Consider the following 72,089-nt stretch of genomic DNA (forward strand, 5'->3'; position numbering starts at 1 on the left):
AGGGTTAAGGGGAAAAAGCAGGAAAGTGGATATGAGGGGTTTCGGTCCTATTGAATGGTGGAGCAGGTTCAAGGAGCTCAATGGCCTACTGCTGTTCTTATTTCTTCTGGCCTTCCTTGATCCCCATTATAATTACCCCTTTATGATTATAAGGAATCTATATTTGTCTTCACCTATCATTTTTCTCTTCAGATATTCATAGAAGCTGTCAGTAATTGTGTTCATCTTGTATTGTTCACTTCATAACAAGAATGTTCTTTCCATACCTGATCTCCCTGCATTTTCCCCTTATGAGTAAACTAAAATGACAGAGAAGCTACCTTAATATCAATGCTGCAGAAAGATCCATAGTACTTTACCAATTAACAGAGTTTGATGTTAATTAATAATAATGTATGATCAATTCTTATTTTCCTTCCAAAATTGATTAAACTTAACCTGGTGTTAGTACCTGTTTTAGAAATATTAGTTTTACTAATGGTAAGGGGATAACATTGATTTGGAATTATAAGGTGATGGGATTTTATATAAAATTAGATACAAATGGAAATTTACTCAATATGGCTTACTCTAAATTTTGAAAATTTTTCGGCTTGCCCTCATATACTTAGGTTTGATTGTGATCTTGAGTAGTGACCTAATTGAACATGGTTATAAAAACATGGGCTGAATTTTAAACCAGAGGATTGGAGGGATCTGATAAAGTATGAATGGACATGTGATTTGGCACTGCCATCAGGTCAATATCATCCCCTTTCTTCACTAGTTTCCCAGAGGTAGGATTGAAAACAGAGGGGCTCTCATCTTCATCCTCAAAAAAACCCCTCCTCCACCCCCACCCCCTTATCTGCAGCTTCCCCTACCCCCACCTCCATTCCTGAAGAAGAGTTACACCCGAAATGCTGATTTCTCCACCGCCTGATGTTGCCTGGCTTGCTTTATTCTTCTAGCCTCCTGCTTGTTTACTTTGGATTCCAACATCTGCAGTTTTTTTGTCCCCATCTTCAATTGGCAAGTTTGTTATCACTATTTGGTGTTGTAGTTAGGTAGTTTAGTTATATCTGGGATGGATGTGGGGTAGGGGTGGTGGTGTCTACAGGGTATGCCTCTGAGATGATTCTACAGCTTGCAGGATGTCTTGCTTTTTTTTTCATTCACAGGACATGGACATCACTGGTTAGGCCAGCATTTTATTGACTCAAGAGTCAACTACATTGCTGTCAGCCTGGAATCACATGTGGGTCAGACCAGGTAAAGAAAATCAATCCTTTCCCCAAGGACATTAGTGAATCAGGTTAGGGGTTCCTGATAATTGAAAACAGCTTCATGGTTATCATTAGACTCTTAATTCTTATTCAATTCAAATTACACCATCTGCCATGGCAGGATTTGAACCTGGATCTCTGGATTAACAGTCCAGCAATAGTGCCATTAGGCTTTTGCCACATTTGTTGATAAATACTACCTTCTATTGATCATTTTAACATCCAACTATGCGCAGGACAGAACTTTACATAAGACTCTGAGTAGAACCATCTCTCAGCCTGTTTTCATAGTCATGCAGTCTTACACTACCGATAATGAAGATTACCCTACTGACATTTTTCCATTTGGTCTTGATAACTCCCTTGCCAACAGCACTTTAAGTAAACCTACACCCATGCTCCAACCCTCATCACCAAGCCTCCAATGCACTGCAGCGGTTCAAGAAGACACCTCAACCACCGTCTCCAGGTCAATTTGGTAATAAAACTTGACTGTGTGAACAAAACAAATCCCTTCACACTACAGCAGATAATCTAATAGGGTAGGTTAAAGACTACCTATGGCCACATACCTAAATTGTCTAATTGACTTATACGTTGCCTCCCAGAGTGAGGAGCTGACCAGCAGCCTGGAGGCAGCTGTCTGCCAGCTCTCTGGCTTCCTGTGCTCTAGGCTCTGCTTTGCACCTTCTCCACCTAGCTGGCTGCAGCTGATAGTCACAAGCCACCATGTGGAGGAACTGCCCCTTCCTCCTCAATGGTTATTCCTTAACTCTGGCCAGCTGTCTCTACCAGGTGACCCCAATGTTAGGATCTCCATCCAATGCCCAAAATTCTGTCCATTTGCTTCATTAACTCCATCATGTTTTTAGCAACATGTCCCTAATTATATTCTAAAGGACTTACTGAGCAATTAATGGCTACTTAAAACACAGTTTGATGTAAATACAAAGGTCCATAAACAATTAATGATTTTGTAACCATCCTAATTTCAGGAACAAGCATTAATTTATTTCTTTTGGCCTAAATATTAACACTGTTGAACTATGAGGGAGAATACAACTTATTGTGTTATTCTCTCAACCTTATAAAGTATTATAGATACTTGCTGTACACAAAGATTCAGTTGATTTTGCAACATGATATTTGTGGGAGTTGATCTCAGAATCACTTGGTATTATACAACTACTTACCATTTGGATACATCTTTGAGTTCCCTTTACAATATACTTAGTCACTTTCTGGAAAAAGCTAGAAGTATCCTAATTATATATACCATTGTGTGCATAATACTGTAAACCAGATGTATGATGAAGTTCAAATGGCATATACTCAAATTCAGATTGATCAGAAATAGGAATTCTGAATTCTTTGCAGGCTAAAGTGTGGCCTACAGGCATAAATCGAGTCGTTAATGAGAAGAAGTTGATATAGACTGCAGCTTACTCAGTGCTTATTTGTAATAGATCAAAGACAACCTTGTAAGAAACATGACAGCAGCATTATTGCACTTCACCTTTCTAAATTCTCATGCTTCTTAAAGAACAATAGGACATAATATTTCATCATCCTTGTTTCTGAACCTGCCTTGAAGTGATTTTTTTTATGAAGCACACAGGGAAGTTTACAAAGATGTTAAAAAGAGCTTGGACCCTACTGATAAGTTCAATGCATGCTGTTATACAGGGATAAATCACTACTGCCCTCCCCCTCGACTATCATAGCAGGATTTGCACTATATGTTAAGGCTAGATAGCAGTTTCTATGGTTATATATTTAGGTATTGCAGAGGTTTAATATCAGATTTAAATATGGAGCTTAACCATACATTTAAATTGTGTTTTAGTAGATTTAATGGCTCCACATTTTGATTGACTTGCTTCCATAGCAGTATAATTGATACCAAGTTGTATTAATATCAGTATATAGATGCTTGGTATATCTGCTAACCTAACAGATAAAGAAATCTTATTGTGATTTGTTCAGCAAGTGGAATTAAACACCAGTGTATATTGCAATAAGTTTCCTCATTCTCTCTAAATACAGTAACAATTGTTAAATTTACATTCAATATTTTAATTAAAACATAAACAGTGCAGAAGATAACTTAAATCTTTTCTTTACAGCACTGTTAAAATATCCAGCACTGTGTTGTCAAGAAGTTTCAACATTTTGGTTTTTTTTGTGCAAGTACAGGGAATGATGCCTATATTTTATATATGCAACAATTTTTTTTAAGGTTTCCACAATCTCTGAATGGAGCCTACATTTAATCAAACTTTTATTAACTAATCCATGGTGATTTAGAGTGTTTTATATACCTCCCTTGACAGAGGCTTTTGGGAATTAGGAGCCTTGGCCTTGGTAAAAGGAACAGTATCAAATGCAAGTTACAGCCAAAAATCAATGTTAGTAAATCTGGATGGCTTATGCTTAGGTCATGATCAACAACTTTTCATGGTGACCCTAGCTAGTGCAGATTATCTGATCATTATTCAAGGGTAAGGTATGTTGACACTTGGGCAATTTTCTGAAAAAGAATCAGTCCAAGAATTGTCTTCTGTTTCAGCTTCCCAAATAGATCAGTGTTGCTGTAAAATTTGTGCTTCATGGCAAACAAAATATGTTATTCTCGAGTTGATTTTCACTGTGCAGCAAGGGGGTGTTTAAGAGTATTATTGTAACGTAGACCGACACTGATAAGAAAGTGAATACCACAAACATACCCTGTGGGTATCATCCTACAATACCTTGGGATCCTTTGGGATTGGAGGCCTCACCCAACCTTTGGGGTTAACAGATCCTTGGACACGACTGTTACCTGTGGAGAAGATTGTATGTAAAAAGTGCATATACTCCTTAGAGCAGTACACTTGCCAAGGCTAGTCAACAACTGTCAACTTTATAAGAATGTCAACAAGCATCAAGTTGTGGATCAGTGGTGCTGGAAGAGCACAGCAATTCAGGCAGCATCCGAGGAGCTTCGAAATCGACGTTTCGGGCAAAAGCCCTTCATCATTCCTGATGAAGGGCTTTTGCCCGAAACGTCGATTTCAAAGCTCCTCGGATGCTGCCTGAATTGCTGTGCTCTTCCAGCACCACTGATCCAGAATCTGGTTTCCAGCATCTGCAGTCATTGTTTTTACCTAAGCATCAAGTTGTGTCAAGAATGGTAGTATGTGTAAAGATCTGTCAAGAAGTGTCAAGAATCAACAAAACACTCTAATACACATTTGAGCACATGTAATATGTCTAGATAGGCTCTTGTTAGTCTTTTTAAGTGTCAAAAAGACCAACAAGAGCCTATCTAGACATATTAACATGTGCTCAAATGTGTGTTGGAGTGTTTTGTTCAATAGAGTGTATTCTATATTGTAGAATATAAGTAGTGGAATTTTTTTTCTCTTTGGGTAGTTATTGGTACTAAATGAGGTAGCTTATAGATGAAAGGGGAAAGGGTAGTAGATGTGAGTCATCACTAACTTGGCATAGGAATTTGAAGAACTGGGGTGTTTGGTTAGATAGAAGGCATTAGGTTCATGGATTGGCAGAAAGGAGAAACAGGGAGCATGTGATAAGGAGCGATCATGATCCTTGACTCTTGCCCAGTCCCATTGAGATAAGAATGATGCAAACTTTACTCTGCATCACCATTTCAATGATTTCAGTGTGCAGTTCAATGTATAATATACTTCTGACAAGTAGCATGTTTGAAAGGGGCCTCAGCACGTAGCACCCATGTCTTGAAAGCAACCGATATGTCTAAAAGGGATCAGCAATCCTTGTGCTGACATTTCTGAAGTGGTCATGATCATGATGATGTGAAAGCTTTTGATGTAGATACCCAAAGCCGTGATTCTGGGGGATCAATATAATGACATCTAATTTGCATGAAGCAGGTAGGTACAAATGTCACTACGGATACATTGCATATTGGCTATTTGGCTAGATCCAATATAGTCAGGGATATTTTTGCCTCGACCCTTTTGAATGACATGAGTTTTGGGGAGGAAGAAGGCCTTTTCTGAGGTCTTCACTATTCTCATTGACCCCAGCAAATTTCTTTGATTTTTTTCAATTATGAAACAATCAGAGATCACAAAAATCCTTTTACTACCTCCTGCAGGCCTATTGCAAATCATTGCCTATCAACCACTTGATTCTGGCCAGGTCACAACTGAATTGACTGAAGAAGGATACCTGGTGTGGCAAGATGGTTCACTGGTTGGTACTGCATCAGGGACCCGGGTTTAATTCCAGCCTCAAACGACTATCTGTGTGGAGTTAGCATGTTCTCCTTGTGTCTGTGTGGTTTTCCCGTGGGTATTCCTGTTTCCTCCCACAGTCCATAAATGTGCAGGTTAAATTGGCCATGTTAAATTGCCCATAGTGTCCACGATGTAAAGGCGAGGTGGATTAACCATTGGAAATGCAGGGTTGTGGTAGGTCGTGGTCTACTGAAAAAGCACAGCAGGTCAGGCAGCATCCAAGGAGCAGGAGAATTGACGTTTCAGGCATGAGCCCTTCTTCAGGAATTCCAGCCTCAAACGACTATCTGTGTGGAGTTAGCATGTTCTCCTTGTGTCTGTGTGGTTTTCCCGTAGGTATTCCTGTTTCCTCCCACAGTCCATAAATGTGCAGGTTAAATTGGCCATGTTAAATTGCCCATAGTGTCCACGATGTACAGGCGAGGTGGATTAACCATTGGAAATGCAGGGTTGTGGTAGGTCGTGGTCTACTGGAAAAGCACAGCAGGTCAGGCAGCATCCAAGGAGCAGGAGAATCGACGTTTTGGGCATGAGCCCTTCTTCAGGAATCCTGAAGAAGGGCTCATGCCTGAAACGTCAATTCTCCTGCTCCTTGGATGCTGCCTGACCTGCTGTGCTTTTCCAGCAACACATTTTCAGCTCTGACCTCCAGCATCTGCAGTCCTCACTTTCTCCCGTAGGTCATGGTCTAGGCAGGTTGCTCTTCAGAGGATCAGTATGGTCTTAATGGCCTGCTCCCACACTGTATTGATTCTATGCTGCAATAAATCCCCAACATCTGGCTTCATCCTGGATGTATCATTTGACAAATGAGGGAAGAGTTGGGATTCTTTGTTTTACAAGGTACCTTAGAAACACGCAAGATGGTAAAGAACACCTTTTGATATTTTATTCTGTTTCCCCTTCCCATTAACTATTTTGAATATTTTTGAAAAACCTTTTAGACCCTTTCACTATATTCAAGCACCAATAGCCCATGTGGGTAGCTCACTGGAGTCCAGAATTCTGACTGAATGGCTATTGGGACACAGTCCATGATGCTTGAGGCAGAAAGCACATTTTAGATTGTTTTATGAGAAGGAGAACAATAACAGGCATTATCCACCTCAATCCATCACCTGAAAAATAAGACTTTCAATCAAAGGTCACCCATAATAAAAGAAAACAGCCATCTTAAATACTATCAGTCAACCTCCTGACCTTTGAAAGATGAAGTGATCGTCAGAGGCAAGCAAACCCAGAAAATTGCACTGCGTGTAAACATAGTGGAAGTTTAAATTTTCATCTGGAGCAGTCAGTATGTTTATTTTGTGTGAACAGTGCAGTAAATCAAACATTAAGTGACAGTCATCAGGCTTTTTGCATTAGGCAAAACGAAAGGCAGGGAAAGTACTAACCCGTTGTATCCAAAAACCGCAGGAGTTCTTTAAACAACTTATTCACCTAAAGGGTAAACAAAAAAAAACAGATTTAATGAATGCTTGCTGTGTTAGACCCACTGGTTATATTTTCTACTCTGCTTTCACCAGCTTATAATGCCACACAAACATGTTTTAACAAACAGAAGAATTGCATGAAACCAGAAGCAAGAGTGGAAGTCTGAAGCCACTATTGTTAAAGAGTCAATCAGTGTCAATGGAAAGAGTCAAAGAGAAGTACTCCTTGTAGAAATGTAGCTTGATCTGTTATCTGGTTTAACAGATTCTGACAAGCATTTTCATCATGCTATAAAAATAGTTTTATTTCTCCAAGAGAAACCTTGCATTTTTGTAGCAACTTTCATGACCTGAGGACAATCAAAGAATTTTGAACAATTTCTGAAATATCAGCACTGTTGCAATATTAGGAACAAGAGGGCCCATCTCCAGAAGCAATCTAACCTGGAAATCATTGTGGCGCGTTAAAAGCTTCTTGCATGGGATTTGGGTGTCACTGATGAGACAAACATTTATTGCCCATCATTACCTGCCCTTGAACGAATTGACGTGCTAGCCAATTTCAGAAAGCAGTTAAAAGTCAACCTCATTGGTGTGTGTCTGGGGTCACATGTAAGCCAGTTCAGGTAAGGACAACAGATTTTCACCCTTAAAGGACATTATCTTAGTAGGTGGGGTTTTTGGTAGCAATTGACAATGTTTACATGGTCACCAGTAGACTAGCCTTCTTGAATTCATATTTCACTATCTGCTGTAGTTGGATTTGAAGCCATGTTCCCAGAACATTAGAGTCTCGAATACTAGATCAATAACAATGCCACAATATCATCACCTCAGCTTTACACACTAGTTGGCATCATTATGCATACAGTGACAACATCCTATTTACGGTGAGTTATCGCACTGAGTAACAGTTGGAAAAAAGTATAAGACTAACCGGTGCCTTACTGAGGTAAGTGTTCTAAACATCAAAACATTGCTCATGACATCATTTAGTATAAGGCAGTGGCCAGATGCCTAAGACTTGCACTGAAGAATACAAAACCAGATGCCTGGCCATCCTATAGAAAATTCAGAGGCCAATTTGTGCAAAACAAGTTCCCACAAATTTCAATATGATTGTCATCAGATTATCTATCCCAGCAATTTTAGCTGAGGGATTACTATTGGCCAGACGAATTTATATTACAAGGTATTGGTTATGAAAGTGTTAATATTGAAGCTCCATTAAGCTCTACTTAATTGCATCATCTTTGGCTAGAGAAGAAGTTCAGCACAAGGTCCTAATAAAGATAGACATATTATCTCAGGTTTCTTATCATCTTTGTGTTGCTTGGCACATTTTTTTCAAGACTGTTCTTTTTTCACTCATCGAGGCATAAAATACCAAACTGAAGAGAAAACAATATATATACTCAATGAGAAGACATTACTGATGGTTGGCAAGTAGACTCTAATTGGTAGAGCCTTTTCTCTGGAGAAAACTTCAATTAACTAGCGACTGACAGTTCACTGCCAAGTTCTGTTTAAATTTTAAACCACGTTGGTTGATTTGGATTGGTCAAGGCATTGCTCTGAAAAATAAACCAGAGGCTGGCTTTCATCCGTTTTGTTCAATTATAAATAGTCACAGTACATGTGCATGTTAGTGAGTTTTGAGAAGATTTGTAGCGCAGGTTGAGGTTATGGATGTAGGTTTGCTTGCTGAGCTGGAAGGTTCATTCCCAAACGTTTCATCACCCTACTAGGTAACATCTTCAGTGGGCCTCTGGGCGAAACACTGCTGATAATTCCTGCTTTCTATTTATATGTTTTGGTTTCTTTGGGTTGGTGATTTCATTTCTTGTTCTTTTTCTCAGGGGGTGGTAGATGGGGTCTAACTCGATATGTTTGTTGATAGAATTCCGGTTGGAATGCCATGCTTCCAGGAATTCTCGTGCGTGTCTCTGTTTGCCATAATGTTAGCCCACAAATCCATCAACATACTAAAACAGCAGGTAATGAACTTGAAAGACCATATACAGACAACAAGCAAAACTAATGTCATTTACAAAATGCCATGCAAGAACTGTAACAAACACTACATTGGACAAACAGGCAAAACACTAGCCACCAGGATACATGAACATTAACTAGCCACAAAATGGCATGACCTCTCTCAGTAGTATCCTTACATACAGATAAGGAAGGACACCACTTTGACTGGGATAATACATCCATCCGAAGACAATCCAAACAGAGACACATAGGAGAATTCCTAGAAGCACAGCATTCTAACCGGAACTCTATCAACAAACATATCACGTTAGGCCCCATTTACCACCCCCCTGAGAGAAAAAAACAGGAAATGACATCACCAACCCAAAGAAACCCAAACATATAAATAGAAAGCAGGAATTATCAGCAATGCTTCGTCTGGAGACCCACTGAAGATGTTACCTAGTAGGGTGACAAAACATCTGAAAATGAACCTTCCAGCTCAGTGAGCAAACCTACATCCAGAACATGCGCATGTTATTTCTGTCTGCAAATAACAAGACCCTGTGTATTAATGCATGTAACTTCTAGTACATAGAAATTACCAACACTGCAAGCCTGACTGACATTCCTAAACAGATTGTCAGCAGAATCATATCTAGTGTCAGACACTATGCTTTCATTTTACAAACATGAGATAGTTAGTTGGGTATGGGTAGTACCTTTCTGGTTGAGAACAGCTGAACAGATATGCTAATGTGTATGATCTGTAAACCTTGGATCACATGGCCTACATTCCTGGCATCACACTGGCAATGAACTTTATGAATCACATTACTCATTTGTGTGATAGGCAAAACATTGCTTTGACTACAGTTAGCTTCACACATTTGGAATATGTTATCCCATCAGGGTAATCTGAGGAAGACTGAGGACTGTCCAGGACTAAAAGTCGCAAACTTCAGTCTTTTCATAAATGTATGTAAGAAATGACCTAATCAGGTTAACCCTGTCTTGCAAGATGGCTTTGAATGCACCAAGCTTGCTCTGTGCAAAATGAGCAATATACGACAACCATGGAATTTAGGATGGAGTCCTAGACATAACTGTCAAGCTACTGAAGTTATACACATCCCAGATCCACTCCAAAAAAGCATTCTCCCAGACATTCATCCTTGAGCTTTTTATACCAGTATAATGTTATTTCTTTTTAGTGATTATTGAATTACAGAAACTCCTGGAACCAGGCGCTATTATTTAAACATGACCAAAAAGCTGATGCAACAGGTAAGCATGAACATATACATTAAAGCTAATGGAACTTCCTGGAATCAGTCTGCAGATCCACAATGCGTGTCTTTCTAAATCCATTCACCATCACAAAGTGCTACATATACTGTTCAATGAACATTACAGGAACCGTTGTCAAATGAAAATATTCAGCTAAAAGTGGATTTATCCTTGAGTTGCATCTTAGCTGACAATCAGCAAGACATATCTACTCAGGTAGCTAGGTTTGGTTGTCAGTTAAGATCTCCACTCAAATTGTCACTCTCTGAATGAAAGCCAAACTTTCCATTATGAGAGTTGTATAGCTTTGACAGATTGACATTCTACAACGAATGGTAAAATACCACAGTTTCAAAGGAAAAAAAACAGAACGATTTAGAAGAATACTACAAAAGATTGTTACAACTCTACATTCATCACTCAGTGCTCATATCAAATTGAAACCTTCTCATCTCTAATTTGAGTGGAAGGTAACATGATTGAACCAAGGATTAGAGAACTGCATTGAGAAGACAGGCAAAGTGAGTAATAAATGAATGAAAGAAAAAAAAAATGAAGACTTTGCAAATGTATTAATAATTTGACAGTACTGTGATGTCAAAGCTAACTTCATCTTATATAAAATTGTTCTAAGGAAAAGAACACAGCAAGTGTACAAAATATTGAAAGTTCAGGACACTAAATAATTGAGAATTCTTGCGGTGTGGAAAGAGGCCATTCAAGTCTGCACCATCTCACCAAAGAACATCCCACCCAGACTCAAACCATCCCTGGAACTCTGCACATACCTTGGCTAATCTACCTAGCCTGCATATCTTTGGACTGTGGAGGAAACAGGAGCACCTGGTGGAAACTCACGCAGTCACCCATTGCTGGTTCCTGGCACTGTGAGGCAGCAGTGCTGATCACTGAGCTACCATGCCACCTTTCTTTCTCTTTCTGCTGTTGACAACTGCCGTAGTCAACAAGCGATATGTGGAGATCGGCCACATGGCCTATATCAACTTTGGAGCACATACTGGCAAAATAGTGGCAATCATTGGCATTATTGTCCAGAATAGAGTGTTGGCAGATGGCCATTGCAGTGAAATCAGGCAATAGGCAATGCCATTTAAACATGCCATACCAACCTTTTTGAAAACTACCACTCTCTTATTTCTCATAAAACTTAGAAAAATGTATATTCTCTCTACGCATGGAGTATTAAATAGGAAAACACACCATGCATTTCTCTATATTATTTTTGTGACAGATGGAAAAAAAACTGGTGGGAAAAAGCATTATGAATCCTAAAAGTTGGCACAAAAGACATAGATTTCTTTGTCAGATTGCAGTGACAATATTGTTTACTTGTTACTGCAAAGATCTATTAATATTAAAGTTAGGTATGAAGTAGCAACCTATTTTAAACTAAATATACTCAGAGGAATCCAATATTTTAGATAATCAAAAGGTAGTGATTTGCCGAAGGGCAGATGCTCCTCTCATTTCCCCATGACTTGTGGTCTTGTACTATTCTCTACAGTTGCTTAAAGGAACCTTCTGTTTCAATTTGATGAGCAATAGGGTTAATGTAAAGAGTACAGGATAAGATTGATGAAGAAAATGTATTCTTCTTGACTTAAAGAAGGACAAGGATTCTATATCAGTAAGCAAACATTGGCCTCAAGATTGTAGCTCTTCAGGAATCACTATGGAAAATTTGATGGTTCTGTTGCTGGTCACAATACTTTACCTGAGCTTGTGACCCATAACTGTATCAGGGGACAATTTGCAAAAATGCAGGGGTGAACATCTCTAAGGTCTCAAGTAACACTGCAACCCTGAGACCTTAAATGTCCCTCAACCCAGTAAACCATTTCTACATACAGCTCCATGATACACTTGTTTCATATGACAGTTTTGTTTACTAAAACAAAAACCCACTGAAAAGTTAAAATGTAGTTTCAGCCCATGAAAATTCATTCAAGCCGGGTGCATAAAAGAAAACTATTTCTGCTTGTTGGGGAGTCTACACAAGGAAGATAGCTCTTAGAAAATACAGCTGGGTGCAATGGAAAGATTTGGAACTAACACAACTGTTCACAACTTTAACGAGATTTCCAAGAAGAGTACCTGGTGATGTAGACTGCTTCCTCCCAGCTCTGGTGAATACATTATTTATCTTTTTCTTGACTTCATTTGAGACAATTTGTTTCATTGGTTTCTTTACTTGTTTACATTGTTTCGTTGACCTTGGGAAGCTGGTAACAAGCTGCCTTCTTAAATCCATGCAGTCCATTTGATCAATGCAATTAAAAAGGGAATTCCAGGATTTTGATCAAATGCAACTGAAGGGACGGTGATACATTTCCAAGTCAGTCTGGTGTGTGGACTTTAGGGGAGCTTGCAGGTAGTGGTCTTCCCATATATCTATTGAGCTTGTCCTTCTAGATAGTAATGGTCATGAGTTTGGAAGTGCTGAGTAAGGACTCTTGGTGAATTTCTGCAGTGCATCTTGTAGATGGTAAACACTGCAGCTTCTTAGTGCTGGTGGTAGAGGGAATGGATACTTGTGGATGTGGTACCAATCAAATGGCTACTTTGTCCTGATGGTGTCAAACATCTTGAGTATTGTTGGGGATGTACTCATCCAGACTATCCTAGAACCACAGAATTGTTGTGGTGCAGAAGGAGGCCATTTGTCCCAATATGTCTGCACAGACTTTTTAAAGGAGCAACATTACCCAGTGCCAACCTCTTGCTTTATCCCCAGATATTTACACATCACTTCTATCCAGATAACCAACCAATACTTTCAGGAATGACTCAATTGAACCTACCTCCATCATACTTCTAGGCAGTACGTTCAATACCCTAACAACTTGCCGTTTGAAGTTCTTTTACTGACACCATATTTGCTCCTTTTGCACACCATTTCAAATCTATACCCTTTGTCTTGTTCATTTTACGATTTTGATTATGATTTTGAAAACCTCTATCCGATCTCCTCTTAATCTTCTTCTCTCTGAGAGAATACACCCGATTTTTCAACCTTTCCTCAAATCTGAAGTTCCTCCTTCCTGGAACTATTCTTGTAAATTGCTTCTGCACTCATTCACATGTGATCACATTTTTCTATAATGTGATAGCCAGAACTGTACACAATATTTTTAGCTGAGGTTTAACAAGTGTCTTACACAAGTTTAACAAGTGAGGAATATTCTATCACCCTCCTGATAATGGCCAGGCTTTTTAAGAGTCAGGAGGTGAGTTTACACACTGCTGGTGAGCTATTGTTCTTTGATGGCTAGTCCGGTTCAATTTCTGGTTCATGACAACTCTCAGGGTATTGATGTTGAAGGGTTTAGTGATGATAATTTTACTAAATATCAAAATGGTTACATAGTCTGCTTTCTGTGCTTATTGATATTGTTGTACATTACACACACAAACTATTGACTGCACATACAACATTGACCTCATGACACAGAGAAGAACTGAAGGCAAAGTGGGTACCTGTATGATGGAATATTATACCATAATGTAATGTAACTGTCTTAAAGATATAGACCTGTCTGGTCTGGAATCTATGCCAAAATGCACTGCAAACCGCAGTAATAGGAGGAAAACTACACAAAAGTGGAGAGTAGAAAGGGAAAGAATCAAAAATCAAATGGACACCTGTACCATTGTGCTGACACTCAATTTCCAAAATAGGGATTCAAAAAATATGAAGATCTAAAGGAGGGGACCCAATGCCCAATCATCGGATTAATAACTTTGTATTTAAGAAAAACTATCCATGCATACGAAAGGCAATTTGAATCAGACAAGGATTTCAGTTTCACAGTACCAGCTTATCTGTGAGCACAAGCAACAATTCCTGCAGGTATGTGTCTTCTATTCAGGAAGTTATTGTGATGCTTGTGTTCTGCACAATTCTTAGGTTCGAAGAATGTTTGCACTAATGCACCCAAAGTCACGTCAATATTCTTTAATCATTTTTTTCCTTACAGCTTCCTTAAAGCTGAAGTTGAGCTTGTGGAAGCCTGCTGATCGCTTTGCTGCCTTTTTGTGGATGAGTTTAGAGGGATCCTTTGGTGGCCCAGGGCCGACAGCACTCTGGCCTACCTCCTCCATCGGTGCACCTGCCCTGAGCTGATGGAACCATTTGATGGAACACATTCTAGGTACATTTCCCTGAAGTGGAAGTCTCTGTGTGGTTGTAGTGTGCAGAGGAATAGGATAATACTGCATCCTATTATGATTCAGGCTGTTTCTCCTCAGGGATGTGTTCTGTGGGGGCTGGGAGATGGGCTTAGGTGTTGAGACTCTTTCTTCTCTGGCCCTCGCTTGGCTCTGTGTTTTGTAAGTTGCAGAGATAAACCTCAAAATTTGTTGGTGATGCAATATACCACCCCTACTCAAAGTTTCATAAAGATACTACCCACATTCACACTGGCTGTGCACATTCTTCTCCTGCAGAAGGAAGAACACATTAAAGACATTAGCTTGAGTACATGACTTATACGCCTGCACTGATACATAGACGTGTGAATCCGCAGGGTTTTGATTGTCCAAGTTTATTACTCGTTGGTAGAAAATGATACTAGGGAAGTTAAGAGTTAAAAGATTCTGACAGTAGAGTGATTCAGATTGATTCTAAATATGTATCAGATATTGGTATATGGTGGTCATCCTGAAAGCACATCTTTTGATTGTGTCCTTGTCCCATGCTAACCTTTGGTGAGAGGTTTTGTGATATTTCTATATCTCTAGTTATGATGAAACACCAATGAATTTGTGATTCATGAGCTACTGAGTATTATAGCTCCTTTTCTGTGTTAAGTGTGAACCTAGGCAGATGGAAGAGAGGCAGTAACACTCGACTACAAGTAGTACAATATGGGAAGGTACAATTAAGTGACAGTCATTGATATCACATGTGGCGTGTGACAGAGATGCCTACTACCCAATCTTGTGCATCACAGTCCTGTGTAAAGGCAAGCTCATTATGTTAACTCATGCTCAGGGTAATCGAATGAAACATTGAGTAGACAGTGGCAGTTAACCTGGTGGTGCCCAAGAGATCATTCATCATCTTGCCAGACTATACCCACCTCTGGTTTCCAGAGGTCTGGAGCTTCCTAAGCCCAGGTTGCCTTGATGACTCAGATTAATGTCTCATAGCCATCCTTTGGAATCAGCACATCCTTTTGCCCCACACAATCTGTAGGGCAACCTCCATGGAGGCAACACTAAAACATCAACCTGCCTTTCAGCAGTTCGCTGACATCTCTGAGGTTGGATACAGGATGATGAGCAGAGGTCCATGGGTGATCCTGAGTTGTAAGAATGAAGAGCTGTTAGTTGCCTTTTAATGATGGTGCCTGAAAATTGACCTTTCTGCCTGTTTGCATCTAAAGTCAAAAAGTGTAGTGTTGGAAAAGCACAGCTGGAAAGGCAGTATCCGAGAAGCAGGAGAGCCGGTGTTTCGAGCATAAGTTCTTCATCAGGAATGAGGGGGTGCCCAAGGGGGCTGAGAGATAAATGTGCTAGGTGGATGGAAGGTGGGGGGATAATGGTGATAGTTCGGAGAGGAGGACAGAGCAGATAGATGGGAAGCGAGATGGACAGGTAGGGCAGTTCAAACGGGTGGTGCCAAGTTGGAGGATTGGATCTGGGATAAGGTGGGGGCAGGGGAAATGAGGAAACTGATGAAATCAATATTGATCCTGTGTGATTTGAGGGTCCCAAGACAGAAGATGTTGGCTTGCATGCCCTTGGTGGAATGGGAGAGGGAGTTGAAGTGTTCGGCCATAGGGTCGTGGGATTAATTGGTGCGCCCTGTGTCCCAGAGATGTTCTCTGAAAATAATTGTTATCTCAGGCAATTGTTAATTTTAAATTTGATGTTTGTAGAATCGTTTGGTCACAGAAAGCATTGAAGAATAGGGACACTAGGCAACCATTTGGATGTATATCACTGATTCGCTATGGCATCATTGAATGGCAAATGAACTTGAGGGATTAAATGGGATTTGAACCTGCAACCTTCTGACCCAGATTTACAAGTATTACAAATAAATGGCAGGTGCTTGTCAATTAATAATGAGAGGCATTGTGATTCCCAAGGTGTAATTGCTTCATGCAGAAATTCTCAAAGCTAAGACATTCAAGATTAACTATCAGTTTCAACACATTTTTAAATAGTTCCAAGTTTAGGCTATCTAGTTTTGATTTTAATACAACAATAATTCCTGGAAAAGTCATTGCAATTTTGGTCATGTTTTTCCATGCTGTTGGATTGTTTCATTCAGCCACTTTATTCACTTGGTATCTAATTGAAGATGAAGCTATACTCAGTAAATAGGTGTTTGCCATGTAATGATTTAAAATAACTTCTTGGCTTTTTAAGATAAAACAGATAACATCAAGGCCTGGGAAAAAAGATCCTGCTGACTGTTATTTTCTTATCACTGGCAGGTGGCACTACAGCCATAGCAAGATGTTGCAGAATCCTCATACAAATGCTCCAATAAGTTTTAAAGCCTTGTTAACACAGCAAATAAATGGGTAATGCAGTGTAAATATAGCCTTTACTTGAATGAAAAGATGCAAGTTTGCATTAATAAGTGTATTGTAAAATATCCTTTCACATAACACATGGGGCCCTTTGTCTTCTCTTCCTTGTGATTGTTGGAAATCTGTTACCAGAATAAATTCAGCGAAAATCTCATATGTTGCACTGAGGTCGTACATTGATGACTATGGTACCACTTAGTCAAAAAAGAAGTGTTTTTACAAGTCACGGCATCTCGCTAAAGTGATGTTTCTTTTTCTCACCAGTTTCAACAAATGCAATCAAATCTGGAAAAGGCAAGTATTCTGCAGGTATGCGATAGTAATTTACATATTACTTATGATTGAGAATGGGTGAGTTAGCACAATGCTGCCCTACAATATTAATGTAAAAACAAATACACATGTACCTTCTCTGGTCAAAATTATGTCAAATTATTTTCTCCAAGTACAAAGGATTAAGTTCATGACTAACTTCATGACAGAAAAGAATATGAATCCAACAAGTTATCCACTTCATACTTTTTTTTCAAATCCTGATCTTTCATTTTCTCTTCTGTACTTCATAATTTTATAATATTCCATTTTGTTTCATTTGATTCACGATTACTCCAACAAACTTGCAGCTTGAATGTGCAGATTCAATCTGTTTTAGGACCTTTTCCATTAAAATATAGAGCTCTGAGCAATGTCTCAATGACAGAGTTTAGGACTTTTAGGGAAAGGGACTATGATTTGAATGGCAGGGGTATTTATTTATATTAATTTGCGGTGTTTGAAGACATTAACTGCATTTTCTCCAAACACTACCTGCATGTTTCTGACAGATCTGGAGCATAAATGATCCTTCCAACACTCCTAATATACCATATCAAACCTGCTAATAGATCCTGATGCCACTAAATACTCCTATCTCTATAAACTCCAAGGCTATCTATGACCAGCTTTATTTTTACTATGCTCAAACATTGAAGCAGCTTTACATCTTCTGTTGTTTCTTGCAGCTTATTACCATATTCTTTAGCTCCTTTGATGTTTCTTACCTCTTGACTGCATCTTTTGATCCTTGTGATTGGCTAGCGACTCTCCTTGCCATGCTCTAATGTCCATGCAATGTCCAGCTTAAAACATTTTTTACATTTTGTATCAGGACTAAATGTTGCCCCAGCCTATGTTATGTAATACAGCAACAGTAGTACTTTTATATTACAAAATTGTGACAGTACAGAAAAATATTTGTTCCATCATAGTTACACTAGTTCTCCCTGTTTTTCCCCCATTGCCGCATACATTGTTCCTTTTCATGTAACGATCCAAGTTCCTTTTAAGTTCCTCAACTGAATCTGCTCTCACCACAGTCTCAATCAGTCCCACTTCCAGACCCCAACGTATGACTGCATGAAAAGGTTTGCCTTCTCTCACCCTTGTTTCTTATGCCAATCACTCGAATCAGTGCTTTCTTGTTCTTGATCCTTCCACAAATGGAAACAGTATTTTCATATTGACCCTACCTCAACCTCATCATTTGATAACCTCCATCAAGTCTCCTTTCAACTGTCCCTATTCCAAGGCGAACATCTCAATTCCTCCAATCCAGCTATATAACTATTATCCCTCAGGCCCAGGACTATTCCCAATTATCTTATCTGCAAGTTCCCTAATGCCTTCACATCTTTCTTACACTGTGACGCCCACAATCAGATGCAATACTCCACTTGAGGCTGAACCAGATTTCTATGCACATTTAACATTATCTCCTTCTATTTATTCTCGTTGCTCTAATGATCATAAAGTTAGGCTGTTATGTGTTTTATTAACTGCTCTCTCAACCTGTCAGATCATATTCAATAAACATCCAGTCCCTCATTTCCTGCATCACCTTTGGAATTGACCCTTGTTTTTCCTTTCAAAGTAAATGAACCATTTCACACTTGTATCTGTTGTCTTTCTCTGAACATATTACATAATGATAGAAATGTGCCAAGGTACTCCTAAACTTAATTTGTGTATTTTTCTGAACACAATTGGTGATGGAGCATTGTTGAACATTCTTCCATGTTTTACCAGTGCTATTGGTATGGCCTCTTCATATCAGGTACGAGTTATTCTTCACCATAGCCTCAGAAAGCACTAACGCACCCAAACATGACATTAAAACTTCTGCTATTTGTAGCTTTTTCAGAGTGATTGTCTGGTTTTAATCAATCACTGTTTATGGAAAATGAGCTTCAGATAATGATTTATCACTCACAGGAGTAAACAGGATGAATAGCTTTGTCCTGCTGAATGTGAAGCCACCATAAGTCAGATAATCATTGCATCTGAAAGTTGAAAACCTACTCAACTTAAAAACAACCTTTTAGATTACAGAAACAAGGTGGAGGGATATTTACTTCACAGCAGCTGGCAAAGAAACTCAATGTGTTCATACACAGATGGCCAAACATCCACCCAGTGGGCAGTAAAATACAACATGGGAAAGGAAAGGTTTTGCAGGCAACTTAATTTTGTAAACTAAAGGGGCATTGGGAATGTGCTTCAATGAGATAACTGATAGGTTTTTCATCCATTGAATGGGGATAAGGAATCTGGTAGCCACTGATGTCCAAGGTTCATTCAATAGAATTTTCAGACATGTCTGCAAACAGCCAACTATGATGACACATGTTGCTTAAATATACTCCTGCATGCCAATAATTATACGGTTGACTACCGGGTAGCTGAACAGCTTGTTCAGGTCAGAAATTACCAGACCTTGAAAGAGGAGTTGCTTTCGCTTTGGAGTAAAAAGGTGTCTCAAACCTGAAGATAGCCAGTTTCTCTTGTCAGTTGCTCTAAGCTGTGACTTTTAAGAAATAAGTCAAAGACCTTGATAAGTGTTCCTCCTGCAAACCAGAGAACATGCCTAGAGAAGTGGAGAAGGTTTATTAAATCTTAAGGGCCATAGATAGTGAAAACAGACAAGGTCTTTTCCCTGGGGTGAGGCAGTCCAGAATGAGAGGACATAAGCTTAGGGTGAGAGGAGAACGATTCAAAAGGGACCCACGGGGTAACTATTTCATGCAGTGAATGGTGCGTGTATGGAATGAGCTGCCAGAGGAAGTGGTGAAGGTTGGTACAATTATATCATTTATAAGTCATAATTCAGAGATGTTGAACTGGGGTGTACAAAGTTAAAAATCACACAACAGCAGGTTATAGTCCAACAGATCTATTTGGAAGCACTAGCTTTTGGAGCGCTGCTTCTTCATCAACCACCTGAAGGAGCAGTGCTCCGAGAGCTAGTGCTTCCAAATAAACTTGTTGGACTATAACCTGGTTTGTGTGATTTTTCACTTTGCACATTCATAACGCATGTGGATGGGTATATGATTAGGAAGGGTTTGGAGGGATATGGGCCGGGTGCTGATAGGTGGGACTAGATTTGGGTTGGGTTATCTGGTCGGCATAGACAGAAGGGCTTATGCCCGAAACGTCGATTCTCCTGTTCCCTGGATGCTGCCTGACCTGCTGCGCTTTTCCAGCAACACATTTTCAGCTCTGATCTCCAGCATCTGCAGACCTCACTTTCTCCAGGCTGAACTGAAGGGCCTGTTTCCGTGCTGTACATCTCTATGACTCTATGATAATTGAGGTCCCTGCAGAATCAAGCACAATTCTTAGGTACAAATGGAATTCACTGATTTTATTTGATAATATTTTAATGACCAAAAGGAAAACTAAGTATCAAGATGGAATCTTTGCGCACAATTTCTCCTTCACAGAGGTAGGGGAGAAAGGAAAATAAGGGGATGAATTGAACCTGGAGGAAGACTGGCCCTCTTCTCACTACTTCAGCAATTAAGCACTGAGTGAGAAGGTTAATGTATGGCTTTCAAAATCATCAGCAATTAAGCTCCTTAAGTGGTCAATTAATGACCACTTCAGGGCCTCAACTTCCTATTTCCCTTTTCACCTGTTCCCTGGCAGGCAAGAAAATTGGCTAGTTTCCTGACTGGGCAATGACAGGTGGCTGCCTGCTGTGTTAAGGTGGAGGGCCTCTAATTGCCCCAATCTGGTGTTAACAGAGACAAGACTAACATCTCTGTTCCCTCTCCTCAGAACCGCTTGTGAGAAGATGAAACATTAATTTACCTTAATAAAAACTGAAAGAACTGTGGATGCTGTAAATCAGAAACAAAACCAGAAATTGCTGGAAAAGCTCAACAGGTCTGGCAGCATCTGTGAAGAGAAATCAGAGTTAACGTTTCAGGTCTGGTGACCCTTCCTCAGAATTTAGCTTCATGCCAGTGGATCCCCTGAGGAGTAGGCCTCAAATAGCAGAGTTTAGGACCCAGAGCTGCTAGCCTCTGATTGGTTGGCAGTTTCTAGTGACCCAGGTTACCAGTGCCAAGGCTTGTGTTAGAGCAAGATATTCCTCACTAGCCTTTCAACTCCTAATAACCTCGTCGGTGTGCAGTACATGGTTATCTAGCTGGCGGGGCTGATGTATTAGTCAATGCTAATACATTGTCCTAAAATTTAGAAACAAAAAGAAATTCAATGCCCTTTATTAAAACTTCAATTGTTTGCATTTCTATCTGTCAACTTTTCATGAAATGAAGCATTGCCCAAGACAGCAAATGTATTGTACCTTCATCCTGTTTTCCCCCCCTCAGTTGAAGGAAAATGCTCAGAGACACAGTATGGCTTTACCTCCTTCATCTTTATTCCAGGCCCTGCAGGGAAAAAGGATGATCACTCATGTGCAGAGAGACATGAGTTCACAGTCTTTTCTGAAACAGTAGTTTCTTAATGAATTATATAATCATTTTACAGGGAGGAGCATCTAGATAAGGCAACATACATATTGATTGGGGGCCCATTATAATCAGCAAGCATCAATAGTGAAGATTAAAGCCATCTGCTGTTACACACTTAATGTTCTTAATCTTAACTGGCTTCACATAATGAATATTTTTCACCTTGTTAAACAGACATTACATACTTAATTCTTCCAATATTGTTAAATGGCTGTACATAATGAATGCTTTTCCACCTTGTTAACCCATTACCCTTGCCTCCAGCACTTCATTGTTAATTGCAAGCTAATCTGATCTCAGTCATGCTCAGCTGAACCTCTTGTTTCACAAAACTCAAAGCTTAACTATTTCCCGATCTACTCATATGCTATACACATTCTCATTCCCTCCTTTTATCATTTCATGATAACCAATGCCATTACCAGCTTTCATAAGACTCTGACAACCAGTATTTAAGCAAGTTATTGATACACAGCATACAATGATTAGAATAACAAAAATTACCAGTCTGTTACAGTAAATAGAATTTGAAGAATCCTCGAATATGGAAAAAACAATTCACCAGTAAAGTTCTTAAATTCTCAGTCCTTCGTGACCATTCCATCCCCTCCAAGTCAAGTGGAAATGAGCCCATTATCTAAAATCTCCTTCAGTAAAGTCCAACCTGAAAACAAAATTTCTTGGATAAGGGCAGCGAAATGCTTCACAAAAGTGACGAGACTTCCATCCTTCCGGAGATGCTTCAGATGAAGGATACCAGCACATCCAAGTCTGCAGTGCAGCAGCTGTAACTGCAGGCTAGGTGAATGCAACATTCTTTGCTGCTTCTGCTCCCTCTCTGCTTCTAAACGTAACAAAGCCAACTGGTGTTGTTAGCTTTATCAGTGAACCATAATATCACTTAAATGATCGAAAGACAAGGTAAATCTCACATGGTTTAATGTCCATAGGAAGTCCACTTACAAAAAGACTACAGACCTCCACTTCACTGTTGCTAGCTTCTCACTTTTTGTGCTCATTACTGGGGAGTTGATTGAATCTGTTGGAAAAGGGTGTGGAGGGGCAGCTGGTGGTCCGAAGGTGTTAGAGAAGGTGTTAGCTACTGGAAGTATCTTTACATTTCCTTTCTCATTCCCTCATTGCCAAGGTTGTTATCAATATGAAGACAATCACACACTTAACTGCACTGCCTATTTCAACATCCTTTGAATTCTTGAAGTCTGTTACTCTGTTCACAATTCATGACATTGTCAAGTTTTGTACAATCTGTAAACTTCTAAATTGTACTGCCTAAACAATTCAGTCAATTATAAACAACAATCAATGGCCCTAAAATCAAACCTTCGGGTAACTCATTCAGGTTATTCAAAAATTATTTTCCTTTAACAAGTTGGTATTTGACTAATGTGAAAGCTACCAGGAAAAATATTTCCAAAATCTACAACAGCAAGAAAATAACAAAATAGATCAGATTCTCTACAGTGCGGAAACAGGCCCTTTGGCCCAACAAGTCCACACCGACTCTCCGAAGAGTAACCCACCCAGACCCATTACCTTACCCTATATTTACCCCTGACTAATGCACCTAACACCATGGACAATTTAACATGGCTAATTCACCTAATTCATCTTTGGATTGTGGGAGGAAACCCGAGCACCCAGAGGAAACCCACGCAGACATGGGGAGAATGTGCAAACTCCACACAGTCACCCGAGGTGGGACTTGAACCCGGATCCCTGGTGCTGTGAGGCAGCAGTGCTAGCCACTGAGCCACCATGCCACCATATTTCCTGTGCTTTAGCTGCTGAAGAGGCAGTTTCAGTTCAGATTTAAATCTCAAATATTTGTAGGAAACAAATGCTGAATATTTAAAAATATGTTTTCCAAATGAAACTTCTCAAATAAAACAGTTGGAGTTACAGTGGCAACTTTGGTAGAGATCAACATTGTTTGAATTTACAGTATGAAGGGGGCCAATAAAGTCTTAACAACAATTAACATAATTTAAATAGCTCAGCCTCAAGTTCTAATATTCTCTAAAATCTTAACAAGATATCAAACTCACTCTTCTTTTTCTGAACACTTTGCATTAAGAATACAGCAGCAGAGATATTTAATGCAATACTCTCATCTGGCTAAAGCATGACCACTGACCTAATTTTTTTTAAAAACTGACATTGTAGAATTTCTAACAAATCAGGGACTCAAGACACTCATTCAATTTGTTTTTAGGTTTCAAGTTTGATACTTTTAAAAAGGACATGATGTTGTACAATTTCAATGTGAAAACAAAATCTGCCCCATTACCTAGCCACAAAACATATTGAATTGAGTTACTGATTCAAACAAGGCAAAGCAGTTACTTAAAAGGATTTTCTGAACCAGGATTTTAACAAATCAAAATTTTAAACATCAAACACTCTCAGCATGGCACAACTTACATTGAAACTTTCCTTTTTCAACCCATGTATTAGTACAACCTTAATTTCAGCGCTTTCTCAGTTTTGTTGCATCCTCTCATTGAAATTACACTTTTAAAAAGAGAAAGCCCTCACAGCGGACCACATGGAACTGCAATCCAAGCCACTCTCTTCCCCCAGAACAAAGACTCTCAGAGCGTCAAATTTCACCACTTGGGGTCTTTAACCCCTTTCTCACTTTACTCCTCACGGGGGCTCGAATCCCAAACAAACACAGAGGACTCGAATCCCAATCAAACACAGAGGACACAAATCCCACTTAAACAAAGAGGACCCAAATCCCACTTCAGCACAGAGGACCCGAATCTCACTTAAACACAAAGAACTCAAATATGAACCAAACACAGAGGAGTCGAACCCCTGTTTGTCACCACGTCGGGAACTCTAACTTCAGTACCGGATAGAGGAATTGAATCTTAAATTAACCCATCCAGGGGACTCAAACCCCAATACTGCACAGAGGACTCAAACCTCAATTGACCCCGATACCCCAATACCACGCAGCAGGCTGAAACCTCTGTTTGTCAGCGCACTTGTGAAACTGTGTCCCTCAACTGAACTAATTACCATTCGAGGAGTCTGTAGAGTAGAAAGCAATTGAGCGATGGGACTGTCTCTAGTACAAAGGAATATCAAGAGGGACCAAGGCTTAAAATCTTACCTTGTGGGCCTACCTGTCTTGAGACTGCGATGTTCCAGGTGACCACTGACACCGTCCGATCGTAACAATCCTTTTGGCTCCTGCCGACGATGCCAATATTGTCGTTTCCCACCACCCCCACCCGTTGAATCAAAACACTCAGAGGAACAGTGTGGCTTTATCTCCTTCATCTTTATTCCGGGCCCTGGAGGGAGAGAGAATGACTGCTCATGTGCACGGTGACATGAGTTCATGGTCATTAGATCTAGTTAATTAATTATACAGTCATTTTACAGGGAGAGCATCCAGATAAAGCAACATACTTATTGATCGAGTGACCGTTACAATCAGCGAGCATCAACAGTAAAGATTAAGCCATCTGCTGTTACACAATGAATGATCTTAACTTTAATTGACTTTACATAATGAATACTTTTCATTATGTTAAACTGACCTTACATACTGAATGCTTCTAATATTGTTACATGGCTCTACATAATGAATGCTTTTCCACATTGTTAACCCATTACCCTTGCCTCCAGAACCCCATTGTTAATTGTAAGTTCTTATCTGATCTCAGTCATATTCAGCTGAACCTCTTGTTTCACAAAACTCAAAGCTTAACTATTTCCTGACCTATTCATACCCTATACAAAGTCTTAGTACAAAGTAGTATTTTCTCTCTTTTGCACTTGCAATTTTTTGTCTTGGTGAATAAAAATACTGATATATTTCTGTTGTAGAATTGGTTAATGGATCATGCTAACTGGAAAAATCATAATTAGGAAAGATTTGTCTCGTTCAGGTCACTTTACGTTTGAAATTCTTTCTGCTTAGATTCTTAATATCAAAATTATTACAGCCAATTTGCTTGTTCCACTTCCACTGGTTGACATTAAGCTAATGTGAATACTTGGGACAGTTCATTCTGACAACCAGGTTGTACATATGACACTGTCAACAATCTGCATTAACAGAGACATTGACACGTGTCGCATCTCCACTGAAACAAGTTGTCTGTGTACATTTCTCTCTTTTGATGTATTCCTGGCTTACAGTCTCTAGCTTGAATATAACATATTTTTCCAACATTTGCGGACATTTCTTTCAACAAAATTTTGAACAAAGTAATAGGACTACCTTTCTGCTACTGACTAGTTGACCACCATCAATGATCCATAGGGATCCCAACCACATATCAAGCATTGAAAAACTAGTGCCAGTTGGCAGACTGAATGAAATGTGCTTTGTCTTTGTGCAGTTCTGCCGAACATATTAGTAGGGATCAGAAGTCTGTCCATATTGGTAATGGGAGTAATATAATACATTTCTACATTGAATTCTATTCAGGTGCACTGGTGGAATTGGTCAGCTCAATATTTGCCAGTTTTTAAACAGATATTATTCTGCAAAGTAACACAAAATGAAAAGGAGTGAAATTGGTTCAACTCAGTGACTCTTTTTACACATTATTTGCAATTGACCTATTAAGATAATCCAGAACCTATTTTTCTTCATTCCTTTAAATTTTCTTTCCTTCTAATTACAGTTACAGCTGTATTTGGAAAATAATGCAAACAGAACTGTTTGCCTTACATCATGAAATCCGTTATTTTTGTTCTTGAGGTGTGTGGATGTCAACTTACATAATGCCATCACGACTAGATCTAATGACATAGCCCCACTGAGAAAAGACAAATTTATGAATTGTTAATGAATTAGTGCAGAGCTATGCTAAATAGAAATTTATTTTGCATTTTCAAAAAATTAAGTGCACATATTCATTTAAAGTTCTACTCCGAGTCCTTGCTAAGTGGGAAGCATCATGCAGGATTTATTGATTTTTTGTGTTTGTTTGGTGTTGCAGTAAGAACTGTTCCTGTAATGAAGATATACATAGCAACTCGAATATATTTGGCATATTCAACACTAATTATATCTCCTGAGTTGACAGATTGTTCAGTATTAATATTGCTCAAGTAGATTTACTAAATTTAATTTGACAATACAACAACGAAAGTGATAAATTAAATCTGTCTAAGTATCCATTGATATAGTTTTCTAGAAACCTAGTGCCAATTATACATCTGAAGATGACCTGCTCTTTCGTAGTAAAACTGCAAAACACGAACAAGTTGAACCAATGTGATTATCCCTCTGTTTTATGACAGACAAGATCTAATCAGTCTCTGAGGGAGTTTTCATCATGGGGAATTGTGGGTATACTTCACATTTCTTATCAAAGATATACTCTGCAATGTGTTCTGCTCTATTAAATTAGTTAAAAAAAAAGCACAGGTTATGTCAAAAAGCATTTAAAATAATGGAACCTTTTCTTGCTGTCCAGCTTAGGCAGCACTTGAAATCCATCATGAATCAAATATAAATTTTTGCCGTGTCCAGCTTTTGCCAAATAATCTATCTACTCTCTTTGCACATGCAATGTTCAAACAGTACAAGCTAATTTTTAATGCACCAAGGCAAACAGGATAGCAGCTGAAGCCCGCCATCCCTTTTATTGCAGTGAGCAACAATAACCTGAACTTTCTGCAAAAATATAAAAGAGGATCATTTTTCCCTCATGGATCTATCCTATAAAATCAAGGATATAGACTTCCTAAATGAAGGAAATATATTCAAGTCTTAGCATTGGATTCAAAAACAATAACTCTTGAGAATCAAATTGTAAAGGGGGCGGGGGGTGGGGGAGGGGGGAGTTCGAAGCTACTTACTGGCAGTAATCCTGAATTAAAAGGATTAGAATCAAGTCCTGAAGAAATCATAGTGAACCTAATTGAGGCTCTTCCCTTTAATCCTTTGAGCAGAATTGCTTTGGTTATCTAGATCTGACAGTTTGTTGCGTACCTTGGGAATGCAGTAGTGCTCTCCACTCTGTGATATGTTCCTTCCAAAGGGCTCAAGGAAATCATTTTACCTCCTTTTGTTGAAAAAAATAATTGGAGTTACTTCACTTGCACAATACTGTAGCAGTTAAATTAAAATTTATAGAAACACTGAAAGGAAGATTGTTTTTCAGCAACAGCACAACATGGGCGAATGGAAAAATTGGGCAGAATGTAAAACAGTCTGCAGTTCACTATTTTCCATTTTGTGCAACCAATTTCACCCCATATAATATTCAGTTTCCAACTCACTTCATTCCATTGTGTTAATAATTGATACAAAAATTCCCACAATCTCAAAACACTAGTTGTTAATTTAAAAAAATATATTAACCTGTAATTTTGTCTAGTGGTTTCCCAATTACAAGAGGGAAATCAGTTGAGTTAAAGGGTTCATCTGTGGAAATAAGCTAAACATTGAATCATTATGCAAAGATCAATGATTTTCACAATTGTGTCCAAATGTTTGTTCTCAACCTTTTCCCGCAAAGGCTTAATTTCTTGCTTTCAGTTTGCTTGATCTTCATAACAATTCCTCTTCCTACATTATCCCTACCAAAATATTTTCTTAGTTAAAAATCACACAACACCAGGTTATAGTCCAACAGGTTTAATTGGAAGCACACTAGCTTTCGGAGTGACGCTCCTTCATCAGGTGAAGGAGCGTCGCTCCGAAAGCTAGTGTGCTTCCAATTAAACCTGTTGGACTATAACCTGGTGTTGTATGATTTTTAACTTTGTACACCCCAGACCAACACCGGCATCTCCAAATCAAAAATATTTTCTGCCTTACATCTGTGGGGAATTTCCCAAAGAAAAATAATCAACAAAAGCAGTCATAGCTTTGAATCTTCTTGAGTCTTTGATACATGCTTGGGCGTGAGAGCTGGCAATAAAATGGGGGAAATGCAGGATGAAGGTGTCAAATAAGAAGGCTGTGTTTTTTCACCACCATGGCACATTGCCAACAACACATTTGCTGGCCAAGTAAGCTACTTCAGGGTCCAGCTAAGAACACCTCCTAGGTGGGAGAACTTATTTGTATCAGGAGGGTCTGTCACTGACTGGCAAAACTCTGTGGGATGGAGTGTTCACAGAATTATTGATGGGTGTTTCATGCGTCATGGATGCAACGGCTTCTATCCTGAAAGAAACTCCTTACCACTGCAATAACTTATGCTGCTCCTGATTTCCTTGGCTTGACCTCCTGGCTCTGGATGCTTCAAGAGCACTTTCATGCCTTCAAGGGCATCTGAGTTTTGAGGCACCCTCTTTCCTGTGCTGCAGTTTCAGCAGTGACCACTGCTGATCTTATTTTAGTACGGTCTCAGTGGTGGCCAAGTAACAAGTTAGCAAGCTGCCATCATAGGACCTTGCCACATAATCAAGTTGTTAGGGGAGAAGGGACATGATATTGGGTGGAGGGGTGGGGATGTTGAGGAGGAGGAGTCAGCAAGACATGGTTGGGGCTGACAGAATTCAGCAGCTTGTCCCTACTTCCTAAACAGTGACATGTTTCCTCTTGTCCTTACCTTTCATTTTACACCTTCCAATTCACATCATGTATCTCCATTGATGATCTAAAAAATAGTTGAATACCCACATGTTTCTATTTCCAGATACTCTCTGTTTTCTGCAAAATATTTTTCAGTCAGCATCTGCTGACACCCCATCACCCCTTCCACACAACTATGCTGGCCTAGTCCATTGCTTGCATAGAAAAATATATGCTGAAAATGTGTTGCTGGAAAAGCGCAGCAGGTCAGGCAGCATCCAAGGAGCAGGAGAATCGACGTTTCGGGCATGAGCCCTTCTTCAGGAATCCTGAAGATTCCTGAAGAAGGGCTCATGCCCGAAACGTCAATTCTCCTGCTCCTTGGATGCTGCCTGACCTGCTGCGCTTTTCCAGCAACACATTTTCAGCTCTGATCTCCAGCATCTGCAGCCCTCACATTCTCATAGAAAAATATATATCAATCATATGTTAATCTATTATTTCACACATAATGTTCTCAAGTCCACAAAGTCTTTCCATGTTACACAACATTTTTGTGTAGCACCAATGGGAAAATTTTAAACAATCCTGTGAGTTGGTAAACTGGTGGAATTGGATACAGTGTTGGTTTGACACTCTGCCAGGTTTTATTGGACATGGATGTCAATGAGTAATACTGAGTCATCTGTAAAATCAGTGTACCATCTAATCCTATGAGATTGCTCACATTTCCTCTATTAAGTCTAATCTCCAAAAAAATGTTTATTTAACATCAGCTTCCTCCACAAAAACAAATAGCTGCATTTATGTTTTTTTAATTAATTTTATGGCATATGGGTGTTGCTGGCTGGCCAGCATTTATTGCCTGTCCTTAGTTGCCCTTGAGAAGGTGGTGTTGAACTGCCTTCTTGAACTGCTGCAGCCCACCTTCTGTGGGTTGATCCACAATGTCATTAAGATGTGAATTCCAGGATTTTGACCCAGTGACAGTGAATAAATGGCAATACATTTCCAAGTCAGGACGGTGAGTGGCTTGAAGGGGAACTTGAAGGTAGTGGTGTTCCCATGTATCTGCTCCCCTTGTCCTTCTCAATGGACATGATCATGGATTTGGAAGGTTATGTCTTAAGACCTTTGGCAAATTTCTGCAGTGCAACTTGTGGACAGTACACAATGCTGCTACTGAGAGTCAGTGGTGGAGGAAAAGGATGCTTGTGAATGCAGAGACAATCAAGCAGGCTGCTTTGTCCTGGACGGTGTCAAGTTTCTTGAATGTTGTTGGGGCTGCACTCATCCAAGCAAATGGAGAGTATTCCAGCACATTCCTGATTTGTGCCTGTAGATGGTGAACAGACTTTTGGGAGTCAGGAGGTGATTTACTCGCTGTACTATTCCTAGCCTCTGATCAGCTCTTGTAGTCACTGCGTTTATGTTTTAAGTCCAATTGAGTTTCTGATCAACAGTAACTCCCAGGATGTTTATATTGGGGCGGGGGGGGGGGGGGTGGGGTGCTCAGTGATGGCAACACCATTGAATGTCAAGGGGAATTGGTTAGATTGCCTCTTGTTGGTTATGGTCATAGCTTGGCATTTATGTGGCACAAATGTTACTTGCCACTTGTCAGCCCAAGCTTAGGTAATGTCCAGGTCTTGTTGCATTTGGACACGGACTGCTTCGATGTTTGACAAGTCACGAATGGTGCTGAACATTGTGCAACCATTGGTGAACATCCTCACCTCTGACCTTATGATGGAGGGAAGGTCATTAATGAAGCAGCTGAAGATGGTTAGGCGGGGGATGCTACCCTGAGGAACTCATGCAGGGATGTCCTGGAGCTGAGATGTCTGACCTCCAACAACCACAACCATCTTCCTATGTGTCACTGGAGAGTTTACCCCCGATATCCATTTATTCCAGTTTTGCTAGGGCTCCTTGATGCCACACTCAGCCGAATGACCCTTGATGACAAGGGCTCTAACTCTTACCTCACCTCTGGAATTCAGCCCTTTTCTCCATGTTTGAATCAAGGCTGTAATGAGGCCAGGTAATGTAGCACCATATCATGACCTTCAAACCATAGCAAAGAGTTTCACATATAATTGACTTACTGTGAAGAGCAGTGCCTGTTGTATGTAGATGAAACACAAGTAATATTTTACACAGAGTTCAAAAAAAGAACTTTGAGTGGCGTTGTTTGACAGAGGAATAGTAACCTTAATACCAGATAAACTCTTCATAACTCTTTTGGTTACTGACTTTAATATCCTCCATCAGAAATTCAGAACTTTGGTTTAATATGTTACCTGTAGAAATATCCGTTTTCGTTGCCATTGTATTGGATCACTCCTTTGAATTATGGGGTCACATTCTGGAGTGGCATTATATTAAAACCTATTGACTCAGGAGTAGGAATATTTCCTGTTATATATTTACCATATCTCAGAAAATAATGACATCTTTGCATGGCTCTCTGTGAATGACAAATTTCACTCACAGCATGAATGTTTTCTCCTATGCTGCAGCTCTAACTTCTGGCTCTTTCTGCAGTTGTTGTTTGTTTTTTTGCTGAGTGTGCTTAATTGGTTATGCCTGGGTGTGCAGTGAGCATCAACAATAGACAGGATCATGATTAAACATAGAACAATTGACCAATGCACTATCCATGTGAGCTATCATCACTAAATCATGATCTCAACCTTTCTCTGGTTCATAATCTCACCTAGGTTCATTTTCTGTCTGGGGTTTCCTAATCATATCTAATTAAACTCAGTGCAACCTTCCAGCAGCGTACTGTAGGTCCCTCTTGTTCATCATGTTGCCCCATGGCCCAGAAATTTCATAGGTCAAATTTCTCATTTACCTCCCTGTGACATTCTTCAATGTATTATTGTGAAAGTATTTCATTTAGTTTTTTGGCTCCCTTAAAGTTTTATAACTATTGTATATGAGTCAATACTTTTTATTTCCTCCCAGGCTAATTCAAACAGGTTATGAGATTTGCCTTTTTGTAATAGCAAATGAAATAGCTGTACTTCTGGCCTTGACCTATTGTTCTTCCATTCATTCAATATTTTGGTTAGCTTTTATTAAAAAAAAATCCCATAGTGTCTTATATCAATTTATGATCAAGTCTTATCAAAATCGAATGTGTCTTCTCTTTATCCATTTGTTGTGAATTTCTATTATTTTTCATTCTAAACCATCTCTAAATGTCCAGGTGACAGAAAAGAAGTTTTATCAGAAACTTAATAATAAATCAAAAAGTATAAATGAACAAAACAATTCCTTCTGAAACAAAATTATCAAAATATTGAGAGAGTAATGTATTTCCGTATAGATGGAGCATAAGACTTCTGATCAAAACACAATGAGTGGAAAGCAAGTTAATTCTGAAAGGTTGAACGCATATACAATTTCACTGCAGGCCGTTACAAACGTCTTAAGCTCCATCCTGATCAGGTTACAATATGGAAATATTCACTTTCCAAGGAAATTGATAGAAATAACTATGCAATTTCTGCTTAAGCTCAATGTAGGAAATTTAGGGTTATTGATTTTATTTTAAGGAGCAATCATTCTAATATTCACTCCAGGACTAAAATATTTGGTACTTCGTGGACAGATTTAAGTTTACTGTCTTGATCTTCATTATTACTTATTCTTAACAAAAACAATCAGAACGATTCATTCAGAAAATTAAACATCATGGATTATTGCAATAAGAGTACAAAATAAACTTTGCTCTTTAGGCCATATCAAATTTGCAAATGAGATGCAATTTTTAAGACTTTATTTGCCATTGATATTTTAATTCTCTGAAGGAAAACAAATATATGCTTGAATGCTTAATTATCGGTTAACATTTGTGAATGTATTTACCTGTATTTTAAATGGATTATTAGAACAAACTTCAGGCCAGAATACTAAAAACATGACCACTTTCTCAGAAGGTCGAATGAAGAGTTATAACTAAGTTATCACCTGATGCATGTTGAAATCTAATTCCTGTATTATCAAATATATCTGAATGATAAAAAGAGTCATTGGGTGTGAATGAAAACATATGGAATTGTCTTCTTTCCTTATGTTCTTCGACTTACTAGGTGCTCACCGCAATTCTCACTTATTTCTAATCCACTCTAATCCAGGAACTTGTCAAAGTGATGTGAACATTGACAGCAAAGCTGAAATGCAGTTTGAAGGTACACTAGAATGTCAAACCAGTACAGGTACAATCGAACCTACACTATTCCATCCTGACTACTTTATTCTGTCAGTTTTATCAAAAAAAATCAAAAACAAAAGGTTCGTGCACCCCAAGAACTATAGCACCAGAGTCTTGTATCCTCAGCTGAGAGACCAGATTCTAACCTACTTCATCTTGTATTTTCATTCATCATCTCTCTTTGGTTCAGACACAGAATCTATTCAGTGAAAAAATGGAATTGGATTGGGTAGGGATTCTTTCCTATGCCACACAAGTGTGGCCCCTGGTAGGTCAAAGAAGACTCAGTGACAGAGTCTCCCAAAAGGAAGACCAAATTGGCCTCTGCTAACTTCCTTCAAAACCACCTATACCCAGTAATTTGCTCTCCTTGCTAAGCCAATTAAATAGGAATTGAGGCTGTTGGCTCCGGTGACAGCTTGTATATTGGGAAAGTGTCTCTGTCTTGTCCCAATTTATTGTGTAACCTGAAAGTTTGCTGGAGGTGTCGATCTGCATTAGATGAGGAAATGGTTCCTTCAGGTTTGTTTATTAAAGGTGCAACATTGTCAGCAAACATTGCAAATTTATGATGGCTGTCCCAACTATTTTCCCTTTAGATGACAGAGGTAATTGGCATCACCAGCAGTTCCATCTCAGCAGGAAGAAGATTTAGGTTGTGGGACAACCTTGCAAAATCCCTCTGGCTACCTGGATGGAAGAAGGAGCAGTCTGCTCATTAACATACAGGCCTGCAGTTCACTATATCGTGTACAGACAAATTCTAACCTTCCACTGTGACATGCAGAAATAAACTCTGTATTAATTTCCAGAGGTGCATTTTGTTTGCAACATTTCATGATAGATGAGGCTTTAATAGAATGATCCAATGGATATTTGTCCTTCAGAAAACATAATGGTTTCTATGAAATAGTTTGGCAAATATTTACTTTGACAACTTCAGCACAATTGTACACCTTGCAAACCACAGTTACCAGGAGAAATGCGCATTTAGCTGGATATAACAGGTTCTACCCACTGTTATGATAGGTATCCAGTCAGGGAGTAATATTATTCCCCATAGACAATAATAGTGCATATATATTTGCCCATGGAATACTATAATTAATAGTGGAATTTCAAATCTATATAGAGTACAAAGATAAGTGTTGTTACATTCTACTTCTTCATCAGAAAACTACCAATCATATACAAGGAGTGGTGAAGCAATAATGTGGTACTTTATTTGAAGGCAAATCTATGCATAAATAGTGTTCACCAGGAGACTGTGGGAGACATGACTGACCTCCACTACTGCTGCTTGAGGACTGACTACACGTCCTGGCACAACACATCACATCATAAGTAACAATTGTCAGTAGTTTTAAGATACATCTCTTTAAAGGTACATAGATGTCACATCACAGTACCTGTAAGATGTAATTTGCACAATGAACTTGTATATAAACCAAGTAAATCATAGAAATAATTCACTATCAGTCACATTGATTGAGACCAAATTGTCATTAAACTTGGTTAAAAAAATGCAGACTGTGCCTGAGCATCCCAACTACAATTTATCTGTACACTTTGTCATACCTTTTATGTTATAAGACACATATTGGCAGGAAAGTCATCTTGGGCATACAGGCAATTGACAATTTTCTACCTACCTACCTATTAATTCACGTGCATTTTAGGTGGACACTATATTAAACTTGAACAGACTTGATAGGCCAAATGGCCTTCCTTCTATGCTGGAACACTGAATGATTTGAAATCTGTAGTCCAATGTAAATCTACTTATTACCTTTGCACTAAAACTGATGAGAAATTAGCATTGCCCTATGACTACCCAAATAGGAATATCCAATGAGGGAAGAAAATGTCCACATGAGGTAAGTGGCATGGTGGCTCAGTGATTAGCACTGCTGCCTCACAGTACCAGGGACCCGGGTTTGATTCAATCCTTGGGCAATTGTCTCTGTGCAGTTTGCACATTCTCCTGTGTCTGCATGGGTTTCCTCCAGTTTCCTCCCACAGTCCAAAGATGTGCAGATTAGGTGGATTGGCCATGCTAAATTGCCCATAGTGTTTAGGGATGTGCAAGTTGTGTGATTAGCCATGGAAATGCAGGGTTATGGGGTAGAAAGGTGGGCCTAGGTGGGATGCCCTTCAGAGGGTCAGAGTGGACTTACTGGACCAAGTGGCCTGCTTCCACACTGTAGGGATTCTATGATATCTTATGCAGCTATTCACCTTAAAATATTGCTTCCTTTTAAAGTTTTATTTTGTGTAGACTGTGTGCAACATTGCTACTTACTTCATCTTGTTTTATTACTTTACATCTTCCTCTCTCAGATGAGTTACTAGTGCGAAGTATAATTGAAAATGCAATACAGTTCTGATAAAGCAACCAAAATGAGTAGCAGATTAACCAACACCTGGTTTGAAATGTATCTTGTCCTGCTATATCAGATTTCTTTGTGGAATTACTATCTCAACCTTTGGTGTTACCTATTAGACTGAACATCAGGGTCACAGTGAACTTCTACTGTCATTGTTAATAGGCAATGCAAATGAGAATGAAGACAGCGCACAATGGTTTCATAAAAAATGCATTGATACATTTGTGAAAAGTGAACTAGAGGCTAATGACTCTGCTGTATGCTACTGGTCTATGCCTTGTCTTCTTACCCCAATAATTGCCCAGAGGATTATAATCTGCCCAGTACCATCTCTTATATCTGTCATTGTCTCACCTGGGCCTGATTTTTCTTCCCATATCGGATATTTCTATTCAAGTAGTCATAGGACAATGCTCATTCCTCATAATTTTTAAAAATCTGTCAGGGGTAACAGGTACCATCATCTGTAAGATCAAATCTTCTTCCTTATCAATAGAGTGGTGAATGTATATCTAGTCAGATTGTCAATTCCAAAAGGATATGACTGATTAGCTTTGCTTTCGAAGAGCTGTATTTGATAATGATCTATCTCAAGTTAGAAGTTTGTTCCTTATCTGTTTTATCAGAGAACATATTTATGGTGACCATTAAAGAGGTTGGTGAAATTTGGTATAACATCAAACATCATCCACTAGGAAGCTGCTTGTTTTCTATAACATTAAAAATTAACATCAAGTAAGATGCTTCTCTTCCTACAGTGATCACATACTTCTGACATAATTTCAAGTCTTAAGTTAATTTCATCAAGTAGCTCCATGATCTTGCAAATACCTGAAATGTCTTGGAATTCAACCCGCTAAGTTAGTATTGTGCTGTAGGGATATTTTTATGGATGCTAAATTGAATTTTAGATAAATACATTCAGATGTTTAGAGCTCAGCCTGGGTCTATGGTCACTTTTTAATGTAAAAATCAGAACATGTAGCTGTTCAGGACAAGTCAGCTTCAGGACAAAGATATCAAGTCATAGACTATGTTGTTTAAATAAATGTCTGAGGTTTCCGTTTGCTATTCTTTTTCCTACAGCAATTCCCAAGACTGCATTTTGATCTCAGCTGAAAACACATTTACAAATGTCTAAGATTTTGATCCTGCTTGCCTTAGAGAGCAAGAAAATGCATAACTGAGAGTATGCACTGAGTGACAAAAGACATCTGAGATATTTGTAGGAGCTGTCAGAATTTCCTTCTGCAATTTGAAAATGGTTTATGTGAAAAAAACACTATTGAGAATATATAGAGTGTACTATTGTTTTCCAAATTAATTGCATCCTTAATATTATCACAACAGTTTCATTTTATCTGCTTAATAACGTGAAGTTTAGTTGTAATATAATCTCTCTTTCAATTTAAGGGAAGTGTGGTTCCTTACAAAACAGGGAGTTCTTAAAAGCTGTAATTACTCAACATTTTTTGAAGTTTGTCAATTCAAGAAAATAATAATTAAAGATTTATCAAATGTATTTTTCCCTAGATTTTTCACATAAATTTAAAACTGATTGAATAATGCTGAATAAAGCAAATTTTGGACATAAATTTATGTATATGGAATATTAGATTTAAACGAACTTACTGATTCAACATTAACAAAAACGGTTTTATTTATGAGCATCGACTCAATGGCAAAAAAACAGTTGTGCGTAATTTTCTTAATGCAGAAGCATATGGGATACGCAATAGCCAATAATATACACATGCTTTGCTCTTTTTTCTCTCCCTCTCTCTCTCTGCTGTGTGCTGAAAGAAATATGAATCATTCATGTCCTCCCAGCTGAAAGAGGCTTCAAAGGAGATGATGCTGATTGTGAGTCCTGTGTGATTTGCTGTGCTTCACAATCCCCCAGACTCCCAGCGCCAGAGTGAAGAGGAAGCACTTTCATGTGGGCCTCCAAAGCAGTACATGTCAGAGTTCACCAGGAGATAATGATGTAGACGTACAGTCAGAATTAGCTGCAGCGGTACCTGGATAGTGATACTGGGAGATGTGAACTGGTTAGAGCCCCTGGTGAACACTGGGATTTAATTACAATGAAGTACAGAATTGGCTGTAGGGGATAAACCATTGTCAAGGAAAGCTTTCCTAATGAGGTCACTTAGTACCAAAAGAGTACTGACACCTATTGCCTATTTTTATTTAGTGTAAAGCTTTGCATAACTTTAGCTGCTAATTTTTTTAAAAAAAGACCAGCAGTAGTTATGTCAAAATGTTGGAGGAAGCCAAATATAAACATAATTTGTTGGAGTCAGGGGACAGGTAGTAGAATGTATAGTAGTTTAGTTGCAAAACAGAAAAAAAGTGAGCAGGGGTTAAGGATTGCAACTCAGAATAGCAAAAGATAGAAAAATGTTGTACCTCAGGTGCTGAGATCATTGTTGTTTTAATTTACATCAATGGATTGGATGGAGTGATTAAAAGTACCGAGTTGAAAATTTATGGAAGACACCAAATTAGGGACAAAGTTAATACAAGTTTAAGTATTACATGAAAATAAAAGGAAACAATTATCGATTTGCGGAATGGATATGGAATTGTCAAATTAATTTCAACGCAGATAAATATGAAGTGTTCATTTTTACACAATGTAAGAGGCTACAGACAACTTACACAATGGACCAGAACAGCAAAGAGATACACATTCAATAATCATTAAAAATTGTGATCAAGACCTAACATTAGGATTAATTCATAGAGGGATAGAATTGGAAAGCAGAAGGTGCATTTAACTTTTATTGATGTTTCATTAGGTGAAGCACATTCTGTAAAGCAAAATATTTCACAAGGACTACACCAGAATTGAGAGTTTAGATATATTAGGAGCAAATGAAGAAACTGGAAAATTTTCTCTGGAACAAAAGAGCTGACTTAATAGAGGTTTTGAAGATTATGAATGAATTTGACTGAGTAGGCATTCAGCAAATGGTTCTATTTGTAGGCAAGATCAAAACTCAGCATAAATAGGGTTAACAGAAGATAGTCATTAATAAAACCGATAGGAAATTCAGAAGATAGCTCTTTACACTGAGAATGGTTAGAATGTGGAACTCATGACCAGAAGGACTGGTTGAATCAAAGAATATGGATTCATTTGAACGTTAGCTTATGAGGGAGAAAGGAGTCAAAGAATCTGTTGATGGTCTATGAAGATATGTAAACATAAATGGCCTTTTGGTGTGCTGCACATACTTTGGAACTTTGCAATACTATGTATGTTCATTGCGTATATATATGCAAGGCTTTGACTCTGCTTTGCTGAAATCTGGTGACATAGCAGCGTTTAAACTGAGTACACAGACTGATTTTTAAGAAATCAGACATAAAAAGGAGCTGGTATTAAATCCTTAGAATACTTTAGAGTTTTGTCTCAAAATTACATTTTACATTTTCATCTCTCTTCTCAATTCTACACAGCATGTGAATACATGATCTGAGGAATAGTTTTTCATTTACAATTATTTACAATAACATTTAAATAAAGCCAAATATCAAACGACACCAGGTTACAGTCTAACAGGTTTATTTGAAATTGCATCTAATTCTGAGTTCCACTTTTCTCCAATTTACCTTTTCACAAAAGCCAGGAAAATAAAAAAGCCTAAACAAGCCCCTTGGAGTGGGAAGACTGAGATGTGATCCTTGCATTAGGCACTAAAGAGGTAAAGTGGTCTCAAACTGAAACACGAGGTTAATGCAGGATATGCTGTTTCCAGAGCAGTTAAAGCCTATACAAAGAATAGATGCTTGGACGCTTATTGAACAGCTGATTCATAATTCTTAAAATGTCTGTTGGTGCTCATTAAGCAAATCACATGGCATTTTGGTGACGAGCACATCAACTAGCTCACTCGCCTAATAGTGAGGAGTAAACATTATGGGTTGAATCTTGTGTTTTTTGGCTAATTCTGAATTTCACCACTATTGTTGAAAAAATTTCTGGCTCATGGCCTACCAAGTTTTCTCACCATTATATACCAAACTCACCTCATAACATCACTACTTACACCTATGCCATTTTTGAAAGGCGTACACGTACACCCAGATGTGTGTTGGCAATATGTTGTTGCCTTTCACCTCCATAACAAAGCAACCACGAAACAATGCTGCTCATGGCACTTATTCAATATGGCTGACACTCTTCACACATGCAAGCCCATTCTCTAACCCAGTGATTTTTAACCACTACACCACACAGTTTATCTGTCGTTAGCTACATCTTATCTATGAACCCTCTCTATGCCAGTACTACCCTGGCCCCAATGTCCATTGGAGACATGTAGCTTGTTAGACCTCTGACCGATTTCAACTAGCAGCCCCGAGTCACGATAGACTAGATCCCAGATTGTTGTCTTCACAACTCTCTGACAGTTTGTTATTGCCCTAGTTGCTTCACATGCAACACACACCCATAGCTAAACACATCTCAGACACAACTGGGAGAGATCCACTGACCAGAAGTATCCCAAGTGGACCAACTAACTGTGGCCAAGCCCTGGACTATGTGGGAATGTGACCGTGACTGAAGGTGCAGAAACCACTGACTGACAGAGAACCACATAATGTTCTGGCAACTTGGGTTCAAATCCCGCCATGACAAATTGTAGATTGTGAATTCAATGCAAACTCTTGAATTAAAAGTCTACTGATGACCATGAATCCATTGCTGATTGTTGGAAAAATCCATTTGGTTCACTACTGTCCTTTAGGGAAGGATACCACCATCCATACCGGGTCTGGCCTATATGACTACAGACCCACAGCAATGTGGTTGACTCTTAATTGTCTTTTGGGCAGTTAGGAATGGGCAGCAAATGCTGGCCTAGCCAATGACACCCACATCCCATGACTGAATAAAAAAAAGTTAGCAACTACATACTAAACTGTCAAGTTTCTGGTTAAAACCTGATAGCACTTTGAAATCATGAAAATCCCAAGCTAAATTTAAACTTTCAAAGGGGCATTTCTTATTACCCCGGCATTTTATTTTACTGCTTTCACCTTTTTGGCCAAAATAACACTCAGGGGTTTTTAAAGTATATTGGTCATTGATGATTTCTTATTTAGATTGTTTATTGTGCTGTAAAAGTCGAGTCCCCATGGTGCTCCCTTTGTATATGTTTTACAATAATCTCTATTCCATTTCTACATACTGCAACTACCATGGACCCTGACAATACTCCAACAGTAGTGTAAAGGAAACTTGGCTCCTGACCTCATTCTATCCACAAAAAGAGCTAAATTCCAGAATTGAGGTGATTGTCATTGGTTTGACACTGAGGCAATATTTGATCAAATATGAAATCAAGTAGTCCAGGTAAAATTGGAATCAATGGGAATTAGGGAAAAACTTTCAACTTGTTAAAGATATACTTAGCACAAAGGATAATAGTTATGGCTGTTGGATACTGATCAACTCAGCTCCAGAACATCACTTTAGGAGTTCCTCAGGTTAGTGTCATAGGCCAATCATTTTCAGCTACTTCATCAGTGATGTTCCCTCCATCATAAGGTCAGAACTGGGTATGTTTTGTGATAATTACACAATGTTCAGCGCCATTCACAACTCAAGTGCTGAAGTACGCTGTGTTCATATGTTACAAGACCTGGACAGTATCCTGACTTAGGCTGACAAGTGGCAAATAACATTCATGACTCACAAGTGCTAGACAATGGCTACCTCCAACAAGAGAGTATCTAGCTATCTCTCCTTGACAGTAGATTGCAATATTAATACTGAAGCCCCCACAGTTAACATTCTGGGAGTTAGATGAACTGACGTAGCTATATCTGAGCAGGTTGGAGGCTAGGAATACTACAGTGAATAACCCACCTATTGTTTTCCTAATGCTTGAACATCTACAAGGCAGAAGTCAGGTGATTAGATTAGATTACTTACAGTGTGGAAACAGGCCCTTCGGCCCAACAAGTCCACACCGATCCGCCGAAGCGCAACCCACCCATACCCCTACATTTACCCCTTACCTAACACTACGGGCAATTTAGCGTGGCCAATTCACCTGACCTGCACATTTTTTTTGGACTGTGGGAGGAAACCGGAGCACCCGGAGGAAACCCACGCAGACATGGGGAGAATGTGCAAACTCCACACAGTCAGTCGCCTGAGCCGGGAATTGAACCCGGGTCTCTGGCGCTGTGAGGCAGCAGTGCTAACCACTGTGCCACCGTGCCGCCCACGGGTGACGGAATTTGCTTTACTTGCCTAGATAATTGCAGCTCCAACAACACTCCATGCTTGACACCATCCATTATAAAGCAGCCATATAATTGGCACCACCGCATGGTGGACCTTCACCATTGATGTTCAGCGCCAGCAATATGAACAAGATGCACTGAAGTAACTCATCAAGACTCCTTAAGTAACTCCTTCCAGACATAGGATCTCTACCAACTCAAAAGGACAAGGGCACCAGATGCATGGGAAAACTACATTATCCTGACTAGGAACAGTATTTCTATTCCTTCACCGTCACAGGGTTGAAATCTTGGAACTCCCTTCCTAAAGGTGCTGAGGATTTCTATTGACACCAACAAGTGCAATGATTCAATAGGTCGCTCATTAATCCTTTTTCCTGGGCAATTAGAGGTGGTCAGTAAATGCTGGTTTAGCCAATGTCTACCATGTCCTATGAATGAATATATTTTGAAAACTGTTATAGCCACCATTTTCCTCCTTTCTCGCCTTCAGGTATTTTGCTGTGATGCAGTTCTACATGAGAAAATGGCATGTGACACTTTGCTTAAGAGGCTATTATTCATGTATAGGCAGTTGAGGCATGATCAGCCAAGTTGTTCTCATCTCACCCAATGCTTCCAACAAGGTTTGCTGGATTATAAAGGTACATTTAAACTCTGGGCATTGATGTTAACAGCACTTACTACCAATTTAGATCAATTTGCTCAGCACAGGCCAGGAACCACACAAAAGTCAACTTGGTGCTTTTTATAATCTCAGATATTGATTGGGTAAACCTGTGAATATTTGTAGCAGCTGACTTTTCAAGTGTTAATATAAACACATTTTAAAATTGTCAGTCCGGAAGAAAAGAAGTAGGAAATGCTACCAGTTATCAGCAGTGACGTCTAGGGATTCATAGCAACCCAGTAAAATAGATTTATTTTCTCATTAAAAAGTCAGAATGCTGGAAACTTGAACTATCTCTGTGACAAGTTATTAAAATATATGTTTGTTGAAGCATTACTCAAACATAATTTTTGATTTCAGTTCATGATAATAGAATTTCAAAATAATAGACCAAATTTTCTTGAAAGAGGTTAAAAACTACTTTATACAGTCATGGGATGTAATAAAACTCAATGACTGCAATAGCCCCAGCTAAAATAAAATTGAAATAGTTATAAAGTAATTTATATTTTCTCATGCTAGCCTACTTAATAGCCACCAAAGTGATACATTCAAGGATAAGTTCTGGAATGTAAAATTTATTGGACCAGTAAGCACTTCAATAAAAAGTGATACAGAAGTGAATCAGAGTTGAATTTGTTTAATCATAAATTATCAACACCCCATCACCTGAGAGATGAATCTCAGTGAACGTTTTGTGCACTTAGAGATCGGCAAAGTTTCATATAAAATATGATACAGTTTCAAAAGAATTAAGCAAGTTGTAGATAGATATATTAAAATGGATAATTATGTATATGGTGTATCAACAATATGCTTCATCTTCAACAAAAATTATCCCTTGCTGCACCACTGCAGTTTATCTATAATTTTTACACCAATTATTCTTTAATTTTGGGATGTGAACTTCATGACTGTTTATTGCAAATTTGAGTTTCTGCTTTTTTGAGTGAGTAAACAACTGGTGAGTCTGAAGATAATGCTCAACTTGTAAGTGCTTCTGTAGCCAAGGTGATTTCTTTTAAAAACTGCTTTTGACGTCTCACTTTAGATTGAATAGAAATTGTGCAGTATTGTGTTTTCTAGTGCACTAGCACAGTGAGTTGTGAAAGAATCCTCCTCCCTGGATATCCAGTCCATGACATATCCATGAAATATGCAGAAATTCTCTCATATTCTTTGTCAGGTTCATTTCAGGTACCTTGTGGGTTCATGCTGGAGTAGTCCTCCAGTTGTGCACTGTCTCTCATGATTCCTGCAGCATGTTGCTCTAAGGCTGGATGCCACATTTGACAAATCTTTGAAGGCTTCAGTCATATTCATTCAGTTGTTGAAAGTGATTCATCTTTGTTCTCTGTGCTGGACTCAAATATCCCCAGTGCCCCACTTTATTCCCTGCTTTCCCCAAGCTCTGGCCAAATTTCTGAACTCGGTTCAATACCTGGAGTGAAATTGGATATTGCTTCTTGTTTCTCAGTGGTTGTGTCTACATCTCTTCTCTGGGTGGGCTTCTAATGTGAGAGCCTTATATTGTTGAACTGCCAGGAAAATCCCATTGCTATACTGGGTTGTGCTGTGTCTCGGTGTCACCCACTCCCTCACTGCTCCCTTAAAGAGCAAGGTCTAGATTGTCAGTCTAGCTAATTGCTGTGATAAGCATTCTCTTCCTACTCTGTGATCTCATCTACCCACTGTCTGAAGGGTGCTGAATCTGACACCCACCCCAACGAAACCCTTCCCAATAAGTTGCCAGGCCCTAATCTATTTTCTAAGATACATGTCCAGAAGATGTTGATGACCATGTTTCTTTGAGCTCCACTCAACTGGATGATCTCTGGGTGGAGGCAGTTGAGATCTGCACCAGTTCTCAAGTAGAACAGATGTATTCTGTGTTGCTTCTGATAATCCTAAATATTTTTGTCTTGCAAGTTAATATCAACTCGACCTATTATTATCATGCAGGAAACTACCTAGATTCTTGTGTAGTGTTCTATGCAAAGTGAAATCTTCCGGTCACAGTATCTCTTCCCGATAGAATTTTTCACAATGTCTAGTCTTCAATACATCATCAAGGTAATAACATGTACAATACATAACAGTTTATTCATTATATTTTTTTAGGGGATATGATCATTGCTGACAAGACCAGTATTTGTTATCTATCCCAAATTTCCATTGAGAAGTAGGTTGTCAACTGGGAAATGTTGTACATTAACTGGGAGATCTATGAGATAAATGAGACAAGTAAAATTGAGAATAACTCATGATTGTTGTTGTGGTACACTATTTGTATATATCTTGATTGTAAAATTAGGTTCTAAAACACTATGAGGCATATTTTCTGAAGCAATACAGTAGCATGACGGCATCATTGGAGACAGAAACACTGAACATTTTGAGCCCGACATGACTCTTCTTCAGATCTTCAAAGGTCTGAAAAATGTCAGGTGGGTGAGTTTGTGTAGAGAGTCTGACAAGGGGGTAATGTGAAGCACTGGAGTGGGTGTCATGTTTAGTGCCTTTCAGATAGCAGGTCGATGGGAACACAGATTGGGGCAATGCTTATCATAGCAACTTGTCACAGTTGGAGAATCTTAACCTTGCACATCAGAAATTCAGGTGCACGCCATGACTTTTCACACTATTTAACCCATCTTTGGAAAAAATTATATTCAGACGGTATATGAATTTCTGATTCATGCTTATTTGCTGAATCTTGTTACTCCTCACTTTCAGATATGCATCAGTAACATTGTAAATTCACTTCATGTTTATGACACTGCCTTACCTCATTTCAAATACTGATTAAATAAATATGTTTCTTCTAAAATCTATTTAAGATCATTTTTGGTTCCTTAAATTGATATTAAGATTCTTACAATGCTCTCACTGTGGTTTCCTCTACAATGGGGAGAGGAAACACAACATGTGATCATTTTGCAAAACACCTACGTTCTGTTGGTAAGAATGACACTGAGCTTCTAGTTGCCTGCCATTTTAACACACCACTGAATTTCCACACCAACTAATTCCGACTCAGGCTTGTTTCTGTGCTCTGGTGAGGCTCAATACAACCACAAAGGACAGCATCTTATTTTCCAGTTGGGGACCCTGCAGCCTTCAGGATTTAAAATCAAGTTCAATAATTATAAAATCTGAGCACCACCTTCCATGTCCTTTATCCACACCAACTCCAGGCCCTTTCTTTGTTTTTATTAATTTGTGAGATTTGGTCTTTACTGGCTGGCTCACATTTATTGTCTGTCTCTAGTTACCTAGAAGGTAGTGGTGAGCTGCCTCCTTGAACTGCTGTAGTCCCCCTGCTATTTGTTGACCCACGGTGCCATTTGGGAGGGAATTCCAGTGACATAAAAGAAATGGCAATATTGTACCAAATCAGGATGGTGGGCTTTGAGGGGAATTTGAAGTTGGTGGTGGTGTGTCCAAGAATCTGCTGCCCTTATCCTTCTATGCCAAAGTGGCTGGTGGTTTAGAAGGTGCTGTCTGAAGATCTTCAGTGAATTTGTGCTGTGCATCTTGTAGATTGTACACACTGCTACTACTGAACATTGGTGGTAGAGGGAGTGGATGTTTGTGGATGTAGTACCATTCAAGCAGACTGTTTTGTCCTGGTTGGTATCAAGCTTCTTGAGTGTCATTGAGCTGCACTCATCCAGGAAAGTGAGGAGTATTCCATCATACTCCTGACTTGTGCTTTGTAGATGATGGACAGGTTTTGGAGAGTCAAGAGGCGAGTCACTCTCTGCAGTATTCGTAGCATCTGACCTGCTCTTGTAGCCACTGTGTTTATGTGTTGAGTCTAGTTGAGTGTCTGGTCAATGATAAGCCCCAGTCTATTGGTTGTGGGGGATTCAGTGACGATAGCACCATTGAATGTCAAGGGACAGTGGTTAGATCGTCTTTCAATGGTGATGGTCATGGTTTAGCATTTGTCAGACACTTGCCACTTGTAAGCCCAAGGACATAGAACATAGAACATTACAGCACGGTACAGGCTCTTCGGCCCTCGATGTTGTACCGACCTGAATATTGCCCAGATCTTGTTGCATTTAAACATGGACAGCTTCAGTCTCTGAAGAGTTGTGAATGGTGTAGAACATTATGCAATCATCAGTGAACATCCCCACTTCTGATCTTATGATAGAGGGAAGGTCATTAATGAAGCAGCTGAAGATAGTTGGGCCAAAGGCACTAGCCTGAGGAAATCCTTTAGAGATGTCTGAGAGCTACAAAGAGTTTGTCCCCAATACCCATTGATTCCAGTTTTGCTAGGGTTCCTTGATGCCACACTCAGTCGAATGCAGCCTTGATATCCAGGGCTATCATTCTCACCTCACCTCTGGAATTCAGCTCCTTTGTCCATATTTGAACCAAGGCTGTAATGAGATCTGGAGCTGAGTGGCCCTGGTGGAAGCCAAACTGGGCATCACTGAGCAAGTTATTGCTGAGCAAGTGCTGCTTGAAAGTACTGCTGATGACACCTTCCATCACTTTCCTACTGATCAACAGTAGACTGATGGGGTAGTAACTGGCTGGGTTGGATTTGTCCTGCTTTTTAAGTACAGCACATACTTGGACAATTTTCCACATTGTTGGGCAGATGCCAGTGTTATAACTGTACTGGAAGAGCTTGGCTAGGGGAGCAGCAAGTTCTAGAAAACAGACCTTCAGTACTACTACTAGAATGTTGTCAGCCCCATAGCCTTTGTCGTATCCATTGTCTCCAACCATTTCTTGCTATCACATGGAGTGAATCTTATTGGCTGAAGACTGGTATCCATAATGCTGGGGACTACTGAAGGAGGCTGAGTTGGATCAGCCACTTGGTACTTCTGGCTGAAGATTGCTGCAAAACCTTCAGCCTCATCTTTAGCACTGATGTGCTGGGCTCTTCCATCATTGAGGATGGAGATATTTGTGAAGCCTCTTCTTCAATTCAGTTGTTTAATTGTCCGCCACCGTTCAAATGACATGGGTAACTACAATACAGCCAAACCATTTTCACCTACTCATTGGCCCTTTATTAGCTTTATTTCTTCCCTGGCTTACTATCAATCATCCCTTTGACTATCTTACTTCCTTTCTATCCCTCTGGGCTCCATCTCCACCTATCTGCTCATGCCTGACCCATCTCTTGACATCAGTATACAGAACACCTTTTCCTACCTACTATCACTTCTGAAGAAGAGTCACTGGACTCAAAATATCTTTTCTGCTTTCTCTCCACAGATGCTGCCAGACCAGTGTGTTTCTTCAGCAATTTCTGTTTTTGTTTCAGATCTTCAGCATTCAGTTTTTCTTTATTTTAAAATTATTATCCTGTTTTCAAATTAGAACATAGAACAATACAACCTTCATGTTGTGCCGCCCTGTGAACTAATCTAAGCCCATCCTCCTACACTATCCCATCATCATCCATATGCTTATCCAAAGACTGTTTAAATGCCCCTAATGTGGCTGTTTTAACTACATTGGCAGCAGGGCATTCCATGCCCTTACCACTCTCTAAGTAAAGAACCTGCCTCTGACATTGGTCTTAAATCTATCACCCCTCAATTTGCAACAAGCTGACATCATCATCCTAGGAAAATGACTCTCACTGTCCACCCTATCTAATCCTCTGATCATCTTGTATGTCTCTATTAAATCCCCGTTAGCCTTCTTCTTTCCACTGAGAACAGACCTAAGTCCCTCAGCCTTTCCTCATTAGACTTCTGCTCAAGACCAGGCAACATCCTGGTAAATCTCCTCTGCACCTTTTCCAATGCTTCCACACCCTTCCTGTAATGGGGCGACCAGAACTGTGCACAATATTCCAAGTGTTTTGTACAGTTGCAGCAAGATATCAGGGCTCCGGAGCTCAATCCTTCCACCAATAAAACCTAACACACCGTATGCCTTCTCAACAGCACTACCAATCTGGGTGGCAACTTTCAGGGATCTATATACGTGGACACCAAGATGTCTCTGCATATCCACATTACTAAGAATCTTTCCATTAACCTGGTATTCTGCCTTCCTGTTATTCTTCCCAAAGTGAATCACCTCACAGTTATCTGCATTAAACTCCCTTTGCCACCTCTCAGCCCAATTCTGCAGTTTATCCAAGTCCCCCTGCAACCTGCAATATTCTTCCACACTGTCCACCAATCCACTGACTTTAGTGTCATCTGCAAACTTACTAACCCATCCACCTACGCCTGTGTCCAAGTCATTTATAAAAATGATAAACAGCAATGGTCCCAAAACAGATCCTTGTGGCACACCCTAGTAACCAGACTCCAGGCTGAATATTTTCCATCAACCACCACTCGCTGCCTTCTTACAGAAAGCCAGTTTCGGATCCAAACTGCTAAATCGCCCTCAGTCCCATGCCTCCGCATTTTCTCCAAAAGCCTACCATGTGAAACCTTATCAAAGACTTTACTGAAGTTCAAGTATGCCACGTCAACTGCCCTACCCTCATTCATTATGCTTAGTCACCTTCTCAAAAAACTCAATGAGGTTTGAGGCACGATGTACTCTTGATGAAACCATGGTGACTATCTCCAATCAAATTATTGCTTGCGAGATGATTATAAATCCTATCTCTTATAATCCTTTCCAAAACATTTCCTACAACAGATGTAAGGCTCACTGGTCGATAATTACCTGGGTCATCTCTGCTGCCCTTCTTGAACAAAGGCACAATATTTGCAATCCTCCAGTCCTCTGGTACTAAACCTGTAGACAATGACGACTTAAAGATCAAGGCTAAAGGCCCAGCCATCTCCTCCCTAGCTTCCCAGAGAATCCTTGGATAAATCCCATCAGGCACAGCGGACTTATCTATTTTCACACCTTCTAGAATTGATAACACCTCCTTCTTACTAACCTCAATCCTTTCTAGTGTAATAGCCTGTATCTCAGTCTCCTCTACAATATTCTCCTTTTCCTGAGTGGAAACAGATGAGAAATATTCATTTAGCACCTCTCCAATCTCCACAGGGTCCACACACAACTTCCCACTTCTGTCTTTGACTGGCTTTATTCCTACTCTAGTCATCCTTTTATTCCTTACATACCTATAGAAAGCTTTAGGATTCTCCTTTATTCTATCTGTTAAAGACTGCTTATGTTCCCTCCTTGCTCTTCTTAACTCTCTCCATTGCCTCAACCATTTTGTCTCAACATCACATAAGCCTCCCTCTTCCATTTACCAAGAGATACAATTTCTTTAGTTAACCATGGTTCACTTACTTTATCACTTCTTGACATACCTATCAAGGATATGCAATATTTGTTCCTTAAACCAGCTCTACATTTCGATCGTCCCCATCCCCTGCATCTATGCATCCTAAGTCTTGCCTAATCGCATTATAATTGCCCTTGCCTCATCGATAACCCTTGCCCCATCGCATGTATCTATCCCTTTTAATCGCAAAACTAAACATAACCGATTACGGTCACTCTCTCCAAAGTGCTCACCACTAAATCAAACACCTGGCCTGGGTCATTACCAAGTTCCAGAACCAGTGTGGCCTCCCCTCTTGTCGGCCTTTCAACATATTGCGTCAGGAAACTCTCCTGCACACGTTGGACAAAAACTGATCTGTCTGATGTACGAGAGTTATAGCATTTCTATGAGGAGAAAGTGAGGTCTGCAGATGCTGGAGATCAGAGATGGAAATGTGTTGCTGGAAAAGCGCAGCAGGTCAGGCAGCATCTAGGGAACAGGAGAATCGACGTTTCGGGCATTAGCCCTTCTTCAGGAATTCCTGAAGAAGGGCTAATGCCCGATACGTCAATTCTCCTGTTCCCTAGATGCTGCCTGACCTGCTGCGCTTTTCCAGCAACACATTTCCATCTCTTATAGCATTTCTAGTCAATGTTGGGGAAGTTAAAGTCCGAATAATGACCGTCGTGTTCCTTTCACTCCTACCCAGAATCGTTTTGCCAATCCTCTCCCCACATCCCTGGAACTTTGGGGAGGTCTATAAAAAACTCCCAGCAGTGTGACCTCTCTCTCCTATTTCTAACCTCAGCACATACCACCTCAGTAGACAAGTTCTCGTCAAAAGTTCTTTCAGCCACCGTTATACTGCCCTTGACTAACAAGGCCACACCTCCCCCTCTTTTACCACCTCCCCTGATATTAATGAAAGATTTAAATCTTGGAACCTGCAGCATCCATTCCTGACCCTACTCTATCCATATATCCAAAATGGCCACAACATCGAAGTCCCAGGGACCTATCCATGCTGCAAGCTCACCTACCTTATTTTGGATACACCTGGTGTTGAAGTAGATACACTTCAAACCAGCTTGCTATCTGCCAGCACACTCCAGTGACCATGAAATCCTGTCCATGCCCTCCCTACTCTCATCTTCCGGTGCCCTGGAACTACACAACAGGTTCCCATCCCCCTGCTGAGCTAGTTTAAACCCACCCCAATAGCACCAGCAAATTTTCCACCCAGGATATTAGTACCCCTCTAGTTCAAGTGAAGACCACCCTGTTTGTAGAGGCCCCACCTTCCCCAAAATGAGATCCAATTATCCAAGTATCTGAAACCCTTCCTTCTGCTCCATCCTTGCAGCCACGTATTCAGCTGATAACTCTCCCTGTTCCTCACCTCGCTTTCACGTGGCATGGATAATAAACCAGAGATAACAACTCTGTTTGTTCTAGATCTCAGCTTCCACCCTCGATCCCTGAAATCCTGCCTTACATCCCAATCCCTCTTTCTATCTATGTCGTTGGTACCTATGGAGACCACGACTTGGGACTGGTCACCCTCTCTCTTCAGGATCTCAAAGACACGATCTGAGGCATCATGGACCCTAGCACCTGGGAGGAAACACACCAACTGGGAGTCTCTTTCATTCCCAACAAACCTTCTAACTGACCCCCTACCTATTGAGTACCCAATGACTAACACTCTCCTCCTTTCCTTCTGTGCAACAGGATGATCAGCCATGATCATATTGAATGGTGGTGCAGGCTCAAAGGGCAGAATGGTCTATTCCTGCACCTATTGTCTATCAACAGACACTGTGTCAGAGCCCTGCACTCCAGTGCATGCCCCTGGTAAGTCATCCCCCTCCAACAATATCCAAAATAACATACTTATTTTTCAGGGGAATGATCACAGCGAATCCCTGTACTGACGGTTTTTCCCACCTTCAAACAGTTACCCAGCTTTCTTCGTCCCCAGGAGTAACTACACCCCTGTAACTCTTATCTATCACAGACTCTGCCTCCCGAATGATCCAAAGTTCATCCAGCTTCCGCTCCAGTTCCCTAACGCGATCTTGGAGGAGCAAGAGTTGGGTGCATTTTCTGCAGATGTACTTGGATGGGACACTAATGGTGTCCCTAACCTCAAACATCATTCAGAAGGAACACTCCTCTCCCTGCACTGCCATCCCTGTTAGTCCCCTTATCAGAAAGTAAAAAAGAAGAGAAGCTTACACGATGTGTCCCTGGTGTTTAAGGTTAGAGGAGGTGGATGGGTGGGAGGCCCTACAAGAGCAGAGTCTCAGGTTTAGAAAACTGTCACTTACGTACCTGAGGGAAAAAAAAGTCCCTCCTTTCCCAGAAACCTCTGCTGTCCGATGTCAGATGTAAAGATTTAAATTAGTGACTCACCTTTCCCAGCAGGCCCCTGGTCCAAGCTCCCGCTCTTCCTGCTGCTGAAAACAGAAATGGAAGGCTCTGATGCTCAAGGTAAGGTTTTAAAGATTCTCTCCAAAGTCTGAAATCTTTTCACTTTGCTATCTCCTCCAGCCCTGCAACACCTATGTTATGGACCAGATCAAATCCCCCCTCAAAATATTCTAAGAAATTAGCCTAGACTCTTTGTCTTATTTTAAAGTAAAGTGTAAAATGTCTGTTTCTGATGCAATGTGACATGTCACACTACACGATGTTAAGAAACTTTCTTTAAACACTGTAGTTAAAATACAAACAAAGAAAGAGGAATTTAGAATAAGTTTCCAATAAAGTTAAGTTAACAGAATAGTAACATCCCAGAAACACACCCCTTGGCAAAAAAGGAAAATTCAGCCACAGATTATCACACGCACTTCTCCCATCCAGGAAGAAAAAAAATCAAGAGAAAATTCAGAGACAGCATAGCAGTCAGGAGACATTCACTGAAGCTTCCAACTCTGTTGAGACCCCAACAGCTTCTGATGTTACTGAGAAACCAAAGTCCAGAAATTTTAATCTGTGAGTGCTGGCAACACCCATTCAGACTATATTTTTAAAAAACCCAAGGCCTCCCAAGCTGTTTACTCAAGTAGCCAGTTTGGTACCTCTTGTTCAATCTCACTCTTAAAAGAAACCAGGATAAAATAATCTGTTAATGCTAAAACATCATTACATCAGGAACATCTTTATTCATCGAATTCTGATTTCCATATTTTAACCTCTCCAGAATTGGTGATTGTGCTTTCATCTATCTAGGACTGAAGCACTTGAATTTCCTTCTTAAACCTCTTTGCCTCTCTTTCCTCCTCTAATATACTGCATAGAACCTACCTCCATGATGAAAACTGTGGTCATGTGCCCTTTCCTTTTCTTGCTCAAATTTTGCTTTATAATTCCTATGGGGAAACCTTGGACTATTTTGTTACATTGAAACACTCTTTTTGACTCAAACTGATGTTGTCTTATTAATGTAATTTACCTTGAAATTACATTCTGAAAGAAAAACAAGTAACACAATGAAGGAAGATGGAACTTTACTTGTTTTTGTACATTTCACAACTTTATCAATCATAAGACATCTTGGGATGTACTAAAGTAATCATTGTTTTCATGTAGGGAAGTGCAGAATTCAATTTGTACCCTGCAGTCTCACATAAAGCATTGACAGAAAGTACCAGGGGGGAAAAAGAATGCTTATCCAGTATTTATTGCACAACCTAGTTGCTCTTGAAGTGGTAGTCTCTCCTTTTACTCCTTGTAATGGGGTGATGGTGCTCCCACAATGCTGTTGGACAGGCAGATCCAGGGATTTTGATACAATGACAATGAAGGATTAGTGAGGCACAATGGGTGATCTTGACTCATGTTGAAGATGAAATCAAACTTCATTCAGAAGTTCTGTATTTCTAAACTTTTTAATTTTATATTTAGTCAGCCTTTGGGCAGTGGAAATCATGTCACCTTGTGTTTTTAAGGTATGTAATCCTTTATTTCTTGATGTCAATATATTGACAGAAATGTTCGATATATTTTATTCCTTGCTGCTCCAACCTAATTTTCTACGCTAGCTTTCAACTTTGAGGACTGTGATTATACACTGCTCTGTCATTAGTTCTCAACTCATAGAACCTTGGCAACTTCAGAGAGTTGCTTTGCCTGCCTCTGTGCTGGCGGCCCACATGAATGGAAACTACGAAACATAAAATATGAATAAATATACAAGATAAAATGTCATCAGTGGAGATTCAATGGAATATTATTATGATTCATGTCTTTTTGCTGACAGTTTCTGTTTGTGCTTGACATACAAGTCACCTTTCATAGATCAGCCAATTGTGTCTTTGATCAAAAACTTGACCTTAAAAACAATTTATATCAGATGTGGTACCAACAGTGCCACGACTTACTAGGGTAGTACACTGAAAATCAAGCCCCTCTAGTTCCAGAGTCATTACAAAAGTTAAAAGTTTTAGAATAAGTATACAAAATTCTCCAATTTACTTGATTTCTGCTCGTGTTGTTTGAAATCATGGACCATGTTTCTCTACTTAACAAGAATTACTACTTCAAGAAATTCAACTTTGCTTACAGGTAAACAAATATAAATCATTACCATATAGCAATACAAATTATAACTCTATTCCCTTTATAAATTCACCTGAAGTAACACCACAGGGGCCAGCAAGTCACCTTTTACTTACACATGGAGTCCTCAACAGCTTCCTCTGAGCCAACCCTCAGAGTGAACAGAACCTTTGATATTCCTGCTTATAACTGCCAGCCAGGGCTCCCTGATTGGACCAGATAAACAGCCCCAATGAAGGGACTCATATCCTACTGGGTCCACCTGGCTGACCTCATTACAATCACTGCAGCTCTTCCCCTCAGAGTCAGAGGACATAGGCCGTTTTTTTTTGTAGCTCCTCCTGAGGTATTTCAGCATTGGGTCAGGTTCCTCTAACTTTGCCTCTGATATGGGTGGCATGTAACACACAGTAAATTGCCTCTTGCACACACAGTGCCTTGGATGAAATTCATTCTCTTCAGGCGGCAAAGGCACCGAGATGGCAACATCCTCCATGTCCATCTCAGAATCTGAAATATCTTCAATGTTTGATAAAGAGAGAGAACTCCTCTGATTCTGGAACAATCAGAGACGCTGTTGAGGAGCTTGTTAAAGTACCTATTCGAGACAGCCCAGGGAATCCCTGATGGGCTCAACCTGTAAGCCTCTCTTGGTTTGTCCTGGAGATCGTACTCTGTGGTAGTCTGGAATATAAAATTCTTACAGACAGTTTAGTTTAAATTATTACCTTTAATTACCAATGGCATCATTGTTACACTATAACATAAATACCTACAGGCCAGGCTTGTGCTAAGTTTTTAAAACCATTAGTAGAGTAGCAGTGTCAGCTCTTATCCCTAAGAGGTCTCTCACGCTACTCTCTTTATTGCTGCAAACAAGCTGTCTTTATACAGAAATTGGTATTAAAATTACAAAAACATCACATGTCCTTAATCAGATAAGCAGCAATAAAATGGCAAAAGTTTGCAGAGGAAGAGAAACTCTGACATGTGTAAGTACGCTTGACTAATTAAGCTACATGTACAAAGTGAGAACCCTGATCAATCCAGGCCAAATGGCCAATTGCTTTGACCAGATAATCTTCCCTTTTAACAGTACATCATAATGAAACACTAGTCTAAACTATGTGAAAAAGTTCATGAGGTAATATCGCTCAGCTAACATGCCCAGTATCATTGTCCTATAGAATGGCTTTTTCTTTTAAAAGCATTTTAGAGTCCAAAATGCAAATTAAATTCATAACATTCCCAGATCTCAAGCTCCAAGGAACAATACACAAACATTCAATCCATGACAAGCAAGTATACAATCAAATCAGATCACAAAGAGTTGACCTTTCCACTACCTTCCATCCTGTCTCTGTTTCTCTCTGTCTCTCTCTCCCCCTCTCTGGAACCCTTCGGTCAGTGAATGTAATTTGCAGAACAATGTTTACTCTCCCTCTCTCTCTCTCTCTCTCTCTCTCTTTCACACACATTAACATTTTCCAACTTTCTTACTACCTCAATTCTAGCCTTTGTGTTTTCCTAGCTTGTAAGGGTAATGAGACATTCACCCTCCAGAACAATCAAGATTAGGGATCTGAGCTTCATAAATTCAGATCTGCTCAGTGTGGTATACATGAAAATATATCAGGATTGTTCTATTACGTGCATATTCCACTCAGCTTATTAAATTACAAGTTATTTTCATATTGACTACGAGTTTGGTTAAGAGTCTTCAATATAAATGAGAAACTCAGTTATCCAAAATCCCACTGTGAAATATGTGCAGCTTCCAGCCTCCGGGGAAAGAAGGAAGTACTGCCACACATCCACAAATAAACAAATATTATCACCTTATTTACACCAATCTATTGACAGTAAGGACCGATGTCCTTAATTCGTCTGTTCAAATGCCCTCTACCCTCCACCCCACCAACCGTGGTCAAGTGCTTTCCTGCATCTCCTGTAGCTCATGCGTAAGGCTACCAGCTTTCTCAAGCCAAGCATATTTTGCACCATTTGTCAGTTTGCAGCTTTCATATGGTCAACATGTTTATTCAGGACCGTTGCACATATACAAACTTTATGCGTCACCTGACCTGACCTCATGTTGACCATGCCTTGTACCCATGCAGAGCCATTCCTGTGGTTCCTATACCAAACATAGTCCCCGAAGTAAGCTGTCTCTCTCGCTTAGCAGAGCCTTGTGTCCGGAATGGACATTCCTGATGCTGTTTTGCCCTCACCTCAACTCTGGGAAGATCAGATTTAACCTGGTGCAGAATCTTCTCCCCATTAGCAACTCTGCTGGAGCTATCCCTATAGTGGCATGATGGGTGGTCCTATTATCAAACAGAAACCAGAATAGTTGAGTATCTCATGAAGCTGTAGGCTGTTTCTTTAAGCCTGCCTTCAAAGTTTGTAATGTTCTTTCTGCCAGACCATTAGATGATGGATAGTATGCAATTGTCCTTCAATATCAAATGCAATTTGACTTTAAGAAATACTCAAATTCCCTGCTGGTAAACGATGGCTCATTATCTGTGACCAACACTTCCGGGTGTCCATGCATTGCAATTTTTCTATAATTGTGCCAGTGTTTGATGAATGAACTCTATGCACATTCAACCACTTTGAGTAGGTGTCCGCAATGACTAAGAACATTGAGCCCATGAAAAGACCTGCATGGTCGACGTATAACTAAGCTCAGGATTTACCCAGCAATTCCCATGAATGTGGTAGAGCTGCTGGCAGTAATTTTTGTCCTTGTTTGTACTCTGGACATTGCCCCACCAACACAGCTACATCTGCATCTAAGCCTGGCCATCAGACATAACTTCTTGCCAACGTTGCCAACGTCTCCATTTTGGAAACCCCTGGATAATGCTGGTAGAGTTCAGCCAGTATCTCAGGACAACTACTCTTGCTTCCCAAAGTAATGTGCCATTCTCTACTGTGATATGGTCTCGCTGGCTCCAAAAAGGTTTCAGTTTTGGTTGTGACAGCCTTTTGGTTTCCCCCATTACCTCAGTTTTGCCAGGACTGGATCTTTCAGTCCAAAATCTGATATTGTCAGCTGTAACTGGAAGAGTGCCCAGAAAATTTAAAACCATTATGTACTCTTCCACTGGTGGTACCACCGGCGGTGTACCTGCCAGTGGGAAGGAGCTCAATGCATATGCATTTGCTACTTGGCCTCCCGGACAGTGTTCCAATTTGCAATTGTACATACTTAGCATTAGAGCCCACTGCTGAATTCAGCTTGAAGCTGTTGGTGGCACTGTTTGGTCCTCTTTTAGCGGACAGGGGTTTGTGGTCAGTTATTATTACAAATTTACATTCATAAAGATATTGGTGGGCCTTCTTAACTCCAAAATGACTGCCAAATCTTATTTCTCTATCTGGGCATATTTAAGCTACGCATTGGCTGAAGTCCTGGATGGAGATGCTATTGGGTATTCCTCTCCATTGGACCACCTATGAGCTCATACTACCCTAATGCCGTATGGGGAGGGATTGCATGTCAATACCAGATCTCACTTGGGGTCATAGATGTTTCTTTAATTCCCTGAAAGCTATGGCTTGGCTATGTGGCCATTTCCAAGGCTGACATGTTTTTTAAAAGAGTTAATGAAAGGTGCGAGGTTGGAGACCAGGTTATATATGAACTGCTGTAATAATTCACCAGCCCTAGGAAAGACCTAAGTTCTGGTACAGACATGGGAACCACGATACCTTTGATCACCCTCTTTTTATCTTCCAACAGGTATAACCCAGTCTTGTCTATTCTGTATCCCAGGCAGGCCAGTTGGGGTGCCTGGAACACACATGTTTCCCTTCTAAGGTGTACACCAACCTGGGAGAAACATCTAAGGATTATATCCTAATCCCCTAGGTGCTCCTTACTGGTCTTTTCAATTATTAGCATATCATCTAGATAAATGACAAATCTGGGATAAACCTTGTAAAATGTTCTCTATCGTTCACTGAAAAATTGAACAGGCTGATATCACCCCAAATGGCAGTCACATATATTGGTACAAATACTTATGGGTACTAATTATGGCATACTCCTGAGAATTCTCATCTAACCGTAATTACAAGTATGCATGGCTCACGTCCAGCTTTGTGAATGATTGCCGCTCTGCCAGCTTTGCATATAAATCATCTATGCAAGGGCTTAGGTACTCATCCAACTGCAAAAAACAGTTTACCGTCTGTATAAAATCCCTACAGAGGCAAACCGTTCCATCGGCTTTCACAATCGGCATGACTGGTGCTACCCATTCTGCAAACTGGACTGGGTTTGATGATTCCTTCACTTTGGACCCTTCTGATTTCTGCCTCTCTTTTTTTCTTGTAAGGCAAATGTCACTGGGCAGGTCTTGCAGAACCATGTAATTCCTTCCTGGTCAATGTGTCAAGGTAGCTTCGGCTCCTTTGATAGTTCCTAGACCTTCCTGAAAAGCTACCACATATTTAATTAGGACTTCACTTACGCAGCTATTTTCTAAATTGAAAAATGTTGACCCAGCTTACGTGAATCTTTCTCAACCAACTTTGCCTCATTAAGCTGGAGCCTGAGCCTTTTAAATCAATCAGTTGTAACTGAACCAGCTGATTCTCAGAAGAGACTGGAACCGAAGTTGTACCCGTAATCCGTAAAGGCTCCTCAGGATAGGTTCTCAGTCTAGCCGAGGTCTTGTGCAAATGTAAGGGTTTGAGTCCAGTGCAAATTTTTTTGAAGACTGGTTCTGCAATCACTGAAACAGCCATGCTGGTAGCAACCTCCATTAGATCCTGGTTGACTATTTAACCAGACTTGTTTTTCTTAATTAGTTCTAATTTGGAAGTTGCTCAGGAATTTACCTGTTTGAAACCAGATGTAGGTGGACTTTCCAGGGTCTGCAATCTCCTGAAAACGGCCTATGCACTCTCTTATTCAATTTAGCTCTACTGGCATTCTTTTGCTGTCTCAAGTCCGTATATAAGCAACAACTGCAATAGCTTGCCAACCCAGGTCCTGAAGAAAATTGTAACCGTTTGGCCAAGGCTTGGCTATGTTTTAGGGTTTTGCTGTGGGCTGACCTCGAGGCCTTCTGTTCAGGCTATGTCTTGAGTGAGACTATGCAATCGCCTTTACTCAAGTGGTGTTCCCCAAGCTCAGTCAGACTGATGAAGGAGTCACTGCCATCGGAATACGTTGCAACTCATATGCTCCACTTGCCGCATTTTCCAATGATAAAGCCAGTTGTAGTGTCTATTTGAAGTCCAGTTGGGTGTCAACTAGTCGCTGGTTTTTATGATTATGTCATTAATCCTAGTCTCAATGCCACTGAAATAACTCCACAGAGGCTGTTATCAGATCACCAACTCACCCTTTATTTACATATGGAGCATCCTTGTCGCTGATCCAGTTTCCTCAGACTATCCCTCAAGAGTGAACAAAACCTCTGACACTCCTGTTTATAGGATTGGTGAATTTATAGCTGATTGGTGCTATTATTTGATCCAATCAAATAATTTATATTCTAATCTGGCTCACCTCATTACACTCACTATAACCTTTCTATAAACACACACAGAAACAAACAGACAGTGAAAAATTGGATATGGGTGATGAAAGACTAGGATGTGAATAAAAGGACTCAATATTGACAACAGAGCAAAAAATAATAATGTTTTGTCATCGTTTGGTGCTCTGGAAACAACATAGGTTGCTGCTCTCTCTGAAATTGCCCGTTGAATAACATGCTATTAAACTACGTGGTTCTGGGGTAGAACTAATTAGTGTTAACAAGCAATGGACCAATACATGCGAAAACTGAATTATTCAGAAAAATAAGAACAATCCCGAAAATACTTTGTTTTACTTGAATATTTATTATATCTCAAGTACTTTAAAATAATTTCAAAGTGAACACTTGCCTCGTAGGCCTGATTATGCAGCAAGTGTTGTTGATTATCGAATCACATCCAACAGTAAACATTTAGTGTTGGGTTTTGGAAGTGCATATTGATTGTGTAGGATCTGAACACCTAAACAAAACAAAACATCTGCTGTTAGATGTGATTTCATGACTCAGCACCACTTCCTGCACAATCCTGAGTGCAATATTAGCCAAATTAATAACCAATGTAAAATAATCATTAAAACTTGCAATGTACTCATTTATGCTTTCTTGGAGTAGCCTACATTCATATTCTGTCAACAAAGGAATATATTCAAGTCTTACACCTTTCTAAATTACCTGGAATCTTGGAAGCCTATCACTTACCGTGGATCAGAGTCAATCCACCAACTCATCAGCACTTCTTTTCTACTGAAATATAAATTGTGATCATTTGAAAATTGGCATTTTACATTCATTCTGATGAAAGCAAAATGGAAACAATTGGCAACACGTCATACTTGTCAGCAACATTCAATTTCAAAATAGTAGAAGTCCCAATATTCTCAGTACCCTGTATAACTTTTGCAATCAGGACTTCATGCACGTGTTGAAACATCTGACAAAGATTTCCACTTTGACAAGAATAAAAATTCACTGAGTTCCTTTTGCCTATTTTAACTCATTTTGCAACAAGGATGAAGAAAACTGTCATTTGACCATATGAGTCACTTTCCTACAAAGTAAACTGGCATAAAAATGTCATTCATAATTGATGACAACTGTAAATCAAAATTGATATTTAGGACAGGAGTAGTCCGATCACCTAGCACCTTATACCAAATGGTTCTGTTATTTGAATGAGTGCTCCATCTTTTAGCACTTGTTAGACGAAACATATAGCATGTTCCTAACTGACTACATTAATCTCTTATAACAAGGAGATGCTCCTTCTTAAAACAGCACACACACATTTTATGAAGCATGTGGAGACAGTTCAGGCATTATCATTGCAGCTTCTCCAGAAAGGCAAATCATAAGCACTTTATCACATCATAATTCTGAGGTATTTGCTCAACAAACTTGGCTTTAATGAGAATTATCCAGTCAAATAGCGAAACAAAATGGTAAAGCAGAACCCCTCAATTCAATAAATGGTACATTATTTCACAGAAAACAGTCTCAGAAAGCAACTTACAATTGTATCCAATATAATGAATAATCTATCTATTTTTAAAAGCTCTACCATCAATAATACCTGTGGTATAAACTCTACAGTGACACTCAAAAGCTAGCAAACTTCAGGTGCACTGAGATTAAAAAAAAATAAATAGATTATACATTACATTGGATACAATTGTAAATTGCTTTCTGTGAAATAATGTACCATTTATTGAATTGAGGGGTTCTGCTTTACCATTTTGTTTTGATATTTGACTGGATAATTCTCATTAAAGCCAAGTTTGATGAGCAAATACCTGAGAATTATGATGTGAAAAAGTGCTGATGATTTGCCTTTCAGGACAGGTATTGGAGGTTATGTGCCCACAAATTAAAATAGCTTTTTTGGAAGGCAGGAAACTTCACAGAGTCACACACCTCCTGACTCCCAAATCCTGTCCACCATCTATAAGGTAAAGTCAGGAGTATAATGAAATACTCTCCACTTCCTGGAAAAGTGCAGCAGTAACAAAACTAAACAAGCTAAAATCCATTCGGGATAAAGCAGCCTGCTTGATCTGCATTCCCTCCACCATCAAAACAGAATGGTCGCACTCTGTATCATGTACAAGAGATACTGCAGCAACTCGCGCAGGATCCTCCGAGACAGCACATTCCAAACCTGAGATGTCTAACACCTGGGGGACAAGAGCAGCTTGTGCACAGGAACCACAAGATCCCCTCTAAGCCACACACCATCCTGATTTGGAACTAAGCATTGCAATGTCAGAGGTGCATTCATTTGATTGAGAGGTGAAACCATAGCTCAATGTGCCTGCTCAGGTCAATGTAATCCCATAACATACTTTGATGAGTTAGGGCATTATCCTCGCGACCTTGCAAATATTTATCTCTCAATCATCCTCACAAAAAAGATCACATTTGGTTGTCATTTACTCACTCTGCTCCACTGGAGTTTAGAAGAATGAAAGATGATCTAACTGAAGCATATGAGATTCTTCAGGCTTTTGATGGGGTAAATGCTGAGACGATGTTGTCCCCATGGGAGAGGATAGGAACGGAGGGTACAGTCTCAGAATAAAGGGCTAGGCGAAAGTGAGGACTGCAGATGCTGGAGATCAGAGTCAAGATTAAAGTGGTGCTGGAAAAGCACAGCAGGTCAGGCAGCATCCGAGGAGCAGGAAAATCGATGTTTCGGGCAACAGCCCTTCATCAGGAATTCCATTACATGATCCCATTACATGATGGAGCAGGCTCGACGGGCTGAATGGTCCACTTTGTTTCAATTCCTTATGATCTTATCACATTTGAGATAAGATGCTGGACATATATTGACTACACGGTGGCTCAGTGGCTAGCACTGCTGCCCCACAGCGCCAGGGACCTGGGTTTGATTCCCGCTTCGAGTGACTGTCTGTGTGGAGTTTGCACGTTCTTCCCTGTCTGCATGGGTTTCCTCAGGGTGATCCGGTTTCCTCACACAATCCAAACATGTACAGTTTAGGTGAATTAGCTGTGCTAAATTGCCCATAGTATTCGGGGAGTGTAGATTAGGTGCATTAGTGAAGGGTAAATATAGGATAATAGGGTAGGTGAATGGGTCTGGGTGGGTTACTCTTCAGAGGGTCGGTGTGGACTTGTTGGGCTGAAGGGCCTGTTTCCACAGTGTAGGGATTCTATGATACTATTTTCTAAATTACAGCAGTAATGACACTGTTAAAAGTATTCCATAGACTGTACAGCACTTTGAGATATTTGCCGGTTGTAAAAATCACTATATAAATGCAAATCTTTCCATTATCTGTTCCATCTTCATTCAACAGTGGAATGGTAGATTCCTCAGTGCATAAAATTTTCAACCATTTAAAAGGTGAATCCTAACAGGCAACATTTTGGGTCTTCAAAAATTAGTAATTGTGAGAGTAATCTTCACACGGGATTGGAATTGTAGTAATAACTAATTTGTAAAGTGAATGGAGCCATTCTGACCTCCACAAGTATAAATGCGACCCAATTTATTGAAGGGAAGCTGTGGAGAGCTATTGGTAATCAGGCCGGACACATAGCTTTGACACTTTGAAGTATTTGTAAAGACCAGCCCCTTATTTCTTGGCAGGAAGATGGGGCAGTGGCAGCAAGGGGAGAGTATATAATGGGCAAGGCCAGAAATAGAATGGGGTATGGGTTGTTGCTAGCAAAGGGGGACAAGCTAGAGCCCTTTCCATAGTGAATTATTGCACATCGGAGTTTCCAGCAAGTACAGAGGATGCACCAAATGTGGCACTTGTGGCTACCTGGCCAATGCACAAGGACAGCCATCCCATTAACCAAGTTAGGTTGGCACTGAGGGGCACCGGACTACATATCAGGACTGTAACCCAGGGAATCTCAGTGCAGGATTGCGTAAAATCCTTAACATCTCAAGGCCATTAATGAGAAACATGCTACACTTCATCAAATATTGGCAAATGTATAGAACATAATAGAGTGAAGAAACAATCAATTTCCATACTTAAGTGTGATAGAATCATAAATAATAAATGGCAGCATTTTTATAACAATATTCTACTTCAAATGTAAGTCTGTTTTGTTATAAAAATAAATCTCTGGAGGGGGTGATAGTGCAATACTTCACAGTGAATGAAATATTTTACAAATTGAATTAGAAGAAGTTTAAAAGGTCAGATCTCAGCTGGGTTATCCCCTCCCTTTTATCAGCAAAGCTACTGGAGGTGTCTGTGTCAGGCATGCACTGCCCCCTGCAAGGATTCCAGGCAGCTACTTCCTGAGCAATTTACCTAAAGGCTTAGATGGACAGGCAATTTGTTATACTCTCAGCTCTGTGAGAGGAAGAATATTGTCTTGCATTAACAATGCGGTTAAGTCTTTGATCAGTCTCTTTACACCATTTCAATTTAAATGTAAGCTTGCAAGAAAGAGAAGTCATGCACAATGTTACTAAACAAGATAACATTGTTAAATATGTGGCAGCTGAAAATATACTGGGGCAAATCTTGCTGAAATATAGGGCAACATTGATTACACAGATCAGTATTGATGCACAAGTCAGTCAACCCATTCAGAGGTGTAGACGTAACACAGAGAGTTGCAAACATCCAGAACTTGGTAGCCAACACCATTTGTTTTATCCAGATGTCATCACTTATCTACTGTTTTCAAGCTTTTGAGATTTTTAAATGCCTGTTGCACTTGCCACAGTAAATTAGAGTTAGTAATTAAAGCACAACTAATTTGTAATTATGTAACTTTTAATGCAATCACAATCAATCCCATAGGCTCAGAAAAGTTAAAAAATTTAAATAGTTGACCCTCCTTTCACTATGTAAATAACTGCTATTTGAAATTTTATAAATGTCATCTTTTTCCCTTGTCTTTAGATCTTTTATCCTTTCTCAACCTTTCTCTCCTTCATATCACCTTTATATGACTGATTTGAAATCATATTCACTCATCTGCTATTTTCCCGATCTTAGAAATCCAGGTAGAGGGAGACTAAGAGTTGGGCTGTATTGCAACATCTAAACATCATTTGGAGATTTGGCTTGGGTCATTCCTGAAAGCCCAACAGTCCCTTCCAACCTTATTCTTGGTGGGCCCAGTAGGTCTAATTTCTACTGAGTACATTTGAGTAACAGATGCTTGTACATGAACTATGAAAAAAAAACATGTTTCTCTGAAATATGATAGTTGATTAGGATCAAACTGCATTTTAGATTTTAGTTTCTTCAGAGTTCATTATATTACTTGCTTACTGCCCACAATAAGTATTTCAGATGCTAAAATGTCAATGGCTTGACCTGTCATATAATCTGGCTGAATACCCTCACATCGCTTCTAACCTCCTCCCTTCTGAGCTCACCATTTCTACTTCTCTCCAACCACCTGATCACTGCCCTTCCCTCCAAATTGCATTCTTGTGTTAATTAGACCTAATTTGCCAAATACCTGTGTGCTTCAGGTGTTCCAATTCTGAGGCGCAGATCATTTCCCAACCACATATTCTCCCAATTTCAACATGCCCCACTTGGCACTTTATTGTTAACCATGCTCCAATGCAGGCTGCAGAAGCAGGTTGGTAACCATTGCTTCTAGAATATACATTCTGGATGACATTATAACAATTTCAGAAGATATTATGTTATCTTTTGATGTGAGAATGTAACATTCCTTTCAGAGATATACGTATGATATCGTTATCATAAAAAGTGTGTGAGATCTGCTTGTTTGAATGTCTCATTCTCCATCTTACTGGGCCAACTTGCAGGTTGACATACTGAGGAAAGAGTGCAACAGTTTGTAACCAAATTGCTCTAACATAACAGCGTGTGTCATTATAATATATGTAGGTACTAGAGCTGTTGTAAGCATCTATCAAATCTTTCAGCATTGTTGCCGAAAATTAGTACTTATGTTACAGAAGCTAACATAAGTATTAGCTCATCAGGTACAAATACCTTGCTGAAGATAAAAAAATCCATCTAGGATAGATCATGAGGGCAGTTAGGATCAGGAGATAATTTGAAATTTTTAATTTACTGATAGCTGGTAATCCTGAGTGTAACGTAGGATTTAAGCAGACAGAATGCACAACAGCTGAATTGACCAAATTTTTGAGTCCAGTGACATCAAACCTAATAAATGCATATATGAAAAATCATAAAGAAATGAACTTTTGTCATACAATGGATAAAATTTGCTTCAATACTGTAAATATATGGCTTACTTGTAAAATAGAGGGCTGGCTGCGAGTGTAAATATATTCGGCATTCAGACGCCTGTGGTGATGCGGTGTTACGCGTGTAGAAGGAGGTCACGTGATGCTCTGTTTTGCGCCCCGGAAGAGTGCGAGGAGGTCACGTGGTGCTCCGTTTCGCGGGCCGAAGAAGATCACGTGGTGCTCCGTTTCGCGGGCAAAAGAAGGTCACGTGGGGTCGGACATCCGGGAACACGAGGAGGCGGAGAATGGAGTCAGATCAACAGCCAATCAGAAGACAATCCTACATCAGTGATTGCATGACGTTTTTTATTGTATAAAAGACTGGGTCAGGGACAGCAATAGATCTTACTTTTTTGAACTGACACACTTTGTAGTTTGTCAGGGACAGAATGGTCCAGACCTAGAGCTCTGCATACTTTGTCCACTTACTGCTAAAATAAACTAAGAGTGTGAGATTGAATATCTTCTCCTATTGCTTCATTTAAAGAACACGCAGGACTGGGCTCACACATAGAAGAAAGTAAGTTGGTAGATTGAGCCAAAGTCCTACAATTTGGTGACCCCGACGTGATGAAGACGGAGAAGTGATGGAAAAGAGAGAAAAATAGAAACAACGGACAACTGACGTCTGATGACAACAACAAGCGGCGCCGCACAAAAAGGTGAGCAGACACCTGTTTATATCAAAGTTCTGCTTTTGGAGATACTAAATTGATTATTGTCATTATACTGCAAGTGTCCTAGTAATAGTAAGTGGATAAAGTATTGATATAGTACGTACAGGTTTAAAGTCCCGTGGGGTTAGAGTCCTCATAAAAGCAACAAGGTACGTAAGTGTGAGGAGGTTTAAAGTCTATTGAGCAGGATCTCATAAAAGCAACGCTCACAAATTTTGGTTTAAGATTGATGTGTTGTAAGTTTTAAAAATTATATTGGGGAATGTACGGAGGGTGGCAGAAAAGCCAGTAGTGTTTTGAAGACAGAGACGGTGGTGTCTCAGCGAGAGAGAGTTGGCAGTGGAAACCTAACGGTGACAACAAAACTGCTGATAAATCTCGCTGAAAGGGTCAGTTGCTCGGGTGTACTTCATACAAACTGACTGGCCACCAGATTCGTCTTTGATTGGGTTGGTTGCTCGGTTATATTTATATTCAAACCAACTGACTACTGGACAGGAGGATTAAAAACAAAAATACATAAAATGGAAGGGGAATTTGATAAAGAGTGTGAAGAATACGGAGGATGTTCTTCCGACTTAATGTTGCCCGTAAAACAGCAGTGGGGTAAAGCCAGAAGTCAGTTAGTCAGTGGCTTGCAAAGAACAAACAAAAAACAATGATGGAGAAATATGACAAGATTTGGGAAGAATTACAAAAACAGGGCAAAGTCCCTAAAGATGAGGAGAGGAAGAAATTGTCACCGTTTTTAGGAAAAGCAGACGAGCAAGCTAAATTAGAAGTAGAAGAGCACATGAAGGGAAAGAAAGGGTCAATATTAGTTCGAAGAAAGTGGACAAAAGAAGGCGGGGAGAAAGAAGAGAGGAGGATTCATCTGCACAACATGACGTTAGCCTGTATGGCGGTAGAAACATTACAAAAGAGAGTAGGTGGTACCTCTAAAACAGAACTGGCAAAGGAGACAGAAAAGGCAGGACCATCCGCGCCATTATACCCTAAATTGCCTGGGGTACAATCACCGCCCTCATATCCTGTAACACAAATGCCACTGATGTATGTTCAAGAAGGGGTGTTAGATGTGCAAGAAGTAGGAACGAGAGAGTATGAAGCAGTAAAAGAGAGACTGGCGGAAGCAGTAGAAGAAAGCATCAGAAAAGTAGAAAAACTAACACTAGAAGTTGAACAGAGGGTTAAGGAAGCGGAGGAAGCAAACAGGGTGATAAAAACGCACAGCAGAAACAAAGAACAGCCAAAACAGGGGAGATATTCATCAGTGCAGGAGCCAGATGCTCATTCGACACCGTATAGTGCTGAGAATGAAAAGAGGGGAAGATTACATAGCTCAGGTCAGTCATTGGATGATAGGTTCTCAGACAGAAGAAGGAGAGATTTGAGGGAAGAACGAGATAGAGAGAAATTGGATGGGGAGGAGTCTAAAAATAGTACAGACATTGAGGACGAAGAATCCCTGACAGAAGATGACCCAAACACCTACCCCGTCACTTTGAAAGGCTCACTCACAATTCGTACCGAACATGGCCCTCCACCGAAATCCCTACCTGAACCAAGTTACAACTTGTGTCAAAGAGACACATTACGACAACCCATAAAGTATCAGCACCACCAAATGCCATTAATTTACAGAGGCTCTTATATGGGGGATGTTTATCAGCCCTTCACATATACTGACATGAACTGCGTCCTGGATAAAATGCCCCACCCATGGAGGGAGGTGGGCCCTGGATGACTAAATTTTGCCAATATACACTAGGGCACAAGTTAGCTATGGGCGATTGGAGAGCATTGTTGGGTAAGCAATTGAGTATGTGGGAAATACAGCAAATTGAAGCGTCTGCGGGGACCACCTTACTACCTGATTCGGACCCATTTGCACAGCATGCCACCTGTGTGGGAAGGGCAATGAGGGATAGATATCCAATTCCACCAGGAGCGATGCACTCACTCACCTTCACAATGAAGGAGGGTGAGGATATGCCTGCCTTTTTGGCTAGGTGTAAGGGCACGTGGACAGATACTGCGGGGAGCCATCCAGGGTCGGGTCAGCTACAGACCACGTTATTTAGGAATGCCGTTATGGCAGGGATGCCTAAGGAAGTAAAAAAGGCAATGGATAGTAATCCTGATATCCCAGATTGTTCTACAGAACAGTGGGAAAAACACTTGATGCACCACATGAAGTGTCATAGGACAAAACAGGATGAAGATAAACAGAGCAACGAGTCAGCTCAAGTGCAGTTGCTGAAGTTACAGCTCGATGAGGCTAGAAGGAAGGCTAATGATACAAAGAAGGCCTCCCAAAAGACAACTAATCAGATGGTTCAGCGGCCGTCGCCACAAAACAACCTGCCGAGTCTAGACCCAACACCTGATTGGATGCCACACTACCCCCAATATGGGGGCAGGCCTATAGGTGTTCCAGGAGGAATGCGTGGTAGAGGAAGGAGCCACAGAGGATTCAGAGGTCAGCCACCCAACACTTGTTTTGAATGTGGCCAACCCGGCCATTGGAGAAGAAATTGTCCCATGTTGTGGGGACTCCAGGGAGGCCAGGGATTGATCCGAGGACAGTATGTCCACTCAAGTCAGCCTCCTTTTCAACAGGCTGTTCAGCCTTAGCAAGTCCCAAATGCAGCTGCAGCCCCGGTGCAAGGTCAGTATCCCCAAACTATGCCGGAAGGGCAGGGGTACGAATATTGACGGGGCCCGAGAACCCAGGGACATGTGGGGTTGGCAGACCCCTATATGCAAATGAGGGTAATGGACAAGAATCTGTCTTTTTTGGTTGACACAGGTGCAAGATTTTCTACCATCACTTGTGATATACCTCGGTCATCCTCTAGCGTCCAGTTAGTAGGGTTCTCGGGTAAACCAGAAAATCTGCCTTTGACATCGCCACTGATCACATCAGTGGCCGGACAGACCTTTCACCACCAGTATATTTCATCACCTGCATGCCCTGTGAATCTGATGGGCCGTGACTTGCTGGTGAGATGTGGGGTCTCGGTTCTGTGCGGACCAGACGGACTGGTAGTGACCTTTCCAAATGGCCATTCCGTCAACTGTTCTATGACAATGATTCACTCTGGATCCCAAATGATGCTATCACCGGACACATCACCAATGGCAGAAGGGTAGTGGGCAGATATATACTGGGGACTTCTTGAACCCGAAAACAGGCAAAACAATGGCATACAGTCTTTATACAACCAATGGCGACCCTGGGTTCAGATGCTGCATCCCTATGCTCCTCCTGCAGATCCCCTTCATGTTACCCTATATTATGATAGAGATGATAATGAAATCTATCAGCATGTATTCTATCAGCACCTAGAAGGGACTCAATAGGATATTTCCTCCAGTTGCATTCTGCTTGGAAAAGAAGATGTGGCGGCTATTGTTGAACTAACTGCAGAACAGTTGGAATGGTATGAGATGTCTGAAGAAGCTATACCTCATGTCACATTGGCCGTGCATGCTGAATATCAGGCCAAGGATCTGGGACCTATGTCCAAACGCTTGATGGTGCTAACGGACTGGGTGTGGACTCAGTTACCCGGTTTACAATATTCACCATCAGAGGAAGCCTATAGAATTATGTACAGGACAACTGACAAGGTACTGCTGGAACATAGGCAGATTGAAAGGTTTCATGGTAGGGACATAACAGACCATCCACAGGCTGCAGCGATGCTTGATACTCTACCAGATACCTTGTGGTCAGCAAGTTCAACGGACGTTGGTTACTGTAAATACGTCACACCAATCACATTCGACTTAATAGACCACACCGATTTGGCAGAGACAATACTCACACAAACCAGAGGCTGAAGCCAGCATTGCCGACATAATTGAAGGATTGTTAGCAGCAGGGGTGCTAGAACCCTCCCAGTCAGCCTGGAACACTCCTATCTTACCTGTAGAGAAGCAGAATACCGGTAAATATGGGATGGTGCATGATCTTAGACGGATCAATAGTGTCGTTTCTACTCCAACAGTTCCAGTTCCAAACCCCTACATTGCGATGTCTGTGCTGACCGCTGACCATAAGTGGTTCTCGTGCATTGATCTGGCCAACGCGTTCTTCTGTTTGCCCCTAGATGATCATTTGAGGGACATTTTTTCGTTCACCTACAAAGGCCAACAACTACGTTATACAAGGGTCCCTTAAGGGTTTATTTTGTCGCCTGGGGTGTTTAATCAGGTACTGAAACAGCAGCTGAAGAACCTGACGCTCCCAAAGGGGGTGGTATTGATCCAATATGTGGATGACATTCTTTTGGCAGCACCCGACCATGTTTCTTGTTTGGAAGCCACAAAGTCGTTGCTGTTTCACCTGTATAGTGTCGGTTTCAAAGTGTCACGGGCTAAATTGCAATGCTGCAGACAAACAGGTATCTTTTCTGGATAGAGTTATTTCCGCTGAGGGAACAGGTGTGTCTCCGTCCCATAGATCCTCCATTCTGCATCATACCAAACCAGTCACTGTAAAAGACATGCTCTCATTTCTTGGGTTGGCAGGATACAGCAGACAATTCGTTGCATCGTATGGGGAGCTCACTTTCCCTCTAAGGGCCATGGTAAATGAGCAAGGCATGAGAAATTTGTCGGCCCATTTGCAGTGGATCACGGAGGCAGACGAAAGTTTCATATGTCTTAAACAGGCTTTAACGCGGGCTGCTGATTTAGCGGTCTGGGATTACAAAGAGCTATTTTTCCTCGATATTTCTGAAAAATTACACACAATAAATGGTGATCTTCTTCAGAAAAAAGGGGGAGGCAGGCAGGTGCTGATGTATGTAGTGTTACCCTTGACCCAATAGAGGACAGACACCCGCCATGTGCAAGACATGCAGTAGGAGTAGCAAAAATTCTCCAAAAGGTAGCACATATTGTCATGGGCCATTCACTAACAGTATTGACAACACATAGTATAGTGGCCTATGTGAACTCAACAGCCTTTACAATGATGTCACTGCGGAAAACCAGATTAGAGAAAATCCTGAATGCATCACATATAATTTTTACACACGAAGGAATTAACATGGCTGATAACATGGGAGAAGGAGAGCCACACATGTGTGAGGAAAGGATACAGAGAGACATCAAAGTTAGGGCAGATTTACAGG

Source organism: Chiloscyllium plagiosum, chromosome 6 (genome assembly GCF_004010195.1).
Source record: "Chiloscyllium plagiosum isolate BGI_BamShark_2017 chromosome 6, ASM401019v2, whole genome shotgun sequence".
Classification (NCBI taxonomy): Eukaryota; Metazoa; Chordata; class Chondrichthyes; order Orectolobiformes; family Hemiscylliidae; genus Chiloscyllium; species Chiloscyllium plagiosum.